Source organism: Notolepis coatsorum, assembly GCF_963971535.1.
Source record: "Notolepis coatsorum genome assembly, chromosome: 1".
In the NCBI taxonomy this organism is placed as follows: Eukaryota; Metazoa; Chordata; class Actinopteri; order Aulopiformes; family Paralepididae; genus Notolepis; species Notolepis coatsorum.
Window position 1 is genome coordinate 252,954,563 of NC_140165.1, and position 72,089 is coordinate 253,026,651.

The following is a 72,089-nucleotide window of genomic DNA, read 5'->3' on the forward strand; positions in this document are numbered from 1 at the left end:
TGCCAAATAAAGATAAAATAAAAGCAAGGATAAAAGATATCCCAGTGTCAGCTCGAAGTGTCGAGCGACGCATCAATGAAATGTCAGAAAACATCCGAGAACAGCAAACAGCTGGATTAAAAGATGCGCCGGTGTTTAGCGTTGCACTTGACGAAAGCGTGGACGTGAACGACATACCACGTTTGGCAGTCATGGTCAGATACTGTGACTCAACTGTGAGAGAGGAGCTCTTCTGTTTAAAGCCAATGACTGGCACAACAAAGGGCGAGGACATAGCCAAGGTGTTTATGGAACACTTTGTGGAGAGAGGGATTGACATCAAGAAGATGTTTGCAGTGACTACAGACGGAGCGCCCGCCATGGTCGGGAAACAGAAGGGAGCGGCGAAATTAATTGAGGATGAAGTTGGTCACACCATCATGAAACTCCACTGCATAATCCACCAAGAAAACCTCTGTGCAAAGATGTCAAAGTCGGATCTGAATGAGGTTATGGCTACAGTGGCAAAGATAGTGAACTTCATTGTTAAGCGATCTTCTCTGACACACCGACAGTTCCAGGCCCTGCTCGAGGAAACGGAATGTGCATATAAAGATCTCCCGCTGTACTGTGCAGTAAGGTGGCTCAGCTGTGGGAAAGTTTTGGAGAGGTTTGTCGGCTGCTTTGGTGCCATCAAGACCTTCCTGGCTGAAAAGGGCCAAGACTACCCAGAGCTCGAGGACGAGAAGTGGGTTGTGAAACTCATGTTCCTCGCTGATATCACGGGACACCTTAACGAGCTCAACCTACGACTGCAAGGCGCAGGGCAGACTGTGCTGGACATGTTTGACACGTGGGCGGCTTTTGTCGACAAGCTAGCGGTGTTTTCCAATGATGTTGCTACTTCCACGTTCCGCTACTTCAGACACGTAAAGGAACTGAGTCTGTCCTCGCAGCACAGCATCAGCACCGCTGAAATATGCACGTACATGAGCGAGCTCAAGTCGGAGTTCCTAATACGATTTGGGGACTTTCAGAAGTATGGACCCATGTTCTCCTTCTTGATCAAGCCAGACAGCTTTGATGGACACGAGTTGGATGTATCTCTGACAGACTGGTTGGATACACAGGACATAGAAATGCAGCTGATCGAGCTGAAGAGTTCAACACTGTGGGTGGCCAAGTTTGCAGAGCTACGCAAAGAGCTAGAAACCACGGCAGTGAAAGAGCACGGAGCCTGCATCTTCTCCTGCTGGGCATCTGTACCGGAGAAGTTCAGCTGCCTACGGAACGTTGCAATGGCTTTGCTGACGGTCTTCGGGTCAACATACCTCTGTGAGCAGATCTTTTCGCACATGAAGTACGTGCTCAACCCCTCCCGGAGTCGATTGACAACCGACCACTCCGAAGCATGTGTCCAGCTTAAAGTGACTAATTACACCCCCCAAATAACGGAGCTCAGCCAGGCAAAACAGGGCCAGGGATCACACTAATGCGACAGGTAGGCTGCTGTTTATTTTCCTATACATTGGTTTGCATGTTAACTTGAACGTGCATATGCAGGGTTCTACATGAGATGGTGCAGATAGATGGAGCAGATAGATAGATGGAGCAGATAGATGGTGCAGATAGATAGATGGAGCAGATAGATGGTGCAGATAGATGGTGCAGATAGATGGTGCAGATAGATGGAGGAGATAGATGCAGCAGATAGATGGTGCAGCAGATAGATGGAGCAGATAGATGGTGCAGATAGATGGTGCAGATAGATGGTGCAGATAGATGGTGCAGATAGATGGAGCAGCAGATAGATGGATCAGATAGATGGTGCAGATACAGTAGATGGAGCAGATAGATGCAGCAGATAGATGGTGCAGATAGATGGTGCAGCAGATAGATGGTGCAGATAGATGGTGCAGATTGATGGTGCAGCAGATAGATGGTGCAGCAGATAGATGGTGCAGATAGATGGATCAGATAGATGGTGCAGATAGATGGTGCAGATACAGTAGATGGAGCAGATAGATGCAGCAGATAGATGGAGCAGATAGATGGAGCAGATAGATGGAGCAGATAGATGATGCAGATAGATGGAGCAGATAGATGGAGCAGATAGATGGATCAGATAGATGGAGCAGATAGATGGAGCAGATAGATGGAGCAGATAGACGGAGCAGATAGATGGAGCAGATAGATGATGCAGATAGATGGAGCAGATAGATGGAGCAGATAGACGGAGCAGATAGATGGAGCAGATAGATGATGCAGATAGATGGAGCAGATAGATGGAGCAGATAGACGGAGCAGATAGATGGAGCAGATAGATGATGCAGATAGATGGAGCAGATAGATGGAGCAGATAGATGGAGCAGATAGATGGTGCAGATAGATGGAGCAGATAGATGGATCAGATAGATGCAGCAGATAGATGGTGCAGATAGATGGAGCAGATAGATGGTGCAGATAGATGGATCAGATAGATGGAGCAGATAGATGGTGCAGATAGATGGAGCAGATAGATGGTGCAGATAGATGGTGCAGATAGATGGTGCAGATAGATGGTGCAGCAGATAGATGGAGCAGATAGATGGAGCAGATAGATGGAGCAGATACATGGAGCAGATAGATGGTGCAGATAGATGGTGCAGCAGATAGATGGTGCAGATAGATGGAGCAGATATATGCAGCAGATAGATGGAGCAGATAGATGGTGCAGCAGATAGATGGTGCAGATAGATGGAGCAGATAGATGCAGCAGATAGATGGAGCAGATAGATGGTGCAGCAGATAGATGGAGCAGATAGATGGTGCAGATAGATGGTGCAGCAGATAGATGGTGCAGATAGATGGTGCAGATAGATGGTGCAGCAGATAGATGGAGCAGATAGATGGTGCAGATAGATGGTGCAGATAGATGGTGCAGCAGATAGATGGTGCAGATAGATGGTGCAGCAGATAGATGGAGCAGATAGATGGTGCAGATAGATGGTGCAGATAGATGGTGCAGCAGATAGATGGTGCAGATAGATGGTGCAGCAGATAGATGGAGCAGATAGATGGAGCAGATATATGGTGCAGATAGATGCAGCAGATAGATGGTGCAGATAGATGATGCAGCAGATAGATGGTGCAGATAGATGCAGCAGATAGATGGAGCAGATAGATGGAGCAGATAGATGGTGCAGCAGATAGATTATGCAGATAGATGGTGCAGCAGATAGATGGAGCAGATAGATGGTGCAGATAGATGGAGCAGATAGATGGAGCAGATAGATGGAGCAGATAGATGGAGCAGATAGATGGAGAATATAGATGCAGCAGATAGATGGAGCAGATAGATGGTGCAGCAGATAGATGGAGCAGATAGATGCAGCAGATAGATGGAGCAGATAGATGGTGCAGCTAGATGATGCAGCAGATAGATGGAGCAGATAGATGGTGCAGATAGATGCAGCAGATAGATGGAGCTGATAGATGGTGCAGCAGATAGATGGAGCAGATAGATGCAGCAGATAGATGGAGCAGATAGATGGTGCAGCTAGATGATGCAGCAGATAGATGGAGCAGATAGATGGAGCAGATAGATGCAGCAGATAGATGGAGCAGATAGATGGTGCAGCAGATAGATGGAGCAGATAGATGGAGCAGATAGATGGAGCAGATAGATGCAGCAGATAGATGGAGCTGATAGATGTTGCAGATAGATGGTGCAGATAGATGGAGCAGATAGATGGTGCAGCAGATAGATGGTGCAGATAGATGGAGCAGATAGATGGAGCAGATAGATGCAGCAGATAGATGGAGCAGATAGATGGAGCAGATAGATGGAGCAGATAGATGGTGCAGCAGATAGATGGTGCAGATAGATGGTGCAGCAGATAGATGGAGCAGATAGATGGAGCAGATAGATGGTGCAGATAGATGGAGCAGATAGATGGTGCAGATAGATGATGCAGCAGATAGATGATGCAGCAGATAGATGGTGCAGATAGATGGTGCAGATAGATGGTGCAGATAGATGGTGCAGATAGATGGAGCAGATAGATGATGCAGATAGATGGAGCAGATATATGGAGCAGATAGATGGAGCAGATAGATGGAGCAGATAGATGATGCAGATAGATGGAGCAGATAGATGGTGCAGCAGATAGATGGAGCAGATAGATGGTGCAGATAGATGGAGCAGATAGATGGTGCAGATAGATGGAGCAGATAGATGGTGCAGATAGATGGTGCAGATAGATGGTGCAGATAGATGTTGCAGATATATGGAGCAGATAGATGGAGCAGATAGATGATGCAGATAGATGGAGCAGATAGATGGTGCAGCAGATAGATGGAGCAGATAGATGGTGCAGACAGATGGAGCAGATAGATGGTGCAGATAGATGCAGCAGATAGATGGAGCAGATAGATGGAGCAGATAGATGGTGCAGCAGATAGATTATGCAGCAGATAGATGGTGCAGATAGATGGAGCAGATAGATGGTGCAGATAGATGGTGCAGCAGATAGATGGTGCAGATAGATGGTGCAGCAGATATATGGTGCAGATAGATGCAGCAGATAGACGGAGCAGATAGATGGAGCAGATAGATGGTGCAGCAGATAGATGGTGCAGATAGATGGTGCAGCAGATAGATGGTGCAGATAGATGGTGCAGCAGATAGATGGAGCAGATAGATGGAGCAGATAGATGGTGCAGATAGATGGAGCTGATAGATGTTGCAGATAGATGGTGCAGATAGATGGTGCAGATAGATGGTGCAGCAGATAGATGGTGCAGATAGATGGAGCAGATAGATGGTGCAGATAGATGGAGCAGATAGATGGTGCAGCAGATAGATGGTGCAGATAGATGGAGCAGATAGATGGAGCAGATAGATGCAGCAGATAGATGGAGCAGATAGATGGAGCAGATAGATGGTGCAGCAGATAGATGGTGCAGATAGATGGTGCAGATAGGTGGTGCAGATAGATGGTGCAGCAGATAGATGGTGCAGATAGATGGAGCAGATAGATGGAGCAGATAGATGGTGCAGATATATGATGCAGCAGATAGATGGAGCAGATAGATGGAGAAGATAGATGATGCAGCAGATAGATGATGCAGCAGATAGATGGTGCAGATAGATGGAGCAGATAGATGGAGCAGATAGATGGAGCAGATATATGATGCAGCAGATAGATGGTGCAGATAGATGGTGCAGATAGATGGTGCAGATATATGGTGCAGATAGATGGTGCAGCAGATAGATGGAGCAGATAGATGGAGCAGATAGATGGAGCAGATACATGGAGCAGATAGATGGTGCAGATAGATGGTGCAGCAGATAGATGGTGCAGATAGATGGAGCAGATATATGCAGCAGATAGATGGAGCAGATAGATGGTGCAGCAGATAGATGGTGCAGATAGATGGAGCAGATAGATGCAGCAGATAGATGGAGCAGATAGATGGTGCAGCAGATAGATGGAGCAGATAGATGGTGCAGATAGATGGTGCAGCAGATAGATGGTGCAGATAGATGGTGCAGATAGATGGTGCAGCAGATAGATGGAGCAGATAGATGGTGCAGATAGATGGTGCAGATAGATGGTGCAGCAGATAGATGGTGCAGATAGATGGTGCAGCAGATAGATGGAGCAGATAGATGGTGCAGATAGATGGTGCAGATAGATGGTGCAGCAGATAGATGGTGCAGATAGATGGTGCAGCAGATAGATGGAGCAGATAGATGGAGCAGATATATGGTGCAGATAGATGCAGCAGATAGATGGTGCAGATAGATGATGCAGCAGATAGATGGTGCAGATAGATGCAGCAGATAGATGGAGCAGATAGATGGAGCAGATAGATGGTGCAGCAGATAGATTATGCAGATAGATGGTGCAGCAGATAGATGGAGCAGATAGATGGTGCAGATAGATGGAGCAGATAGATGGAGCAGATAGATGGAGCAGATAGATGGAGCAGATAGATGGAGAATATAGATGCAGCAGATAGATGGAGCAGATAGATGGTGCAGCAGATAGATGGAGCAGATAGATGCAGCAGATAGATGGAGCAGATAGATGGTGCAGCTAGATGATGCAGCAGATAGATGGAGCAGATAGATGGTGCAGATAGATGCAGCAGATAGATGGAGCTGATAGATGGTGCAGCAGATAGATGGAGCAGATAGATGCAGCAGATAGATGGAGCAGATAGATGGTGCAGCTAGATGATGCAGCAGATAGATGGAGCAGATAGATGGAGCAGATAGATGCAGCAGATAGATGGAGCAGATAGATGGTGCAGCAGATAGATGGAGCAGATAGATGGAGCAGATAGATGGAGCAGATAGATGCAGCAGATAGATGGAGCTGATAGATGTTGCAGATAGATGGTGCAGATAGATGGAGCAGATAGATGGTGCAGCAGATAGATGGTGCAGATAGATGGAGCAGATAGATGGAGCAGATAGATGCAGCAGATAGATGGAGCAGATAGATGGAGCAGATAGATGGAGCAGATAGATGGTGCAGCAGATAGATGGTGCAGATAGATGGTGCAGCAGATAGATGGAGCAGATAGATGGAGCAGATAGATGGTGCAGATAGATGGAGCAGATAGATGGTGCAGATAGATGATGCAGCAGATAGATGATGCAGCAGATAGATGGTGCAGATAGATGGTGCAGATAGATGGTGCAGATAGATGGTGCAGATAGATGGAGCAGATAGATGATGCAGATAGATGGAGCAGATATATGGAGCAGATAGATGGAGCAGATAGATGGAGCAGATAGATGATGCAGATAGATGGAGCAGATAGATGGTGCAGCAGATAGATGGAGCAGATAGATGGTGCAGATAGATGGAGCAGATAGATGGTGCAGATAGATGGAGCAGATAGATGGTGCAGATAGATGGTGCAGATAGATGGTGCAGATAGATGTTGCAGATATATGGAGCAGATAGATGGAGCAGATAGATGATGCAGATAGATGGAGCAGATAGATGGTGCAGCAGATAGATGGAGCAGATAGATGGTGCAGACAGATGGAGCAGATAGATGGTGCAGATAGATGCAGCAGATAGATGGAGCAGATAGATGGTGCAGCAGATAGATTATGCAGCAGATAGATGGTGCAGATAGATGGAGCAGATAGATGGTGCAGATAGATGGTGCAGCAGATAGATGGTGCAGATAGATGGTGCAGCAGATATATGGTGCAGATAGATGCAGCAGATAGACGGAGCAGATAGATGGAGCAGATAGATGGTGCAGCAGATAGATGGTGCAGATAGATGGTGCAGCAGATAGATGGTGCAGATAGATGGTGCAGCAGATAGATGGAGCAGATAGATGGAGCAGATAGATGGTGCAGATAGATGGAGCTGATAGATGTTGCAGATAGATGGTGCAGATAGATGGTGCAGATAGATGGTGCAGCAGATAGATGGTGCAGATAGATGGAGCAGATAGATGGTGCAGATAGATGGAGCAGATAGATGGTGCAGCAGATAGATGGTGCAGATAGATGGAGCAGATAGATGGAGCAGATAGATGCAGCAGATAGATGGAGCAGATAGATGGAGCAGATAGATGGTGCAGCAGATAGATGGTGCAGATAGATGGTGCAGATAGGTGGTGCAGATAGATGGTGCAGCAGATAGATGGTGCAGATAGATGGAGCAGATAGATGGAGCAGATAGATGGTGCAGATATATGATACAGCAGATAGATGGAGCAGATAGATGGAGCAGATAGATGATGCAGCAGATAGATGATGCAGCAGATAGATGGTGCAGATAGATGGAGCAGATAGATGGAGCAGATAGATGGAGCAGATATATGATGCAGCAGATAGATGGTGCAGATAGATGGTGCAGATAGATGGTGCAGATATATGGTGCAGATAGATGGTGCAGCAGATAGATGGAGCAGATAGATGGTGCAGCAGATAGATGGAGCAGATAGATGGAGCAGATAGATGGTGCAGATAGATGGAGCAGATAGATGCAGCAGATAGACGGAGCAGATAGATGGAGCAGATAAGATGGTGCAGCAGATAGATGGTGCAGCAGATATATGGAGCAGATAGATGGAGCAGATAGATGGTGCAGATAGGTGGTGCAGCAGATAGATGGTGCAGATAGATGGTGCAGCAGATAGATGGAGCAGATAGATGGTGCAGATAGATGGTGCAGATAGATTGTGCAGCAGATAGATGGTGCAGATAGATGCAGCAGATAGATGGAGCAGATAGATGCAGCAGATAGATGGAGCAGATAGATGCAGCAGATAGATGGTGCAGATAGATTGTGCAGCAGATAGATGGTGCAGATAGATGTTGCAGCAGATAGATGGAGCAGATAGATGGAGCAGATAGATGCAGCAGATAGACGGAGCAGATAGATGGAGCAGATAGATGGTGCAGCAGATAGATGGTGCAGCAGATATATGGTGCAGATAGATGGTGCAGCAGATAGATGGAGCAGATAGATGGAGCAGATAGATGGTGCAGATAGGTGGTGCAGCAGATAGATGGTGCAGATAGATGGTGCAGCAGATAGATGGAGCAGATATATGGTGCAGATAGATGGTGCAGATAGATTGTGCAGCAGATAGATGGTGCAGATAGATGCAGCAGATAGATGGAGCAGATAGATGGAGCAGATAGATGGTGCAGCAGATAGATGGTGCAGATAGATGGTGCAGCAGATAGATGGTGCAGATAGATGGTGCAGCAGATAGATGGAGCAGATAGATGGAGCAGATAGATGGTGCAGATAGATGGAGCTGATAGATGTTGCAGATAGATGGTGCAGATAGATGGAGCAGATAGATGGTGCAGATAGATGGTGCAGCAGATAGATGGAGCAGATAGATGGTGCAGATAGATGGTGCAGCAGACAGATGGTGCAGATAGATGGAGCAGATAGATGGTGCAGATAGATGGAGCAGATAGATGGTGCAGCAGATAGATGGTGCAGATAGATGGAGCAGATAGATGCAGCAGATAGATGGAGCAGATGGAGCAGATAGATGGAGCAGATAGATGGAGCAGATAGATGGAGCAGATAGATGCAGCAGATAGATGGAGCAGATAGATGGAGCAGATAGATGGAGCAGATAGATGGTGCAGCAGATAGATGGTGCAGATAGATGGTGCAGATAGGTGGTGCAGATAGATGGTGCAGCAGATAGATGGTACAGATAGATGGAACAGATAGATGGAGCAGATAGAAGGAGCAGATAGATGATGCAGCAGATAGATGATGCAGCAGATAGATGGTGCAGATAGATGGAGCAGATAGATGGTGCAGATAGATGGAGCAGATAGATGGAGCAGATAGATGATGCAGCAGATAGATGATGCAGCAGATAGATGGTGCAGATAGATGGTGCAGATAGATGGTGCAGATAGATGGTGCAGATAGATGGAGCAGATAGATGGAGCAGATAGATGATGCAGCAGATAGATGGTGCAGCAGATAGATGGAGCAGATAGATGATGCAGATAGATGGAGCAGATAGATGGTGCAGCAGATAGATGGAGCAGATAGATGGTGCAGATAGATGGAGCAGATGGTGCAGATAGATGGAGCAGATAGATGGAGCAGATAGATGGAGCAGATAGATGGAGCAGATAGATGCAGCAGATAGATGATGCAGCAGATAGATGTTGTAGCAGATAGATGGAGCAGATAGATGGTTCAGATAGATGGAGCAGATAGATGGTGCAGATAGATGGTGCAGATAGATGTTGCAGATAGATGGTGCAGATAGATGGTGCAGATAGATGGTGCAGATTGATGGTGCAGATAGATGTTGCAGATAGATGGTGCAGATAGATGTTGCAGATAGATGGTGCAGATAGATGGTGCAGATTGATGGTGCAGATAGATGTTGCAGATAGATGGTGCAGATAGATGGTGCAGTGCACTGAACAGCCCCTGACGTAAACAGACTGCATTCATATTCATCGGTTTTATCCAAAGCACTTCACAACTTCACCCGTTCACTCAGACATTCACACACCGACGTGCAAGGTACCGACATGCTCATCGTGAGCAGTTAGGGGTTACGTGTCTTGCTCAAGGACTCTTCGACATGCTGGAATTCAACCGGGAACCTTCTGGTGACAAGGCGACCACTCTACCTCCTGTCTGAGCCAAACAGATGAACACTTCATCATAAAATTTGTTTTCAATGAGGGTTTTATTATAAAGTTAATGAATATGTAATAATTTTTCCTCCTATTGATCTTAGTGGAAAATAATTAGTTATTGCTCCAGATGGTTAATCAACACTATAGCTGCTACCCTTTAATCATTCACTGGTATTATGTAGTAAGTAGTATTTATTTTATTTGATTGCTTTATTGCAGTGGTTGTCAACTCTTTTTGTATCCCATAATGCCCCTAAACCCACATCCCACCTCCTAGCTACACATCCCACCTCTTAGCTACACATCCCACCTCTTAGCTACACATCCCACCTCTTAGCTACACATCCCACCTCCTAGCTACACATCCCACCTCTTAGCTACACACCCCACCTCCTAGCTACACACCCCACCTCCTAGCTACACACCCCACCTCCTAGCAACCTAGGATGTTGACTCAGACTCAAAACTGTGTTGAGATTGAGGTTGGGTGACCTTGAGTTACCAAAACCTAAGGTTTTCCTCTGGTCAGTTTGTGTGTCTCTCTCTGGTCAGTCTGTGTCTCTCTGGTCAGTCTATGTGTCTCTCTGGTCAGTCTATGTGTCTCTCTGGTCAGTCTATGTGTCTCTGGTCAGTCTATGTGTCTCTTGTCAGTCTATGTCTCTCTGGTCAGTCTATGCGTCTCTCTGGTCAGTCTATGTGTCTCTGGTCAGTCTATGTGTCTCTTGTCAGTCTATGTCTCTCTGGTCAGTCTATGTCGCTCTGGTCAGTATATGTGTCTCTGGTCAGTCTATGTCTCTCTGGTCAGTCTATGTCTCTCTGGTCAGTCTATATGTGTCTCTGGTCAGCCTATATGTCTCTCTGGTCAGTCTATGTGTATCTGGTCAGTCTATGTGTCTCTGGTCAGTCTATGTCTCTCTGGTCAGTCTATATGTGTCTCTGGTCAGCCTATATGTCTCTCTGGTCAGTATATGTGTATCTGGTCAGTCTATGTGTCTCTGGTCAATCTATATGTCTCTCTGGTCAGTCTATGTGTCTCTCTGGTCAGTCTATGTGTCTCTCTGGTCAGTCTATGTGTCTCTCTGGTCAGTCTATATGTCTCTCTGGTCAGTCTATGTGTCTCTGGTCAGTCTATGTGTCTCTTTTTTTTATACTTTATTGTGTCAAAGAAAATCATTTTACATTTAGGTATAGTATGTGTACCCACATACACATACATAACTGCACATATCCATACTTACATACGTACATACACACACAAATGTACATACGCATATTTCAAATCTTGACACTATTTTTTTTTTTTTTACCCATCACCCATACAAAAAACAAGAGACAAAAACACAAACAAAGGGGTGAGCACCAGTATAGATCTCGGACCGGTACACATCCAACATCCATCCCTACTCGTCCCCACATACACACACAAGAAAAACAACAACAACAATAATAATAGCAAACAAATTAAAAATGTATAGATAAAAGAAACCAAGCAAAAAAATAAAAATAAAAATAAAATAATAATAATAAGTAAAAAGGTTTGCATTTTCATTGTAGGTGTAGCTGTAGGCCTAAGGGGTGTTCCCCAACAATTGAGCAGTAGATCATCACTGTTTTATGTTACTTAAAATCTTCCTCAAAGACTGATCTGTCTGTCATCTAGTACCCCTCCATAGTTTAAAGAGACCCCATCTTTTTCCCAGCATATTTTCATTCTTATTGATTTTGTAGGTTACCTTTTCCATACTATATATGTCCTCTACAGTTTCTAACCATTTGTTTACTTTCGGGGGTTAAGTTTTTTCCAAGCTCTTGTAATTTGTTAAAGTGCTGCAGCTCTCAAAATAAAAAAAGGTATAGTTTTTCTTTTTGTAGGTTTTTGGGGCGTGTTCCTAAGAGTATATCATGTTTTTCTATACCCACTTCCTCAAACATCTGTTCCATTATGTCTAAAATATCTGACCAGTAGATTTGTATTTTTTTACATGTAAAGAAAATATGTGTATGGTCAGCATTCTTCTCCCCACACTCCCTCCAGCAGCCGGGATCATTTTGTGCGTATTTGGACATACTCGATGGTGTTCTAAAGTACCTCATATTTATTTTCCAAGCATACTCCTGCCAAAAGGGTGATTTTATGTAATGGAAGATATCTTTAAAGCTTTGATTCCACTCCTTATCTGGTATGTTTGTTTTCAGTTCCTTCTCCCATTTATTTTTAATATAGCTTAAATCTTCAATTTTGTTTTCTTGAAGCATTTTGTAGATTTGTCCAGTTGTGTTTTTGAGGTTATGGCTTTGTTGAGTCTTTATCATGTATTTCAGTAGGGGGTGGAGATCTTCAAGAGTTTTAATTTGGACTTTTTCTCATAAGTAGCTTTTTACTTGCAGGTATCGGTGAAAGTGATTACTAGGACAGGCATATTTATTAGCTACATTTTCAAAAGAATCCACTCCTTCATTGTACATTTGATAGAAACGTACAGTATATGAGGCCCTTAGCTTCCCATGTCTTAAAAAACCCATCAATACTGTTTGGAGAAAAATCTGGGTCCCATGCTATTTGTCTTAAGCAGATCATGTCTTGTTCCTTAATTTTATTTATTTTACATATTTCCCTTCAGATTTTAAATGTGTTATATATAGAGTAATTGTGTCTCTGGTCAGTCTATGTGTCTCTCTGGTCAGCCTATGTGTCTCTGGTCAGTCTATATGTCTCTCTGGTCAGTCTATATGTCGCTCTGGTCAGTCTATGTGTCAGTCTATGTGTCTCTGGTCAGTCTATGTGTATCTGGTCAGTCTATGTCTCTCTGGTCAGTCTATGTGTCTCTGGTCAGTATATGTGTCTCTGGTCAGTCTATGTGTCTCTCTGGTCAGTCTATGTGTCTCTGGTCAGTCTATGTGTCTCTCTGGTCAGACTATGTGTCTCTCTGGTCAGTCTATGTGTCTCTCTGGTCAGTATTTGTGTCTCTCTGGGCAGTCTATGTGTCTCTGGTCAGTCTATATGTCTCTCTGGTCAGTCTATGTGTCTCTGGTCAGTCTATGTCTCTCTGGTCAGTCTGTGTCTCTGGTCAGACTATGTGTCTCTGGTCAGTCTTGTGTATCTGGTCAGTCTATGTCTCTCTGGTCAGTCTATGTGTCTCTGGTCAGTCTATGTGTCTCTGGTCAGTCTATGTGTCTCTCTGGTCAGTCTATGTGTCTCTGGTCAGTCTGGTCAGTCTATGTGTCTCTCTGGTCAGTCTATGTGTCTCTCTGGGCAGTATATGTGTCTCTGGTCAGTCTATATGTCTCTCTGGTTAGTCTATGTGTCTCTGGTCAGTCTATGTCGCTCTGGTCAGTCTATGTGTATCTGGTCAGTATATGTGTCTCTGGTCAGTCTATGTCTCCCTGGTCAGTATATGTCTCTCTGGTCAGTCTATGTGTCTCTCTGGGCAGTCTATGTCTCTCTGGTCAGTCTATGTGTCTCTGGTAAGTCTATGTGTCTCTCTGGTCAGTCTATGTGTCTCTGGTCAGTCTATGTGTCCCTGGTCAGTATATGTCTCTCTGGTCAGTCTATGTGTCTCTCTGGGCAGTCTATGTCTCTCTGGTCAGTCTATGTGTCTCTGGTAAGTCTATGTGTCTCTCTGGTCAGTCTATGTGTCTCTGGTCAGTCTATGTGTTCCCTGGTCAGTCTATGTGTCGCTCTGGTCAGTCTATGTATCTCTCTGGTCAGTCTATGTCTCTCTGGTCAGTCTATGTGTCTCTCTGGTCAGTCTATGTATCTCTCTGGTCAGTCTATGTATCTCTCTGGTCAGCCTATATGTCTCTCTGGTCAGTCTATGTGTCCCTGGTCAGTCTGTGTCTCTCTGGTCAGTCTGTGTCTCTCTAGTCAGACATTCTAACATTCTAGTCCGACATTCTACTCAGACATTCTAGTCAGACATTCTAGTCAAAACCGTTCTTAAAGAGCACCTAAGGGAGGCTGCAATTCGAAACTGGCCACCGTAAATGTCCAAACCCAAACCCCCCCCCCCTCCTAATAGACAGTCTCTCCCCATCGTATGTATATTTTCTCCCCATCGTATGTATATATTTTCTCCCCACCGTATGTATATATTTTCTCCCCACCGTATGTATATATTTTCTCCCCACCGTATGTATATTTTTTCTGTTAGGATCTATGGGTAACAGTACTGTATATTTGCATATCGTATATGTCACAAATGTAACAGTACTATATACCTGTATGTCATGTATGTCCCTATGCCATAAATGTCATGATGTCATCTATGTTGTGTATGTCATAAATGTCACTATGAATTGAAAATAGGGGACCCTGATGTAAACAAGACAAACGTCTTTCTCTGGTCTGCATCCCCTTAACAATTGTGTGTATTGAGCTGTACTGTACTGTACCCATTCTGCAATCTGTTAAATAAAATGTTCATTCATTCATTCATTCGTTCATTCATTCATTCATTCATTCATTTGTTCGTTCGTTCGTTCATTCATTCATTCATTCATTCATTCATTCATTCATTCATTCATTCATTCATTCATTCATTCATTCATTCATTCGTTCATTCAGACATTCTAGTCAGACAATCTAGTCAGACATACTAACATTCTAGTCTGACATTCTAGTCAGACATTCTAGTCAGACGTTCTAGTCAGACAGACATTCTAACATTCTAGTCAGACATTCTAACATTCTAGTCAGACATTCTAACATTCTAGTCAGACATTCTAACATTCTAGTCAGACATTCTAGTCAGACATTCTAGTCAGACATTCTAACATTCTAATCAGACATTTTAGTCAGACATTCTAACATTCTAGTCAGACATTCTAGTCGACATTCTAAAGCCTCTCCATTAGACGGTGACCCTAGAAGGGCTGGACTGACACAGAGAGCACCCAGAGGAGTGGAATAGGTACACGGTCTGTTTCTGACCAGCATAATAAAACGTATTTGGGTAAAACAACCCTCTGCAGATCTGCAAAGTCAGTCTCTTGTTTACTTTATTTGACATGACTAGAATTAATTTGGTAGCCAACAGACAGTGGTTTAGAGAGAAGTTCATAAAAAGCTATTCGATCGCCGACATCTTGGTCGCAAACAACAGGTGATTGTAATGAAACAGCAGGCGATTAGCATTAAATTACAACCAGAGGCTCAGATCTCTCTGGGGGATCCGGGAGAACATATGCAATGATAATGTGCAAGTTAGGCTATTTTAATTGTCGTTGTTATTTGTGAACATGAACAACTATGGACAGAGAGTGAGGAGGTACTAGGACTGTGTTTAGAGAGTGAGGAGGTACTAAGACTGTGTTTAGAGAGTGAGGAGGTACTAGGACTGTGTTTAGAGAGTGAGGAGGTACTAAGACTGTGTTTAGAGAGTGAGGAGGTACTAAGACTGTGTTTAGAGAGTGAGGAGGTACTAAGACTGTGTTTAGAGAGTGAGGAGGTACTAGGACTGTGTTTAGAGAGTGAGGAGGTACTAGGACTGTGTGAGAGTGAGGAGGTACTAGGACTGTGTTTAGAGAGTGAGGAGGTACTAAGACTGTGTTTAGAGAGTGAGGAGGTACTAAGACTGTGTTTAGAGAGTGAGGAGGTACTAGGACTGTGTTTAGAGAGTGAGGAGGTACTAAGACTGTGTTTAGAGAGTGAGGAGGTACTAAGACTGTGTTTAGAGAGTGAGGAGGTACTAAGACTGTGTTTAGAGTGTGAGGAGGTACTAGGACTGTGTTTAGAGAGTGAGGAGGTACTAGGACTGTGTTTAGAGAGTGAGGAGGTACTAAGACTGTGTTTAGAGAGTGAGGAGGTACTAGGACTGTGTTTAGAGAGTGAGGAGGTACTAGGACTGTGTTTAGAGAGTGAGGAGGTACTAGGACTGTGTTTAGAGAGTGAGGAGGTACTAGGACTGTGTTTAGAGAGTGAGGAGGTACTAAGACTGTGTTTAGAGAGTGAGGAGGTACTAAGACTGTGTTTAGAGAGTGAGGAGGTACTAGGACTGTGTTTAGAGAGTGAGGAGGTACTAGGACTGTGTTTAGAGAGTGAGGAGGTACTAAGACTGTGTTTAGAGAGTGAGGAGGTACTAGGACTGTTTAGAGAGTGAGGAGGTACTAGGACTGTGTTTAGAGAGTGAGGAGGTACTAGGACTGTGTGAGAGTGAGGAGGTACTAGGACTGTGTTTAGAGAGTGAGGAGGTACTAGGACTGTGTTTAGAGAGTGAGGAGGTACTAGGACTGTGTTTAGAGAGTGAGGAGGTACTAAGACTGTGTTTAGAGTGTGAGGAGGTACTAGGACTGTGTTTAGAGAGTGAGGAGGTACTAGGACTGTGTTTAGAGAGTGAGAAGGTACTAAGACTGTGTTTAGAGAGTGAGGAGGTACTAGGACTGTGTTTAGAGAGTGAGGAGGTACTAGGACTGTGTTTAGAGAGTGAGGAGGTACTAGGACTGTGTTTAGAGAGTGAGGAGGTACTAGGACTGTGTTTAGAGAGTGAGGAGGTACTAAGACTGTGTTTAGAGAGTGAGGAGGTACTAGGACTGTGTTTAGAGTGTGAGGAGGTACTAGGACTGTGTTTAGAGAGTGAGGAGGTACTAAGACTGTGTTTAGAGAGTGAGGAGGTACTAGGACTGTGTTTAGAGAGTGAGGAGGTACTAAGACTGTGTTTAGAGAGTGAGGAGGTACTAGGACTGTGTTTAGAGAGTGAGGAGGTACTAGGACTGTGTTTAGAGAGTGAGGAGGTACTAGGACTGTGTTTAGAGAGTGAGGAGGTACTAGGACTGTGTTTAGAGAGTGAGGAGGTACTAGGACTGTGTTTAGAGAGTGAGGAGGTACTAGGACTGTGTTTAGAGAGTGAGGAGGTACTAGGACTGTGTTTAGAGAGTGAGGAGGTACTAGGACTGTGTGAGAGTGAGGAGGTACTAGGACTGTGTTTAGAGTGAGGAGGTACTAGGACTGTGTTTAGAGAGTGAGGAGGTACTAAGACTGTGTTTAGAGAGTGAGGAGGTACTAAGACTGTGTTTAGAGAGTGAGGAGGTACTAGGACTGTGTTTAGAGAGTGAGGAGGTACTAGGACTGTGTTTAGAGAGTGAGGAGGTACTAGGACTGTGTTTAGAGAGTGAGGAGGTACTAAGACTGTGTGAGAGTGAGGAGGTACTAGGACTGTGTTTAGAGAGTGAGGAGGTACTAGGACTGTGTTTAGAGAGTGAGGAGGTACTAGGACTGTGTTTAGAGAGTGAGGAGGTACTAGGACTGTGTTTAGAGAGTGAGGAGGTACTAGGACTGTGTGAGAGTGAGGAGGTACTAGGACTGTGTTTAGAGTGAGGAGGTACTAGGACTGTGTTTAGAGAGTGAGGAGGTACTAAGACTGTGTTTAGAGAGTGAGGAGGTACTAAGACTGTGTTTAGAGAGTGAGGAGGTACTAGGACTGTGTTTAGAGAGTGAGGAGGTACTAGGACTGTGTTTAGAGAGTGAAGAGGTACTAGGACTGTGTTTAGAGAGTGAGGAGGTACTAAGACTGTGTGAGAGTGAGGAGGTACTAGGACTGTGTTTAGAGAGTGAGGAGGTACTAGGACTGTGTTTAGAGAGTGAGGAGGTACTAGGACTGTGTTTAGAGAGTGAGGAGGTACTAAGACTGTGTTTAGAGAGTGAGGAGGTACTAGGACTGTGTTTAGAGAGTGAGGAGGTACTAGGACTGTGTTTAGAGAGTGAGGAGGTACTAGGACTGTGTGAGAGTGAGGAGGTACTAGGACTGTGTGTAGAGAGTGAGGAGGTACTAGGACTGTGTTTAGAGAGTGAGGAGGTACTAAGACTGTGTTTAGAGAGTGAGGAGGTACTAGGACTGTGTTTAGAGAGTGAGGAGGTACTAGGACTGTGTTTAGAGAGTGAGGAGGTACTAGGACTGTGTGAGAGTGAGGAGGTACTAGGACTGTGTTTAGAGAGTGAGGAGGTACTAGGACTGTGTTTAGAGAGTGAGGAGGTACTAGGACTGTGTTTAGAGAGTGAGGAGGTACTAAGACTGTGTTTAGAGAGTGAGGAGGTACTAGGACTGTGTTTAGAGAGTGAGGAGGTACTAGGACTGTGTTTAGAGAGTGAGGAGGTACTAGGACTGTGTTTAGAGAGTGCGGAGGTACTAGGACTGTGTTTAGAGAGTGAGGAGGTACTAGGACTGTGTTTAGAGAGTGAGGAGGTACTAGGACTGTGTGAGAGTGAGGAGGTACTAGGACTGTGTTTAGAGTGAGGAGGTACTAGGACTGTGTTTAGAGAGTGAGGAGGTACTAAGACTGTGTTTAGAGAGTGAGGAGGTACTAAGACTGTGTTTAGAGAGTGAGGAGGTACTAGGACTGTGTTTAGAGAGTGAGGAGGTACTAGGACTGTGTTTAGAGAGTGAGGAGGTACTAGGACTGTGTTTAGAGAGTGAGGAGGTACTAAGACTGTGTGAGAGTGAGGAGGTACTAGGACTGTGTTTAGAGAGTGAGGAGGTACTAGGACTGTGTTTAGAGAGTGAGGAGGTACTAAGACTGTGTTTAGAGAGTGAGGAGGTACTAGGACTGTGTTTAGAGAGTGAGGAGGTACTAGGACTGTGTTTAGAGAGTGAGGAGGTACTAGGACTGTGTTTAGAGAGTGAGGAGGTACTAGGACTGTGTTTAGAGAGTGAGGAGGTACTAGGACTGTGTTTAGAGAGTGAGGAGGTACTAGGACTGTGTTTAGAGAGTGAGGAAGTACTAGGACTGTGTTTAGAGAGTGAGGAGGTACTAGGACTGTGTTTAGAGTGAGGAGGTACTAGGACTGTGTTTAGAGAGTGAGGAGGTACTAGGACTGTGTTTAGAGAGTGAGGAGGTACTAGGACTGTGTTTAGAGAGTGAGGAGGTACTAGGACTGTGTTTAGAGAGTGAGGAGGTACTAGGACTGTGTTTAGAGAGTGAGGAGGTACTAGGACTGTGTTTAGAGAGTGAGGAGGTACTAGGACTGTGTTTAGAGAGTGAGGAGGTACTAGGACTGTGTGAGAGTGAGGAGGTACTAGGACTGTGTTTAGAGTGAGGAGGTACTAGGACTGTGTTTAGAGAGTGAGGAGGTACTAAGACTGTGTTTAGAGAGTGAGGAGGTACTAAGACTGTGTTTAGAGAGTGAGGAGGTACTAGGACTGTGTTTAGAGAGTGAGGAGGTACTAGGACTGTGTTTAGAGAGTGAAGAGGTACTAGGACTGTGTTTAGAGAGTGAGGAGGTACTAAGACTGTGTGAGAGTGAGGAGGTACTAGGACTGTGTTTAGAGAGTGAGGAGGTACTAGGACTGTGTTTAGAGAGTGAGGAGGTACTAAGACTGTGTTTAGAGAGTGAGGAGGTACTAGGACTGTGTTTAGAGAGTGAGGAGGTACTAGGACTGTGTTTAGAGAGTGAGGAGGTACTAGGACTGTGTTTAGAGAGTGAGGAGGTACTAGGACTGTGTTTAGAGAGTGAGGAGGTACTAGGACTGTGTTTAGAGAGTGAGGAGGTACTAGGACTGTGTTTAGAGAGTGAGGAGGTACTAAGACTGTGTTTAGAGAGTGAGGAGGTACTAAGACTGTGTTTAGAGTGTGAGGAGGTACTAGGACTGTGTTTAGAGAGTGAGGAGGTACTAGGACTGTGTTTAGAGAGTGAGGAGGTACTAAGACTGTGTTTAGAGAGTGTGGAGGTACTAGGACTGTGTTTAGAGAGTGAGGAGGTACTAGGACTGTGTTTAGAGAGTGAGGAGGTACTAGGACTGTGTTTAGAGAGTGAGGAGGTACTAGGACTGTGTTTAGAGAGTGAGGAGGTACTAGGACTGTGTTTAGAGAGTGAGGAGGTACTAAGACTGTGTTTAGAGAGTGAGGAGGTACTAGGACTGTGTTTAGAGAGTGAGGAGGTACTAGGACTGTGTTTAGAGAGTGAGGAGGTACTAGGACTGTGTGAGAGTGAGGAGGTACTAGGACTGTGTTTAGAGAGTGAGGAGGTACTAGGACTGTGTTTAGAGAGTGAGGAGGTACTAAGACTGTGTTTAGAGAGTGAGGAGGTACTAGGACTGTGTTTAGAGAGTGAGGAGGTACTAGGACTGTGTTTAGAGAGTGAGGAGGTACTAGGACTGTGTGAGAGTGAGGAGGTACTAGGACTGTGTTTAGAGAGTGAGGAGGTACTAGGACTGTGTTTAGAGAGTGAGGAGGTACTAGGACTGTGTTTAGAGAGTGAGGAGGTACTAAGACTGTGTTTAGAGAGTGAGGAGGTACTAGGACTGTGTTTAGAGAGTGAGGAGGTACTAGGACTGTGTTTAGAGAGTGAGGAGGTACTAGGACTGTGTTTAGAGAGTGCGGAGGTACTAGGACTGTGTTTAGAGAGTGAGGAGGTACTAGGACTGTGTTTAGAGAGTGAGGAGGTACTAGGACTGTGTGAGAGTGAGGAGGTACTAGGACTGTGTTTAGAGTGAGGAGGTACTAGGACTGTGTTTAGAGAGTGAGGAGGTACTAAGACTGTGTTTAGAGAGTGAGGAGGTACTAAGACTGTGTTTAGAGAGTGAGGAGGTACTAGGACTGTGTTTAGAGAGTGAGGAGGTACTAGGACTGTGTTTAGAGAGTGAGGAGGTACTAGGACTGTGTTTAGAGAGTGAGGAGGTACTAAGACTGTGTGAGAGTGAGGAGGTACTAGGACTGTGTTTAGAGAGTGAGGAGGTACTAGGACTGTGTTTAGAGAGTGAGGAGGTACTAGGACTGTGTTTAGAGAGTGAGGAGGTACTAGGACTGTGTTTAGAGAGTGAGGAGGTACTAGGACTGTGTTTAGAGAGTGAGGAGGTACTAGGACTGTGTTTAGAGAGTGAGGAAGTACTAGGACTGTGTTTAGAGAGTGAGGAGGTACTAGGACTGTGTTTAGAGTGAGGAGGTACTAGGACTGTGTTTAGAGAGTGAGGAGGTACTAGGACTGTGTTTAGAGAGTGAGGAGGTACTAGGACTGTGTTTAGAGAGTGAGGAGGTACTAGGACTGTGTTTAGAGAGTGAGGAGGTACTAGGACTGTGTGAGAGTGAGGAGGTACTAGGACTGTGTTTAGAGTGAGGAGGTACTAGGACTGTGTTTAGAGAGTGAGGAGGTACTAAGACTGTGTTTAGAGAGTGAGGAGGTACTAAGACTGTGTTTAGAGAGTGAGGAGGTACTAGGACTGTGTTTAGAGAGTGAGGAGGTACTAGGACTGTGTTTAGAGAGTGAGGAGGTACTAGGACTGTGTTTAGAGAGTGAGGAGGTACTAAGACTGTGTGAGAGTGAGGAGGTACTAGGACTGTGTTTAGAGAGTGAGGAGGTACTAGGACTGTGTTTAGAGAGTGAGGAGGTACTAAGACTGTGTTTAGAGAGTGAGGAGGTACTAGGACTGTGTTTAGAGAGTGAGGAGGTACTAGGACTGTGTTTAGAGAGTGACGAGGTACTAGGACTGTGTTTAGAGAGTGAGGAGGTACTAGGACTGTGTTTAGAGAGTGAGGAGGTACTAGGACTGTGTTTAGAGAGTGAGGAGGTACTAGGACTGTGTTTAGAGAGTGAGGAAGTACTAGGACTGTGTTTAGAGAGTGAGGAGGTACTAGGACTGTGTTTAGAGTGAGGAGGTACTAGGACTGTGTTTAGAGAGTGAGGAGGTACTAGGACTGTGTTTAGAGAGTTTAGTAACATTTTAACAATACATAAAAATAACGCGGTAACGAACCATTTAGTAAAGGTAATTGAGTTACTGAAATATTAAAGTAATGCGTTATAGCAGGGGTTCCCAAACTTTTCAGGCCACGACCCCAAATAACTGTGTCAGAGAGCCGCGACCCCAACTATTATAGGAGGTAAAAAAATTAATAAAAAATTATAATACTTATTTTTTTTATTTTTTTTATTGAAATGTGTGGTTGAAACATGCAAACGTTCAAACGCACACACACTAATAAGCATTGGAGGCTTTTAACCAGGGCCAGACTGGGGAAATCATTCAGGCCAGGAAATATAGTGCAAAATATAGCCCAGGCCACTTTTTAAGCAGGGGGTCTGGGGGTCCCCCACCAGGAAGTTTTTTGTTACAAAGACTTCCTTTCCTGCATTCTGGTGCAGGAATTTTTTTATTTGTACCCTTTAAATGCCAGTGTTTGTGATGGCATAACAAATTATTGTTAAAAAAACAGGCTAGCATATATATGATTAGCAACAACACTGTTTTTTGTGATTTTCAGTTTTTTTGTAATCTCAGATTGAAAAAAATACAATCTTTTATTCAACTTCAGCCCTGATCATAACACCAGTTTTTTGTAAGGGTCCCGCCTCCACCAATCACATGCGGCTCCCTTTGTGTGTGTGTGAGAGCAAGAGAGAGAGAGAGAGATAGTTCTCCAACTTGTGTGAGTTGCAGTGATCTCCTGGTTGTTCCCCACCTAGGTTATCTAACTATTGCACTGGTGCAACTAGAAACACTGGCCTGGCCGCTTGTATCCTTTCGGCAAGCAACCCTCCCTTCCACGTTGCTCTGATTGGCCAGCGATCTTCTACGCTCGTTTCGCCCCTACGCCGGTAACGCGTGCATACGCATTTTGTTTTTGCCGCCACACGCCCACACGCTCACACACACGCAGGTTTTAATAGGTTTTGCCGCCGCGGCGGTAGATAATAATAATAATAATAATAATACTTAGAATAATAATACTTAGACAAACAGTGCACAAGTGTAAATTATGCATTCGTCACTCAGTTTTAACATCGACGCACTTAGCTCAACTCGGTTTTAATAGGTTTTGCCGCCGCGGCGGTAGATAATAATAATAATAATAATACTTAGACAAACGCATGCAGTCACGTAAGGGGCTACTCTCTATATTGACGTGATTCCATCAACACATAGGTAATATTTAGATCACAGGCTGGTCATGCATAATCTCGCCCACCAGGCTGTAAAAATCATCAACTTATTGCCATCATGGACCAATAACAGAACAGATTGACAGGTGGTGACAAAGCACAAGACTGGGCATTTATTTAAAAAACATACATACCCTAACCACATAACAGATATTTAAAAGGTAATTAACAGGCATGTTCTGCAACATATATCCACTCTTGAACAATGAAAAGCTCCTTTTTCTTCTATTTACAAATAAGAGCAGCTCTGAAGGCTCACGGTGTCCCATGGGATGTTGCACTTGAGCACCACAGGTTTCACAAATTATTGTTATTATTATTTCTGTTATTGTCCTGTGATTTATTGTTGATTATTACATGGCGTTTTCACATTCGCCGAAATGCTTGCTTGTGATTGGTCAATAGCGCTCGTCAGAGGTCCGATATTACTCGATAACGGACCTCTGCCGAACAATAATGACCGCTGTGCGCAGCTGGACCAATCAAGCCCACTACACACACTGTATCAGTGCTGCTCAGCATATGCACAGCTGCACTCAGTCATGCAATCAGACCACAGACCTGCCGGCTGCCGATAATAATAATCACTTTATTTGGGCTGACAGAGCCACAGAACAACTGCGTCTGCATTTGATCTCGTCTTGTCGATGAATTAGGTATATTGTTAGTAAGTTAGCCATGTAATAAGCGGGATAATGTATAGCCTATACTCGGTCATTGTCGCAAAATAATTGACCTTCACTGACGTTTAAAACACCTCGGCTGCGCCTCGGTGTTCTAAACTCTGTGTTGGTCAATTATTTTGCGACAATGACCTCGTAGCTATACATTATCCATTACTTATTACTGTTACTGTATTGTTTGTCTTGTTTCATGTAAAAAAAGATAAAATAAAAAACATTTGTTCCAAAAAAGTGATCGTCCATCTTAGTTAGTTAGGCGTTGGAGTATATTAGCGCGGCGTATATTGATGCAGGTAGGTATTATCTGATGCAGCTAGGTATTATCATGCTAATATGGCGTGTTCTGCGATACCCGCTTATTATTATTAACCTGCGTGTGTGCGAGCGTTGCTAATATGGCATGTTCTGCGATGCCAATTTATTATTATTAACCTGCGTGGGGGCTTGCCTGAGGGCATTAACGCGGCTCATGCGCATGCTTGCTCGCACGGGCTTAGGGGGGATTATCGCGGCTCATGCACATGCGCGCTCGCACGGGGCGTAGGGGGGAAACGAGCATAGATCGCTGGCCAAGCAGAGCAACGCGGAAGGGAGGGTTGCTTGCCGAAAGGATACAAGCGGCCTGGCCTGCTTCTAAGTTCAGTGGCCTGACTGCATGTTTTTTTTTTGGATTTCTTTAAAAAAAAATATCATCCGGCTAGGTAGGCCTACTAGTGTTTAGAGAGTGAGGAGGTACTAGTGTTTAGAGAGTGAGGAGGTACTAGTGTTTAGAGAGTGAGGAGGTACTAGTGTTTATAGAGTGAGGAGGTACTAGTGTTTAGAGAGTGAGGAGGTACTAGTGTTTAGAGAGTGAGGAGGTACTAGTGTTTATAGAGTGAGGAGGTACTAGTGTTTAGAGAGTGAGGAGGTACTAGTGTTTAGAGAGTGAGGAGGTACTAGTGTTTAGAGAGTGAGGAGGTACTAGTGTTTAGAGAGTGAGGAGGTACTAGTGTTTACAGAGTGAGGTACTAGTGTTTAGAGAGTGAGGTACTAGTGTTTAGAGAGTGAGGAGGTACTAGTGTTTATAGAGTGAGGAGGTACTAGTGTTTAGAGAGTGAGGAGGTACTAGTGTTTAGAGAGTGAGGTACTAGTGTTTAGAGAGTGAGGTACTAGTGTTTAGAGAGTGAGGAGGTACTAGTGTTTAGAGAGTGAGGTACTAGTGTTTATAGAGTGAGGTACTAGTGTTTAGAGAGTGAGGTACTAGTGTTTAGAGAGTGAGGAGGTACTAGTGTTTAGAGAGTGAGGTACTAGTGTTTAGAGAGTGAGGTACTAGTGTTTAGAGAGTGAGGTACTAGTGTTTAGAGAGTGAGGTACTAGTGTTTAGAGAGTGAGGAGGTACTAGTGTTTAGAGAGTGAGGAGGTACTAGTGTTTAGAGAGTGAGGTACTAGTGTTTAGAGAGTGAGGAGGTACTAGTGTTTAGAGAGTGAGGTACTAGTGTTTATAGAGTGAGGAAGTACTAGTGTTTAGAGAGTGAGGAGGTACTAGTGTTTAGAGAGTGAGGTACTAGTGTTTAGAGAGTGAGGAGGTACTAGTGTTTAGAGAGTGAGGAGGTACTAGTGTTTAGAGAGTGAGGTACTAGTGTTTAGAGAGTGAGGAAATACTAGTGTTTAGAGAGTGAGGAGGTACTAGTGTTTAGAGAGTGAGGAGGTACTAGTGTTTAGAGTGAGGAAGTACTAGTGTTTAGAGAGTGAGGAGGTACTAGTGTTTAGAGAGTGAGGTACTAGTGTTTAGAGAGTGAGGAGGTACTAGTGTTTAGAGAGTGAGGTACTAGTGTTTAGAGAGTGAGGTACTAGTGTTTAGAGAGTGAGGAGGTACTAGTGTTTATAGAGTGAGGAGGTACTAGTGTTTAGAGAGTGAGGTACTAGTGTTTAGAGAGTGAGGAGGTACTAGTGTTTATAGAGTGAGGAGGTACTAGTGTTTAGAGAGTGAGGTACTAGTGTTTAGAGAGTGAGGTACTAGTGTTTAGAGAGTGAGGAGGTACTAGTGTTTAGAGAGTGAGGTACTAGTGTTTAGAGAGTGAGGAGGTACTAGTGTTTAGAGAGTGAGGAGGTACTAGTGTTTAGAGAGTGAGTAGGTACTAGTGTTTAGAGAGTGAGGTACTAGTGTTTAGAGAGTGAGGTACTAGTGTTTAGAGAGTGAGGAGGTACTAGTGTTTAGAGAGTGAGAAGGTACTAGTGTTTAGAGAGTGAGGAGGTACTAGTATTTAGAGAGTGAGGTACTAGTGTTTAGAGAGTGAGGAGGTACTAGTGTTTAGAGAGTGAGGAGGTACTAGTGTTTAGAGAGTGAGGAGGTACTAGTGTTTAGAGAGTGAGGTACTAGTGTTTAGAGAGTGAGGAGGTACTAGTGTTTAGAGAGTGAGGTACTAGTGTTTAGAGAGTGAGGAGGTACTAGTGTTTAGAGAGTGAGGAGGTACTAGTGTTTAGAGAGTGAGGAGGTACTAGTGTTTAGAGAGTGAGGAGGTACTAGTGTTTAGAGAGTGAGGTACTAGTGTTTAGAGAGTGAGGAGGTACTAGTGTTTAGAGAGTGAGGAGGTACTAGTGTTTAGAGAGTGAGGAGGTACTAGTGTTTAGAGAGTGAGGTACTAGTGTTTAGAGAGTGAGGAGGTACTAGTGTTTAGAGAGTGAGGAGGTACTAGTGTTTAGAGAGTGATGAGGTACTAGTGTTTAGAGAGTGAGGAGGTACTAGTGTTTATAGAGTGAGGAGGTACTAGTGTTTAGAGAGTGAGGAGGTACTAGTGTTTAGAGTGAGGTACTAGTGTTTAGAGAGTGAGGTACTAGTGTTTAGAGAATGAGGAGGTACTAGTGTTTAGAGAGTGAGGTACTAGTGTTTAGAGAGTGAGGTACTAGTGTTTAGAGTGAGGAGGTACTAGTGTTTAGAGAGTGAGGAGGTACTAGTGTTTAGAGAGTGAGGTACTAGTGTTTAGAGAGTGAGGTACTAGTGTTTAGAGAGTGAGGTACTAGTGTTTAGAGAGTGAGGTACTAGTGTTTAGAGTGAGGAGGTACTAGTGTTTAGAGTGAGGAGGTACTAGTGTTTAGAGAGTGAGGAGGTACTAGTGTTTAGAGAGTGAGGTACTAGTGTTTAGAGTGAGGAGGTACTAGTGTTTAGAGTGAGGAGGTACTAGTGTTTAGAGAGTGAGGTACTAGTATTTAGAGAGTGAGGTACTAGTGTTTAGAGTGAGGAGGTACTAGTGTTTAGAGTGAGGAGGTACTAGTGTTTAGAGAGTGAGGAGGTACTAGTGTTTAGAGAGTGAGGAGGTACTAGTGTTTAGAGAGTGATGTACTAGTGTTTAGAGAGTGAGGAGGTACTAGTGTTTAGAGAGTGAGGTACTAGTGTTTAGAGAGTGAGGAGGTACTAGTGTTTAGAGAGTGAGGTACTAGTGTTTAGAGAGTGAGGAGGTACTAGTGTTTAGAGAGTGAGGAGGTACTAGTGTTTAGAGAGTGAGGAGGTACTAGTGTTTAGAGTGAGGAGGTACTTGTGTTTAGAGAGTGAGGTACTAGTGTTTAGAGAGTGAGGAGGTACTAGTGTTTAGAGAGTGAGGTACTAGTGTTTATAGAGTGAGGAGGTACTAGTGTTTAGAGAGTGAGGTACTAGTGTTTAGAGAGTGAGGTACTAGTGTTTAGAGAGTGAGGTACTAGTGTTTAGAGAGTGAGGAGGTACTAGTGTTTAGAGAGTGAGGTACTAGTGTTTAGAGAGTGAGGAGGTACTAGTGTTTAGAGTGAGGATGTACTAGTGTTTAGAGTGAGGAGGTACTAGTGTTTAGAGAGTGAGGTACTAGTGTTTAGAGAGTGAGGTACTAGTGTTTAGATAATGAGGAGGTACTAGTGTTTAGAGAGTGAGGTACTAGTGTTTAGAGAATGAGGAGGTACTAGTGTTTAGAGAGTGAGGTACTAGTGTTTAGAGTGAGGAGGTACTAGTGTTTAGAGTGAGGAGGTACTAGTGTTTAGAGAGTGAGGAGGTACTAGTGTTTAGAGAGTGAGGTACTAGTGTTTAGAGAGTGAGGTACTAGTGTTTAGAGAGTGAGGTACTAGTGTTTAGAGAGTGAGGTACTAGTGTTTAGAGTGAGGAGGTACTAGTGTTTAGAGTGAGGAGGTACTAGTGTTTAGAGAGTGAGGAGGTACTAGTGTTTAGAGAGTGAGGTACTAGTGTTTAGAGAGTGAGGAGGTACTAGTGTTTAGAGAGTGAGGAGGTACTAGTGTTTAGAGAGTGAGGAGGTACTAGTGTTTAGAGAGTGAGGTACTAGTGTTTAGAGAGTGAGGAGGTACTAGTGTTTAGAGTGAGGAGGTACTAGTGTTTAGAGAGTGAGGAGGTACTAGTGTTTAGAGAGTGAGGAGGTACTAGTGTTTAGAGTGAGGAGGTACTAGTGTTTAGAGTGAGGAGGTACTAGTGTTTAGAGAGTGAGGAGGTACTAGTGTTTAGAGAGTGAGGAGGTACTAGTGTTTAGAGTGAGGAGGTACTAGTGTTTAGAGAGTGAGGAGGTACTAGTGTTTAGAGAGTGAGGAGGTACTAGTGTTTAGAGAGTGAGGTAGTAGTGTTTAGAGAGTGAGGAGGTACTAGTGTTTAGAGAGTGAGGTACTAGTGTTTAGAGAGTGAGGAGGTACTAGTGTTTATAGAGTGAGGAGGTACTAGTGTTTAGAGAGTGAGGTACTAGTGTTTAGAGAGTGAGGTACTAGTGTTTAGAGAGTGAGGAGGTACTAGTGTTTAGAGAGTGAGGTACTGGTGTTTAGAGAGTGAGGTACTAGTGTTTAGAGAGTGAGGTACTAGTGTTTAGAGAGTGAGGAGGTACTAGTGTTTAGAGAGTGAGGTACTAGTGTTTAGAGAGTGAGGTAGTAGTGTTTATAGAGTGAGGTACTAGTGTTTAGAGAGTGAGGTACTAGTGTTTATAGAGTGAGGAGGTACTAGTGTTTAGAGAGTGAGGTACTAGTGTTTAGAGAGTGAGGTACTAGTGTTTAGAGAGTGAGGTACTAGTGTTTAGAGAGTGAGGAGGTACTAGTGTTTAGAGAGTGAGGTAGTAGTGTTTATAGAGTGAGGAGGTACTAGTGTTTAGAGAGTGAGGTACTAGTGTTTAGAGAGTGAGGAGGTACTAGTGTTTAGAGAGTGAGGTACTAGTGTTTAGAGAGTGAGGAGGTACTAGTGTTTAGAGAGTGAGGAGGTACTAGTGTTTAGAGAGTGAGGTACTAGTGTTTAGAGAGTGAGGAGGTACTAGTGTTTAGAGAGTGAGGTACTAGTGTTTAGAGAGTGAGGTACTAGTGTTTAGAGAGTGAGGAGGTACTAGTGTTTATAGAGTGAGGAGGTACTAGTGTTTAGAGAGTGAGGAGGTACTAGTGTTTAGAGAGTGAGGTACTAGTGTTTAGAGAGTGAGGAGGTACTAGTGTTTAGAGAGTGAGGTACTAGTGTTTAGAGAGTGAGGAGGTACTAGTGTTTAGAGAGTGAGGAGGTACTAGTGTTTAGAGAGTGAGGAGGTACTAGTGTTTAGAGAGTGAGGTACTAGTGTTTAGATAGTGAGGTACTAGTGTTTAGAGAGTGAGGTACTAGTGTTTATAGAGTGAGGAGGTACTAGTGTTTAGAGAGTGAGGTACTAGTGTTTATAGAGTGAGGTACTAGTGTTTAGAGAGTGAGGAGGTACTAGTGTTTAGAGAGTGAGGAGGTACTAGTGTTTAGAGAGTGAGGTACTAGTGTTTAGAGAGTGAGGAGGTACTAGTGTTTAGAGAGTGAGGAGGTACTAGTGTTTAGAGAGTGAGGTACTAGTGTTTAGAGAGTGAGGAGGTACTAGTGTTTAGAGAGTGAGGTACTAGTGTTTAGAGAGTGTGAATGTACTAGTGTTTAGAGAGAGGAGGTACTAGTGTTTAGAGAGTGAGGAGGTACTAGTGTTTAGAGAGTGAGGTACTAGTGTTTAGAGAGTGTGAATGTACTAGTGTTTAGAGAGTGAGGTACTAGTGTTTAGAGAGTGTGAAGGTACTAGTGTTTAGAGAGTGAGGTACTAGTGTTTAGAGAGTGAGGTACTAGTGTTTAGAGAGTGAGGAGGTACTAGTGTTTAGAGAGTGAGGAGGTACTAGTGTTTAGAGAGTGAGGTACTAGTGTTTAGAGAGTGTGAAGGTACTAGTGTTTAGAGAGTGAGGTACTAGTGTTTATAGAGTGATGTACTAGTGTTTAGAGAGTGAGGTACTAGTGTTTAGAGAGTGAGGAGGTACTAGTGTTTAGAGAGTGAGGTACTAGTGTTTAGAGAGTGAGGAGGTACTAGTGTTTAGAGAGTGAGGAGGTACTAGTGTTTAGAGAGTGAGGTACTAGTGTTTAGAGAGTGAGGAGGTACTAGTGTTTAGAGAGTGAGGAGGTACTAGTGTTTAGAGAGTGAGGAGGTACTAGTGTTTAGAGAGTGAGGTACTAGTGTTTAGAGAGTGAGGAGGTACTAGTGTTTATAGAGTGAGGTACTAGTGTTTAGAGAATGAGGTACTAGTGTTTATAGAGTGAGGTACTAGTGTTTAGAGAATGAGGTACTAGTGTTTAGAGAGTGAGGAGGTACTAGTGTTTAGAGAGTGAGGTACTAGTGTTTAGAGAGTGAGGTACTAGTGTTTAGAGAGTGAGGAGGTACTAGTGTTTAGAGAGTGAGGTACTAGTGTTTAGAGAGTGAGGAGGTACTAGTGTTTATAGAGTGAGGTACTAGTGTTTAGAGAGTGAGGAGGTACTAGTGTTTAGAGAGTGAGGAGGTACTAGTGTTTAGAGAGTGAGGTACTAGTGTTTAGAGAGTGAGGATGTACTAGTGTTTAGAGAGTGAGGTACTACTGTTTAGAGAGTGAGGTACTAGTGTTTAGAGAGTGAGGAGGTACTAGTGTTTAGAGAGTGAGGTACTAGTGTTTAGAGAGTGAGGAGGTACTAGTGTTTAGAGAGTGAGGTACTAGTGTTTAGAGTGAGGAGGTACTAGTGTTTAGAGAGTGAGGTACTAGTGTTTAGAGAGTGAGGTACTAGTGTTTATAGAGTGAGGTACTAGTGTTTAGAGAGTGAGGAGGTACTAGTGTTTAGAGAGTGAGGTACTAGTGTTTATAGAGTGATGTACTAGTGTTTAGAGAGTGAGGAGGTACTAGTGTTTAGAGAGTGAGGTACTAGTGTTTAGAGAGTGAGGAGGTACTAGTGTTTAGAGAGTGAGGAGGTACTAGTGTTTAGAGAGTGAGGTACTAGTGTTTAGAGAGTGAGGAGGTACTAGTGTTTAGAGAGTGAGGTACTAGTGTTTATAGAGTGAGGTACTAGTGTTTAGAGAGTGAGGAGGTACTAGTGCAGGGGTGGCCAACCCGCGGCTTGCGAGCCGCATGCGGCTCTTTGCCCGTCAATGTGCGGCTCTTCCATCCATAAAAAAAAATTAATTTTTTTTTTTTTTTTTTTTTTTTTTTTTTTTTTACTTTTTTTTTTTTATGTCACTCATTCCATAAGGACGTAGAATAAACATTTACAATTTTTTTTTAAATGGTCCATTTGCATGTTCTTGGTATCTGAATCTAGGGACATATATGGATCAGTGTCAGAAATAGTGTGTCTGTTACTAGGCTTGAGTAAATTGTAATGAACCAAAGGAGAATATCAATCCTATTTAAAAAATATATATATCTTTGACTGTAAATAACACCATGCTAAAATTGACCAGACCTGAAAAATCTAAGCAAATGAATAAAGGGAAGATGATTAAACAGAAGGTTTTGTAGATACAGTACTGAATTCTGCCATCTTTTTTATAATGTAAATTTCTCCACCATTTTTCATCATATTGCAACACCGTTTTTTGCAAGACGTTCACAGAAAGGTAGAGAAACTAACTGCGTTCTGTTTTATGGCAATAACGTTCAGGTTTGTGGGAGATAATCCCAAAAAATAAGAGAAATTAAAAAGTAAATCCAGAAGTCAGATGATTGACAGGGGCTGGTGTGAGCTGGGTAGGGTAGTTTTTCGAAATTTGAAAGCCCTGAGTCTCTTCCTTCAAAAGACTACACTCTCTTTTGGCTGTGCCACTTCCTCCTGTCAATATGCGCCGGTTTCCGACTCAATGCCCTGAGATTTCTATAATCTTATATTTCACTAATAACAGTTAAAATAATTGGTAAACAAACATAATGCTGAAAATATACACTTTTACTGTATATCTCGGGCTTAAGAGGTTAACCCTGTGAGGCCCAAATTAAAAAGAAATTAGCAACTTCAGAGGCCAGAGGGTGGGACATATAAACACATTTACTATCAAATAGCATTGTGAGGCTGAACAACAGGACCAATTGACTATACATGTGCTTAAAGGGGAACTATCTTATAAATGGCTTTTTTCAGTGTTTACCATTGTTTCTTAGCTATGTGGACTTATATTAATAGGATATATGTCTCTAATTCTCATATTGGCGAATTCTTCCAATTCTCCTCTCACAATATTCACCCTCACTGAACTGAGTCATCTGAAAATGTGCATATCTGTGATGTCAGAGATTTCTCAGCTGCATAATAATGTGGCAGTTGATGTGGCAGTTGGCACCAGGCCACACAGTGGTTGGAGCCCAGCCTCAAAACGGCTTAAGATCTTGAGGTAGAAAAATGCGGTTTTTAGTACTTGATTAGAAATACAAAACAATGCATTTTTTTTGAAAAAAAAACCTAGGTGTTCCATAGACTCACAGGAATTGTGTAAAAGTGCCCAAATAGTGAAAGAAATAGTAAATAGTAGTATAATAGTTAATAGTTCCCCTTTAACATTTTTTAAATAAACATTATTTTTTTAAATGGCTAAAAGTGATTTTGTAATTTTGCAACCGTGGGTCTCACAGGGTACTTTTAACCCTGTGAGGCCCAAATAAAAAAGACATTAGCAACTTCAGAGGCCAGAGGGTGAGACCTATAAACACATGAAGGGTGCCGTGACTGAAAAAAAAGGTTGAGAAACGCTGGTATATGGTGTGGCTCTTTGTGGTACCACAGTCATTGTTTTGTGGCTCTTAGTCTCTGACTGGTTGGCCACCCCTGTACTAGTGTTTAGAGAGTGAGGTACTAGTGTTTAGAGAGTGAGGAGGTACTAGTGTTTAGAGAGTGAGGTACTAGTGTTTGGAGAATGAGGAGGTACTAGTGTTTAGAGAGTGAGGTACTAGTGTTTAGAGAGTGAGGAGGTACTAGTGTTTAGAGAGTGAGGTACTAGTGTTTATAGAGTGAGGTACTAGTGTTTAGAGAGTGAGGAGGTACTAGTGTTTAGAGAGTGAGGTACAAGTGTTTATAGAGTGAGGTACTAGTGTTTAGAGAGTGAGGAGGTACTAGTGTTTATAGAGTGAGGAGGTACTAGTGTTTAGAGAGTGAGGAGGTACTAGTGTTTAGAGAGTGAGGTACTAGTGTTTAGAGAGTGAGGAGGTACTAGTGTTTAGAGAGTGAGGTACTAGTGTTTATAGAGTGAGGTACTAGTGTTTATAGAGTGAGGTACTAGTGTTTAGAGAGTGAGGAGGTACTAGTGTTTAGAGAGTGAGGAGGTACTAGTGTTTAGAGAGTGAGGAGGTACTAGTGTTTAGAGAGTGAGGTACTAGTGTTTAGAGAGTGAGGAGGTACTAGTGTTTAGAGAGTGAGGTACTAGTGTTTAGAGAGTGAGGAGGTACTAGTGTTTAGAGAGTGAGGTACTAGTGTTTAGAGAGTGAGGAGGTACTAGTGTTTATAGAGTGAGGAGGTACTAGTGTTTAGAGTGAGGAGGTACTAGTGTTTAGAGAGTGAGGAGGTACTAGTGTTTAGAGAGTGAGGTACTAGTGTTTATAGAGTGAGGTACTAGTGTTTATAGAGTGAGGAGGTACTAGTGTTTAGAGAGTGAGGAGGTACTAGTGTTTAGAGAGTGAGGTACTAGTGTTTAGAGAGTGAGGAGGTACTAGTGTTTAGAGAGTGAGGTACTAGTGTTTAGAGAGTGAGGAGGTACTAGTGTTTAGAGAGTGAGGAGGTACTAGTGTTTAGAGAGTGAGGTACTAGTGTTTAGAGAGTGAGGAGGTACTAGTGTTTAGAGAGTGAGGAGGTACTAGTGTTTAGAGAGTGAGGTACTAGTGTTTAGAGAGTGATGTACTAGTGTTTAGAGAGTGAGAAGGTACTAGTGTTTAGAGAGTGAGGTACTAGTGTTTAGAGAGTGAGGTACTAGTGTTTATAGAGTGAGGTACTAGTGTTTATAGAGTGAGGAGGTACTAGTGTTTAGAGAGTGAGGAGGTACTAGTGTTTATAGAGTGGGGTACTAGTGTTTATATAGTGAGGAGGTACTAGTGTTTAGAGAGTGAGGTACTAGTGTTTAGAGAGTGAGGAGGTACTAGTGTTTAGAGAGTGAGGAGGTACTAGTGTTTAGAGAGTGAGGTACTAGTGTTTAGAGAGTGAGGAGGTACTAGTGTTTAGAGAGTGAGGTACTAGTGTTTAGAGAGTGAGGAGGTACTAGTGTTTAGAGAGTGAGGAGGTACTAGTGTTTAGAGAGTGAGGTACTAGTGTTTAGAGAGTGAGGAGGTACTAGTGTTTAGAGAGTGAGGTACTAGTGTTTAGAGAGTGAGGTACTAGTGTTTAAAGAGTGAGGAGGTACTAGTGTTTAGAGAGTGAGGAGGTACTAGTGTTTAGAGAGTGAGGTACTAGTGTTTAGAGAGTGAGGAGGTACTAGTGTTTAGAGAGTGAGGAGGTACTAGTGTTTAGAGAGTGAGGAGGTACTAGTGTTTATAGAGTGGGGAGGTACTAGTGTTTAGAGAGTGAGGAGGTACTAGTGTTTAGAGAGTGATGTACTTGTGTTTAGAGAGTGAGGAGGTACTAGTGTTTAGAGAGTGAGGTACTAGTGTTCAGAGAGTGAGGAGGTACTAGTGTTTAGAGAGTGAGGAGGTACTAGTGTTTAGAGAGTGAGGAGGTACTAGGAGTGTGTTTAGAGAGTGAGGTACTAGTGTTTAGAGAGTGAGGATGTACTAGTGTTTAGAGAGTGAGGAGGTACTAGTGTTTAGAGAGTGAGGAGGTACTAGTGTTTAGAGAGTGAGGTACTAGTGTTTAGAGAGTGAGGAGGTACTAGTGTTTAGAGAGTGAGGAGGTACTAGTGTTTAGAGAGTGAGGAGGTACTAGTGTTTAGAGAGTGAGGAGGTACTAGGAGTGTGTTTAGAGATTGAGGAGGTGATTGATTGAACATTTTATTTAACAGATTGCAGAATGGGTACAATACAGTACAGCTCAATACTTGTACCCATCAAAGTACCCTCTCTGCCAGCGCTATAAGTCTATGGAGATGTTTACCTTCTTTGCAGGGCTATAACTTTTTAAATTGTATTGCTATATTGACATTACTATGGCCCATTCAACATTGATTATCTATCGTTCAGGATGTGGGAACGTTATACTTTTTCATTCATACATTGTTGTGTTAATACCTTCTAGAATATAAGTATGTTTTTAATCTTTTCTGCTGTAATCCCAAAAACACTAGTTATAGTTATACACTAGTACCCCCCCATACACGCTACACCAAAAAACTCAAATGCATATGATCGGTATACATTATGCCTCATCATGCGTGGAGGAAAGGGGGGGGGGTCGTTTATAATTCCACGATCATCAGTAAATGCTTTATGTAGGTTGGGTGATATATTGATCAGATGGTTTGCAAACAAGGAAACTCACAATCGGGTTGAAAATAACGTTATATTCCTCTTACCGTGAGTCAATGAGACTGGCGGTAAAATATCCCAAGTACACGACGCCGATCGCCTAGGTCCATTTCCGGTTTGTATCTCTCAATAAAAGCCGAAATCATATTGATTATTAAGTTTAGAAAGCGATCCATTATGTACATAATGTCTGTCGGGAGTCCCGCAACGAGATGTGACGGCCGGATGAGTTTCATCGACGCACATCGGGCACATCCTGTAGGCGAGTGTAACTCGCCCGACCATCCACCAGGCGGCGGTATTGAGCCGTCGTTGCCGTCACCTATAGGGTCCAGCTGCAGCACCGGGGGTGTATATATGAATTATAAATGCCATGGCGAAAAAATTAAATATTGATCTAAAGAAACGCTGGACAGCGATATTGGCAGAATTCGCATGGCGGCCAATAACGCTGGACAGCGTTTTCGGCGGAGAAAGTGTTAAGGGGATGCAGACCAGAGAGAGACTTTCGTCTTGTTTACATCAGGGTACCCCATTTTCAATTCATAATGAATTGTAAGTAAGGGTGCAACTAGCACCATGCAATCCATTCTTTGTGGATCTAGCCCTAAATCTGTACCAGATCTGGACAACCACGACCAAATCAGTTTGAAAGAAAATGCAGCTATAGCTTTGAATTGGATGTGTATACAGATTATCACCAATAACCAAACATTAAGCTTGTCTGAACGTTCATGAGTGATGTAGTTAATAATAATAATAATGAATTGCATTTATATAGCGCTTTTCTAGACACTCAAAGCGCTTTACAATGTAGGGTGAAAACTGGAAATTGCCTCCTTCACCACCACTGGTAGCACCCAACCTTGGGCTACGCAGGTTCAATGGCTGCCATACACTGGTACCCGGCACACATCACACTACACAATGGCTGAATGGCTGAATGGCTCAGGAGACAGGGATTGATATCAGTCAATTAAGGGGAAGGGATGATTAGGTGGCCTTGATGTCAGAGACCTGATTGGGAATTTGGCCAGGAACGTCGGGGAACTCCCTACCCTTTACGATAGGTGTCCTGGGATCTTTAATGACCAAATTCAGTCAGGACCTCGGTTTAGCATCCGAAGGACAGCTGTACGGTGTCCCTATCACTGTAACAGGGGCATTGTTACTGACAAATCCAGAGGACCCCCAACAACACCACTTTCCGACAGCAGCCTTGACCGGGGCTCAAACTGGTGATCTTCCGATCATGATTCCGGAGCTCTACTCATGTAGCCACGCTGCAAAGTAAGTAAAGTAAGCAGACTATCGTTCTATGTCTTTTCTGTGTAAGTAAACATTATGGCTGCGTTCATCGTCATTTCCATGGACACAGTGAATACACAGGCTGCACAGATGCCGTGAAATTTTATTATTTAAATGTTTTCAACAAATTTTTGGTTCTTATTTATAAAAGAGAAGAAAAAAAGCTATGGGGGCGGACAATAATATAATATTATTTATTCAATATGTTTAGAGAAAGTTTACTTCCGCTTTAGGCAGAGTTGTTTGACAGTGGAACTCGAGTGGAGAACGAGCTCTGCATAGGAGTGTTGCTCCACTGTCATTGTCACAACAAGGTGTTTTTTTATAACTTTATTAACATACATCTTTGTCGACGCTGGTGTTCGATTCCGTGTCCCAGTGTTTAATATGGGGCGACAGCCTGAGGAGAAAATAATATACATTAATATACTGCATATATACATTTATATTTACCAGATATATATACATATCTGTCTGAATATACCTGCATATAATCCTTCTATATACGCACTTATACACCTGCATATAACTCATATAACTATGATAGCATGTACAATATATATATATATATATATTTATTCTTACCGTATATATATATATATATATATCCACATCTGTCTGTACATACCTGTGCTGTATGATGACAATACATTTGAATCTAATCTAATCTAAATAACCCTTTCACCAGGGGTGCGTTGGTGATTTCAAAGCTGGTTGCACAGTGTTTTAATGACGCCACGTGCACGTGCGCGCGCTCCCACGCATGCGCATAAATGTTCGCGTACACACAGACTAAAGACAATGCCTAATTGCCTCTACGAATGGAATGTAACACATTTCATTCACAAGTTTTGCGTGAATGTATCTGAGAACGTATTTGAACACACCTGACGACCTGAGCTATTGTTACGCAAATAGGCATGGGGGTACTTAGCGAGTTGGCGCATCAGTCGAGTGCAGCGCATTCCTGTGTGCACGCGCGTGCACATCCGTGCATGTGCGTGCACGTGCTTCTGCTCACAGAGCCGGTTGCACGGCGTGCAACCCCGTCCCATGAGCAACGCACCCCTGCCTTCGCTTTGCTAACTACAGTCAAACAAGTCTATTTGAAGCTGCGTTATGCTTCTGGCCCCGCTGCACGTAGACCTGGCCGTGGCCTTGGGCGCCAGTGGCTCTACCCTCGGCAAAGGAGCGTTTCAGTCACGGAGGGCAGACCAGGCTGCAGAAACAAATGAGTGGGGGGGCATAAAATGTTCTCGGGGGGGCAATGATTTTTCAACATAACAGGTTCCCTTTCATCTGTTTCAGCTGGGACAGTGGCGCTGTGGCTTGCTTGGTGCTGCCCACAGTGCTGAACTAAACAGCAGGGAGGCAACTGAAAAATCTAATTTCTCTCTCTCTTAAGAACATTCACTTATACAAAAACAGACTGAACGGATATATATCTTTGGAGGGTCTCCATTTATTCAACACTTTTGAATTCACGGACAAACTGAACTGAACTGACAAAAATAAGGTGCATAAAAAAGCTAACAAAATTCCTCCACAGGCTACTCACCCATTATTAGTAGAGCCGAGCGGCAGTTAAAACACTGTCCCTCCACTCATTCCTGAACTGTTAAGTCCTTCTCAAACTAAACACCTACTGTATGTGCTGCTGAGACTAAACACCTACTGTATGTGCTGCTGAAACTAAACACCTACTGTATGTGCTGCTGAGACTAAACACCTACTGTATGTGCTGCTGAGACTAAACACCTACTGTATGTGCTGCTGAGACTAAATACCTACTGTATGTGCTGCTGAGACTAAACACCTACTGTATGTGCTGCTGAGACTAAACACCTACTGTATGTGCTGCTGAGACTAAACACCTACTGTATGTGCTGCTGAGACTAAACACCTACTGTATGTGCTGCTGAAACTAAACACCTACTGTATGTGCTGCTGAGACTAAACACCTACTGTATGTGCTGCTGAGACTAAACACCTACTGTATGTGCTGCTGAGACTAAACACCTACTGTATGTGCTGCTGAAACTAAACACCTACTGTATGTGCTGCTGAGACTAAACACCTACTGTATGTGCTGCTGAGACTAAACACCTACTGTATGTGCTGCTGAAACTAAACACCTACTGTATGTGCTGCTGAGACTAAACACCTACTGTATGTGCTGCTGAGACTAAATACCTACTGTATGTGCTGCTGAGACTAAACACCTACTGTATGTGCTGCTGAGACTAAACACCTACTGTATGTGCTGCTGAGACTAAACACCTACTGTATGTGCTGCTGAGACTAAACACCTACTGTATGTGCTGCTGAGACTAAACACCTACTGTATGTGCTGCTGAAACTAAACACCTACTGTATGTGCTGCTGAGACTAAACACCTACTGTATGTGCTGCTGAGACTAAACACCTACTGTATGTGCTGCTGAGACTAAACACCTACTGTATGTGCTGCTGAAACTAAACACCTACTGTGTGTGCTGAAACATCCTGATTGATTGAAAACTTTATTAACAGATTGCAGAATGGGTACAATACAGTACGGCTCAATAGTCAATACACACAATTGTTAAGGGGATGCAGACCAGAGAAAGACTTTTGTCTTGTTTACATCAGGGTCCCCCATTTTCAATTAATCATGACATTTATGACATACATACAGATATACAGTACTGTACCTGCATGGGAAGCAAAATGCAGCATCTGCCTGAATTGAGTATTCCAGCCAGTCAAATCTTCCATACCAGGAGCTACAGAGTGCACTGCAGAATGATATTTTTTTCCCAGAGAAAAGGCGTGTAGGAAATGTCTTGCTTTATTCTGTTGTTGAGCTTCTTCTCAGTACCAAGATCTCTTGGCGCTGTAGTAGCCTGCAATGGCCCGTAGCTGCTCCTAGCATGAATGCTAGCAGTGTTGTTGTTGACATCAGAGCCCACGCGCTACTAGGGGGAGTGGCACTGCTTGTAGTCGTGTTATTATTCAGATGATCAGATCAGTGACAGTGCTGCTGTGGCCCGAATTGGCACATCCTCCCGCGCTGCCCGTTTTCTCACGATTCTCCGACCCAGCTGTCGTACTTAAAAAAATAAAAACGTCTGATAATAATTATCCATTATATTTAGCTACGCTAACTTTTCAAAGATGGCGACGCCGGTATGAATACAGTACACACTACTCTGCCTGTGATTGGCTAGTACGTTACATTGGCTATGTAGTAGCAGAGCTCCGACTGGGTAGTAGGAAACTAGGAATCAATATAGGCCAATCACAGGCAGAGTAGGGCGGGTCATTTCGTAGTTCTTTGAGTAGGGTATATCTGCAGTGCCGCAGCCCCATACAGAGTTCTTTACCAGGCTCACGGAGGAGATAAAACTGGGAACAAGGTTAGTTATTTTGCCAGGGCGGGCACAGCTGACTCAGTGGGCGGGCCAGGCCCCCTAAAGCCCGCCCATGGCGCCGGGTCTGACGGAGGGGGTCTATGACCAGAGTACGCATGAGTTAAAACAATCCCACAAGGCATGTAGTCTCTCCCCAACGGCCAATCACAGTTCTTGCGCTACCCTCGAGGAAGCATCAGCGGCACTTTGACAGTGTAAACTACTAACGAGTCGGCCGCATGTCAACCAGCACCTGCTAACGAGCCTGATCATTTAGCTTAGCTGGTCAGTGCGGCCGCCTGTGGATCCTATGGTCACAGGTTCAAATCCACTCCTTAACAACAGCATAGATTTAGCTCATTGCCTGTATGCATGCTTATGTGTGTGTGCGTGCATGTCTCTGTATGTGCACGCTTGAGCCAACGTGCCTGTGTGTATATGGGTGGTTGACGTGACATGGCCTTTTTGGAGTCCTTAGTGTCAAAGATAAGTAAATAATGAAAACATATAAGAGAAAATGTTGTTATATTGCACAGAACATTTTGTTTTATATGAATGCACAGAGCATTTATGCTAATATTGTTCCAGTTATTAAAAGATTTCAGTATATCTAGAAATCTCATAGTGTACACACACACACACACACACACACACACACACACACACACACACACACACACACACACACACACAGACACACACACACCCACACACACACATACACACACAGGTGAGGATTTGACATGGGGTCTGAGAAAACAAGTCATTAGTGTGAATGTTGTCCCGATTATTATAATAAGTAAATTACATTTTAATTCAAAATTGATCTGATCATTTTTGTCCATGTTTCTAAAATATCTATCTTGAATTGGTCTCATTACAGGTACCAAGAGAAGAAACTGACAGGGCAATTACAAACATTCATAGTAAATTCTCTACCACACTCTAGTACATTTCACAGAGTAAATCTTACTCACTTGGGCTCAAATGGACTCAGTTTGAGTAAAATTTACTCTGTGAAATCAAGAACAGCAACACCACTGAGAACAGAAAGACTTGTGGAGAAAATGTGCAGTTAAAGTACAGGACAAAGAAGAGAAATCTACTAAAGATCTTCGTTGTTAAATGTTTTGTTGTTTGTTAAATGGATTAAATACACGTTCTTGCATTACAGATTGTTTTGTGGTGTTATTCGCCATAATGGTGTGACGGCATATCATTTGGTGTGACTTTCAAAATTATGACATTATGAAGGCTTTTTGGTAAGAAATGTTAAAATCATCAATGGGACAGATAGTCCATCGGCCAGACCAGATATCGGTACCACAGATGAATAACAGTGTCACCAAATGTTTCTAGTATTTTGGTGTTTTTATAAGAAGATTTGCCAAAATGTATTAGAAGTACATAGTCAAATTTAGTGGAATCATCTTACCAACCATGAGTTTTGATTATGAATAATAATGCAAAATGTAACTAATTTGCACAAGGAAGAGCTAGAAATGTGTATAGTAGTGATGAGGAATGCTGATAAATAGACATACATAATGAAAATACACCACTTTTACATTGTGTACAGAATAACCTTCATGTAACGCCATATGACAATTTTACTCACTAGCGCATTATACTAATGAAAAAATATGTATTACTCGAAAAACAATACCACAAATATTTTTGGAAAGATTAGAGTCCGTAAAACCGAACTGAATGATTTCCATTAGTAATATCTGAATATATATATATATATATATATATATATATATGTAACGGTTGTGACAACGTCACCTCATACCAAGAGGTGAATTCACTACTTCGCAACGTGTCTATCTGTCTTTGAGGATGTGAGAGTGAGTTTAACCCATAGCACCGCTACTCACCCCAGCCCTTCTTGACTGCGCTTCACGATACCATCTGTTACACTCAGCCTCTCAAACTCACTCCACTCCACCCAAGGCACTTCGATGCCCCGAGTGGGAGCTGAACCCCGGTCTCCCACGCCGCAGGCAACAACACAGACCGCTATACCAAGAGGTGGATCCACTTCTATAAGTAATGGGTTTATGCGTCTCTTGAGGATGTGAGAGTGAGTTTAACCCATAGCACCGCTACTCACCCCAGCCCTTCTTGACTGCGCTTCACGATACCATCCGTTACATATATATATATTTTTTAACTTCTTTTCAGCCTAAAACGTCAACCACCCATATGTGTGTGCGTGTGCGCGCAAGTGTGGCCATGTATCAGAGATGCGCATGTTGCCAAAAACATGACGCTAATGGAGGCACCGTCTCGGTCCGTCTGCACCCAGCAGAGTTCACATGTCACCGCGCTACTCAGAGACACGGAAGCCACCGCAGCGGGCGGCGCGCTGGGCCGGCGGGGAGAGATGATTTGAATGATAATAGATGGGCCTAAGTGAGCGGGTCATTTGATTTGAATAACAATGGGTGTGCGCGCGTACACAGGCAGAAACACAGGATGTGCTAATGAGCTCAGCGAGACGATCTCAGACGCTCAGTGTCGGGCCTGTGCAGAGTCAGAACGCACCAGTAACCACCCTGCAGTCGTGTTTGCTAGACTGTAAAACGTGTCTATTCTGTTTCCACTTCGAATACATGCCAATAGAAGAAGGCAGAAGCTACAGCGTGTTGCCGGTAGAACATTCAGACTCAATTACTGTTCGAGGCTTATCCCTATTTACATTTAGAAGAAAATTATCGTCTGGATTGGAAATCAATAAAGCCGAACCCTGAACCAAAACCTAGACCCAGTTGGCGTGTCTCACCTGACCCTGATAATGCAGTCAGCACTAATATGTATCTCATTCAGGCTCAGCACTCATGAGTATCGGACGAGTGCGACCATCTAATCGCATGTATAAATGGTAAATGGTGCATTTATATATAACTTTGATCCAAAGTGCTTTACAATTTGTTCCTCACCTCCACAGTCACACCGACGGCGGAGACAAGACAACCATGCAAGGTGCCAACCTGCTAATCGGGAGCAGTTGGGGGTTCAGTGTCTCGCTCAAGGACACTTCGACACGCTTGCCGGGAGGAGCGGGATATCGAACCGGGAACCTCCGGATTACCAGACGACTGCTCTACCTCCCGAGCCACCGTGCGTAACGGGGTAAACTGTGAGCTATCCGTCGAAACCATCGCTGCAAATAAAGTAGACACAATTGGCAACGTTCAAGACCTGACTGCATGTCATACTATAGAGTTATATGCTCGTCTCTCCGATGGTCGTTTGCGTCCAAATAACACACAATCGCCAATTCACAGATGTTAATTATCTCTCGTACCATAAGCAGCGGTGAGCGCTGAGGGAGAAACCGGGTTCAGATGTTGCAGAAATGACTGAGCTTTTGTGGGTCAAAGATATCTTGTTGTCTCCATCCAGGTGTAACAAAGCCGCTACTTACAAGACTGACACGGGCCGCTGACTTCCGTGCGTAATGACGCGTGTGGACAAATGTGTCGGGAATAATCTCCAGAATAACGTACCGTCTGCACTCTCCATCTCCCGTTGTATCAGTCGAAAGACACTGATTCCGTAAATTCCATACCTCATGTTTGCATTTTGCATTTGAAAAAGTTTGCATCTTGACGATCTTGTACCTCATTATTTGTATTTTGGTCTTAATTTCGTTTAGGTTGTACTTTAGTTTGTATATTGTACATTTTGTATATTATTTTTTACTTTTTTACTGTATGAAGCACACTCTCAGGAGGCTCATACAGAACCAATCATTTCACTGTAATGTACATGTACCTTATATGTGACAAATAAAACAAAACTTGAACTTGAAACTTAACTTGATAATTTGTGACCTTAAGATAGTACTGTATTGGGAAAATGTCAATCCTTCAGGCCTATAACTATACCCTCCATACTGATATAAACAACTATATGAGCCTTGATACCTATCATATCATGTAGAATGAACAACCCCCCTATGGTTGACAGTGGGACACCAAGCTGTACGAACCCTAACGTCTTTGAAAAACAAATGTGGGACAACTTTACGCTTGACCGAACAAGGTCTTTCCACAAATGAGGTGACGCTCGCCGACCGACGGGATCACGGATGAGCTTTCTCCGTCTCCGTGCGCCGCGGGGAGCCGCGCCGCTAATCGGTGGAAACGGTGGCATCACCATCATCATCATCATCATCACTCACGGTGACAGACATTGTGCGCAGAAAAGGAACCCCCCCCCTCCTCTCCTGACGTCAGAATACGGCTTTATAAGACTCGCTTTTTGACCGAAACAAGAAAGAACAGAAGAGAGAGAGAAGCAGAAAGAGAGAGAGAGGCAGAGAGAGAGCGGTCGCACTAAGAAGAAGAATCAACATTCAAGAACACCCTCCTCTCTGACAGCAAGCTCTCTATCCATTCCTCCGCGTCCGCCTCACCTCAACCCCGAGGATCCTTAAAGACAGATCGATTATTTAAAACAATAACAATAATAATGATTTCTTCACGTCTCCAGTGCGTCCTCGTCCTCCTGTCCTTCTCCGTGGTCATCAGCAGCGTGTCCGCGGCGCCGTCTGACGCCAAACTCCGACAGTTACTCCAGAGGTCCCTCATGGCCCCCGTAGGAAAGCAGGTAAGGAATAACCCACCCACCCACCGGACAGATCCATCCATATGCCCTCGCTATATATGACAAAACAAAAATATCTAAAAAGTTGACAAATAAAACGAGAATAGGGAGGATGGTTCTCTTAATAGTTTCTTCAAAAACTCAACTTTCCGGGACTTGTGGGAAAATGTCCCATTGACGCCCGTTGCAGTTATATACATATTTATTTCTTAACATATTTGTATTGTTACCCTAGAATGGGTTTCATGGGCAGTTTGAGTTACACGATTTTCAAAGAAATCGCATAATTCCGCTTGCTTTCTATAGATCACTAATACATTAATTAACTAACAAAAACATGTCGCATCTGGCAAGGTTTATACATTTGCAACTTGATTCACCACCAAAGCGTCAATACAAACGACATCTGCTTGGTTTGGGGGCTATAATGTACCACATAATGCAAGCAGAATAAATACACGTTTACTAAACCATGTGTAACTGGGCACTTGAGACTGAGGCACAGCCTGTAACTCTGTGCAGCAGCAGTCTTGGTGATCCGTGGGCAGAGAGAGGAGGCGACGCGCTGTCCGTGGTGCTGATCTCACAGTGAGGGGGGGGGGGGGGGCAGACTGGGTCTCCCCATCAGTCACCAGATCAGAGCAGATCAGATCAGATTAGATTAGATTAGATTAGATTAGATTAGATTAGATTAGATTAGATTAGATTAGATTAGATTAGATTAGATTAGATTAGATTAGATTAGATTAGATTAGATTCAAATGTATTGTCAGCGTAACAGCACAAGTACAGTACAATGAAAAGAGGTTTGGCATCATTCCAACCCGAGAGCAAATGTAACAGTAAAGTGCAATTAGTAACGTACAATGTACAGGTGATTAAAGTGGGTATAATACAATATATAAATTAGTACTACTGAGTAATAGTGCTAATCAGATGTATGTACAGAGTTGTAGTATTAATTAATGTACAGTGATACAGGTATAAAGACATTATGGTAGTAAGTCGTACTGGCCAGCAGCCTAGTAGGTAAGGGATATGTACAGATATAGATATAGTATCTACAGATATGTAAAAAAGATTATATGCAGGTATGTACAGAAATATGTGGATATATATATACTTACCATATATATTTATATAAATATGGTAAGTATATATATATCCACATATTTCTGTACATACCTGCATATAATCTTTTTTACATATCTGTAGATACTATATCTATATCTGTACATATCCCTAAATATATATACATGGTAAAATAGCATCATTGTAAATGCAACGGGTGCCTCGCGCACAGTGGGGGGGATTTAAGGTTTCAGTCGAGATAAAGTTTCAAAATGTCTGAATTCAACTATGAAATTCAACGACAGAAATAATGATACTATTATTATTATTATCATTATTATCATTCTTTTAGAAGAAGATTTATTATTTTCTAAACAAATCCAGTGTAACTATGTCACAGCATAAAAAGTGGACCATTATTTGTCCTATGTCCTAAAATATAGGAGCTAAGCTATTATCTGTAAAAGATCAATTTACAAACAGGATGGAATATTTTCAGCAAATGTTTAGTATCAGATGCATCAGCTGAGAGACGTAGTTATCTATCAATCAAGCAATCCATCTATCTATCTATCTATCTATCTATCTATCTATCTATCTATCTATCTATCTATCTATCTATCTATCTATCTATCTATCTATCTATCTATCTATCTATCGATCTATCGATCGATCGATCGATCTATCTATCTATCTATCTATCTATCTATCTATCTATCTATCTATCTATCTATCTATCTATCTATCTATCTATCTATCTATCTATCTATCTATCTATCTATCTATCTATCTATCTATCTATCTATCTATCTATCTATCTATCTATCTATCTATCTATCTATCTATCTATCTATCTATATCTGTCTGTCTGTCTGTCTGTCTGTCTGTCTGTCTGTCTGTCTGTCTGTCTGTCTGTCTGTCTGTCTGTCTGTCTGTCTGTCTGTCTGTCTGTCTGTCTGTCTGTCTGTCTGTCTGTCTGTCTGTCTGTCTGTCTGTCTGTCTGTCTGTCTGTATGTCTGTCTGTCTGTCTGTCTGTCTGTCTGCCTGCCTGCCTGCCTGCCTGCTTGCCTGCCTGCCTGTCTGTCTGTCTGCCTGCCTGCCTGCCTGCCTGCCTGCCTGCCTGCCTGCCTGCCTGCCTGCCTGCCTGCCTGCCTGCCTGCCTGCCTGCCTGCCTGTCTGTCTGTCTGTCTGTCTGTCTGTCTGTCTGTCTGTCTGTCTGTCTGTCTGTCTGTCTGTCTGTCTGTCTGTCTGTCTGTCTGTCTGTCTGCCTGCCTGCCTGCCTGTCTGTCTGTCTGTCTGTCTGTCTGTCTGTCTGTCTGTCTGTCTGTCTGTCTGTCTGTCTGTCTGTCTGTCTATCTATCTATCTATCTATCTATCTATCTATCTATCTATCTATCTATCTATCTATCTATCTATCTGTCTGTCTGTCTCATGTGTCCTGTATGTGTCTCCCTGCAGGACATCGCTCGGTACACACTAGCGGAGCTGTTGTCGGAGATCGCCCAGGCGGAGAACGAGGCCCTGGAGGATGACAGTAGTCTGTCCCGTGGCGGTGGGGAGCAGGGGGAGGACGTGCGCATGGAGCTGGAGCGCGCGGCCGGCCCCATGTTGGCTCCCCGGGAGCGCAAGGCCGGCTGCAAGAACTTCTTCTGGAAGACCTTCACGTCGTGTTAGTTCATCCACCGCTGCTCGTCACTCAACCAACTATCAACTGTCATTTCAATCTCATCTCATCTTCTTCAATCAATCGCTCACAGCCCAAACATCATGCCCCCTAAAACCCCATCACCTCGAAATGACCTTAATAAACACAATAGGGAAAAAAAAACTGCAACAATAATAATTACGATAGTTTTGATAGTTTTGATTCCCCCCCCCCCCCCCCCCCCCCCCCCAGAGAAATCTCACGAGAAAGAACGATGATCTATGAATGTATGCAACTTCATGCTTTCGATTGTGCTTTCTGGCAGATGAACTATTTTTAATTGTTTTGTTTGAATAAAATATATGTTTCAGAAACGATGTGTATAGATTTCAGTGTTGTTTGGCTTTTCTTACTGTGTGCCTCAAAACAGATATGGGGTAGTCATTATGGCTTGGTTAGATTAGATTAGATTAGATTGGATTAGGTTTAGTTTAGATTAGGTTAGATTAGATTAGATTAGATTAGATTAGATTAGATTAGATTAGATTAGATTAGATTGGATTAGGTTTAGTTTAGGTTGGATTAGATTAGATTAGATTAGATTCATTAGATTGTCATCATACAGTACAAATACAGTACAACGAAAAGAGGTTTGGCATCCAACCAGAGTGCAAATGTAACAGTAAAGTGCAATAGTAATATACAATGTACAGGGCCCAGTAGTTCAAAACTTTTAATCCCTATCTGATCCGATCAGATCAGGAAATCAAATCCAAGCTTTAATCTGGATCAAATCTTCAAAACGGGTAGTTCAAACCGAAAACACAGGATTGGGATCAGTTTGATCCCCAAAAACTGGATTATCTTGATCCCACCAGAGGGGTGGATTTCCATTGGATTACTAGAGCAAAATGTACTATATAATTTATTTAAAAATATGTTTCAATATAAATAAGATGGCAAAGTTTGTTAACTGAAATAATACACAATTCTTTGCCTTCATGGCAAATCAATTACATTTTGAATCTTTTGGTCACGTTTGTGGCCTATTTTGTTTGTTGATGACATAAATGTTTATGTTCATAAAAGTATCACAATAAAGATGATCAATCACAAATGTAATTTAGATTGAAGAAAAAATATCTTAAACAAAAAAAATGTCCATCATCTGTCATCACCTTCAGCAAACTGAAACCTCACTTTTAGAATTCAGCTCCTCAAAGCACACCTGGATGATCAGCTGCCTTTGAATTCATGTTTTTTTGTTGTTACCCTAGTCTTTTATTTTTTTACAATTCCATTATGATTTTATGTCCTTTATGTATTTAAAAATATAATTAGACATTATAAATGTCTCTGCAATGTGGTCTCTTGTCTTCCTTGTATTATTTTTCATATCCACTGACTAGATGGAGATTGGTAGGATTAAAGCACTGATATTCAGGATCTAGTAATCTTGAAAAGTCTAGATCTGGATCAGGGTGATCCTATCCTGAATTGCTTTAAAATACCGGGACAAAATCTGGCCGAGTTGTGGATCACAGAAAAGGGGATTTCAAAAGCTGATCGGATCTGATTAAGATGAAAAGTTTTGAACTACTGGGCCCTGGTGATTAAACTGGGTATAAATGAGTACAACTGTGTAGTGCTAATCAGATGTATGTACAGAGTTATAGTATCAATATGTACAGTGATACAGGTATAATGACACTATGGTAGTAAGTCATACTGGCCAGTAGCCTAACTAGTAAGAGTATAAGGGATATGTACAGATATAGATATAGTATCTACAGATATGTAAAAACGATTATATTCAATGTACAGACAGATGTGAATATATATATATATATATATATATATATATATATGGTAAGAATGAATATATGTTATGGCCACATGAGTAGAGCTCCGGACTCATGATCGGAAGATCACTGGTTCTAGCCCCGGTCAAGGCCGTTGTCGGAAAGTGTTGTCCAGTAGGGGGCACTCTGTCCTCTGGACTAGTCAGTAACAATGCCCCTGTTACAGTGATAGGGACACCGTACAGCTGTGAGTGCCGTCCTTCGGATGAGACGCTAAACCGAGGTCCTGACTGAATTCGGTCGTTAAAGAACCCAGGGCGCTTATTGCAAAGAGTAGGGGGTTCCCCGATGTTCCTGGCCAAATTCCCAATCAGGTCCCTGACATCAAGGCCACCTAATCATCCCTTCCCCTTAATTGGCTGATATCAATCCCTGTCTCCTGAGCCGTTCAGCCAGTGTGTAGTGTGATGTGTGCCGGGTACCAGTGTATGGCAGCCATTGAGCCTGCGTAGCCCAAGGTTGGGTGCTACCAGTGGTGGTGAAGGAGGCAATTTCCTAGATTGTGGGGAGCGCTTTGAGTGTCTACAAAAAAGCTATATAAATGTAATAAATTATTATTATTATTATTATTATTATTATTATTATTATTATTATTATTATTATTATTATTATTATTATTATTATTATTATTATTATTATTATTATTATTATTATTATTATTATTATTATTATTATTATTATTATTATTATTATTATTATTATTATTATTATTATTATTATTATTATTATTAGTATTAGTATTATGTATACGGTATATACCGCATTATTGTACATACTATCATACAGAGTTGTATGGGTTATATGCAGTATACCAGTGGAGGCTGCTGACCAAATTTTTAGGTGAAGCACAAATTATATTATATATTAAATTATATTTTTAAAACATCCCCCACTGTGTGTCAGTGGTCAGTGGACACAGATGAAAACATATTAACATTAGGTGACAGCGCACCTGACCAGATGAAATCATATTAGGTGACAGCGCACCTGACCAGATGAAATCATATTAGGTGACAGCCCACCTGACCAGATCAAAACATATTAGGTGACAGCGCACCTGATCAGATCAAAACATTTTAGGTGACAGCGCACCTGATCAGATCAAAACATTTTAGGTGACAGCGCACCTGACCAGATCAAAACATATTAGGTGAAGGTGACAAGGAAGCCACAGACTTGTATGGTAACTACGTCTATTCTGCATCGAACATTGTACATATGTCTAAACTGAACACTGTGACCTCATTTTTTTTACTTCTAATTTTACTATGTTATTTTATTTTATACTTATCTTGTCTTGCACAGTCTCTGGAGCGCAACAGTAAGAAGCATTTTGTATAAAAGTATTCTGTACTTCTGTATGACAACTATTAAAGAAACTTGAAACTTGAAACTTGACTCATACCCCCCTGACACTCAACTAACCGCCTCGGACAGTCCTTCATACCAGTGGCCATCAGGCTCCACAACAGTGGGCAGCAACTGCTGCCAGACATCGACCTGGGACTTATAGGAACCCAAGGAGGACAACTTACACTACCTTAGGCATACTGCACCTTATGTGGATACTGTGATACTGTGAATAATGAATAATGTATATTTCAGTTAGTTAGATAGTAAATTATAACACTACCTTATGCATACTGCACCTTATGTGACACTGTGAAAATATATTTCAGTTAGTTAGATAGTAAATTATATTGACCTATTTGTTTACACTGCTTGTGTTGTTTTCACTACCTGTACCCCCCCCCTTCCCCCATGCTGCTATGATGCCTGAATTTCCCCAAGGGGATCAATAAAGGAATATCTTATCTTATCTTAAAAGGAAAGATGAAATTCCCTACCTGGGTTCCATCCTATAGAGGCAAATCATTCCTGTGACAAAATGGGATCCAATGTAATAAAACTAAGTCAACCAACGAACTAGATTCTTGTACCGGATCTCCTCTCTGGTAAACAAGAATACCTTGAAGACTCTAACAGGAGCACTCATTCAAGGGTAGTACGACTATGCTTGCACCTCATGGTACCAAAGCACCTCAAAGGCACTAAAAACAAGATTACAAACATCACAAAACAAACTGGTCAGACTACTGCTTGACCTTACTCCTAAAACCCACCTCACCCCTGCCCACTTTGACAACCTAGGATGGCTTAGAGTAGACGACAGAGTACAGCAACTTGCTTGGTCTACAAGATACACTGCACCACTAAGATACCCATGTGCATGTCGAAATACTTCCCAAAGGTCAGTGAATACCACGACCACAACACCAGAGGGAGTTCCAAAAATCATGTTCAACCCAGATAAAATAATTTAAAAAGTAAAAAAAAAAAAAAAAATGTAATAAAAAAAAATAGTCATAACTTAGAAATGAGATTGCATAGGTCTATGAATCGATATCGCGATTCTGTTTTGATTAATTGCCCAGCCCTACAGTGTGTACAGTAAGTTAGCTTGGTGATTATCATTGTGATGTAGGCTAAGCTGGCTAGCTACTGTTAGCATACAAGCTTTTACAAACACTAGCCTACTTACTTTTTCATCCACAACGTTTTTTCTGATCCAGATGCATAAGTCCACTTCTTCATGTTGCTCAGTTGCTGGTTTATACTTCGGTCCTAATGTTGGCGCAAAGTTTAATTTAGCCTGACTTTACTTGTTATAGCTGTACAGCTTACTTCTACTAAACAACAACTAAACTACGTCCTTGCTCTTTCAAACAGTCAAAATGGGTCCATCTGCAGGGTCGGAGGTTAAGTTTAGCTCTGGCCAATCTCAACTTTCTCAAGTTTCTTTATTAGTTGTCATACAGAAGTACAGAATACTTTTATACAAAATGCTTATTTCTGTTACATTTTGTATAAAAGTATTCTGTACTTCTGTATGACAACTAATAAAGAAACTTGAGAAACTTGAGATTGGCCAGAGCTAAACCTAACCTGCAGATGGACCCGTTTTGACTTTGCAATGCAGCAATCTCTGATTGGATTTGCAAGGCTGCCAATCATATTCAACCTCCATGTATTGGATGGCAAGGGCTGTCAATCATTCAATCCTCCATTCAATGGCAAGAGTTTAACTAAACAGACCGTGCTTAGACGAAGTTAATAGCCTATTTCGATTGGCTGTTATTTATTATTTATATAACATTGGGTCACACCTGTGAAGTTTTCTTCACGAATAATTACTGCAGTCATTACTGCAGTGCAGGCCTGCTCAGAGCTGTCAATTTTGGCCATTTTTTAAAAAGAAAAAATTCACTGGAATTTTTTTTACAGAGGAAAACTTTTCTAATAAAAAAATATTAAATAATAATAATTAAAAAAATAAAAATTTTATATATATATAAATAAAATAAATGTATATATATATGTAAATGAATAATAATTATGAATTATGAGTGAATTTGTGTTTCACGTGTTGTCATAGAGAAACCTCCACTGCAGTATACAGTATATCGAATGATTATATGGAGGTATATTCAGACAGATATAAATGTATATATACGGTACATACAGCACTATTGTACATGCTATCATATAGAGTTATATGGGGAGACTATAGTTATTATTATGATTACGTTGATTACATAGGGCAGTTGTAGAGTTTATCTCCCAATTTTCTGAGTTTCTGTCAAATACCATGTTCATCCATGACAGAATCCTGATTCTTGGTGACTTTAATATTCATGTGTGCTGCCCATCCAAGCCTATGGTGTCTGATTTCATGGAATTGATCGACTCATTCGAACTCACTTTGCTTACTACCACCGCCACCCACAAACTAGGCCATAAGCTTGACTTAGATTTAACCCATGATTTATCACTGTCAAATGTGAATATTGATGAAAATGCATGCTCCTCTGATCACTATGCCGTAATGTTCACCTCCTCTCTCTCTCTCCCCCCAGCCAAATCCCCCTCCCCTGGGCGTCCCTCCCGCAGCATTAACCCCTTAACAACCAGTAAGTTTTCCTCCGCCTTCCTAGCTGCCCCTAACATCTGTACTATTGAAGCCTCTCCATCCCACCTTAACATAGATGAACTCACATCCCTGTTTAATTCCACCTGCCTCTCCATTCTGGACTCAGTATCCCCCCTTAGACTAAAAAAACAAACAAAGTCTAAAGGCCAGCCGTGGCTAAATGACACCACCAGAGCCCAGAGGAGAGAGTACAGGAGAGCAGAGCAGAGCATAAGTGGAAAAATGATAGACTCCATGTCTCTCTCTCTCGAGATGCTTAGAGACACTTGTATCAGATATCAGTTAGCAGTTAAAGCAGCGAGAGCCGCATACTTCTCAGACCTCATCCGTAACTCTCAAAACCCCAGGACCCTCTTTGCCACCATTAACTCTTTCATTAGCCCCCCCCCTAGAACTAGCCTGGATGTGTCTCCAACCAAATGTGAGGAATTCTTAAAATTCTTCATAAACAAAGTTGAGGTAATCAGAAACAACATCACACCACCTACACGTAGCTTAGATGTCTCGCCGCCCTGTTCATCCACCCTGGCCTGTTTTCAACCCATCACCCTCTCTACTCTCACAGATATAGTCTCAGCCATGAAACCAACCACCTCCCCCCTTGACATAGTTCCCTCTGTTCTTCTCAAAGAAGTATTTCCCACAACTGGCCCCAGCATCCTCTCTATCATAAACACCTCCCTAGTCACTGGTACCGTTCCAACCTGCTTCAAACATGCAGTGGTCCAGCCCCTTCTGAAAAAACCCAACCTAGACTCCACCCAGCTCAATAATTACAGGCCAATCTCCAAGCTCCCATTCCTATCAAAGGTCTTTGAAAAGGCTATTCTCTCTCAGCTGTCTCCCTACCTGCACTTGAATAACATCCTGGACACATTTCAGTCAGGTTTCAGAGCCAACCACAGCACAGAATCTGCCCTGCTTAAGGTCACCAATGACCTGCTCCTCACTACCGACAACCGGGACTGTGCTGTCCTTATGCTCTTAGACCTCAGTGCAGCTTTCGATACAATAGACCATGTTATCCTCATTGACCGTCTTCACCAGGCAGTTGGTGTCAGTGGCACAGCCCTATCATGGTTCACCTCCTACCTCAGTGATAGAAGCATCTCCGTTAACATCGGAAACTGCTCCTCCCCCTCTGCCTCTCTCTCTTGCGGGGTTCCACAAGGCTCCATCCTTGGCCCTATCCTATTCTCCCTATACATGCTGCCCCTTGGTCTGATAATTTTTTATTTATTTTTTTTTGGGAATGAATGAATCTTTATTTCGAAACATGATAATTTTTTTTTAAACTAAGAATAAAAAAGACAAACAACGAAATAATATACACATGTTCGAAAAGGAGTAGGAAGAAGCCTAAGCATATCATGCCCTACCCCTATTCGCCAGTTCCAAGTGGGAACATTAATTAATACTTAAATTATATAATGGAGGATATCCACATTGCCAATAATCCTTCATTTTTAACATTGAAAACAACATAAAATAAATAAATAATATCAGTATCCATAATGTGGTGAAAAAGAAAAAGAAAACAACAGCTTAGAATCCAGAAGATTGACAATAGTCACTTCCCCATTCCTCTTTTTGGTCATTTGCAAATATCATTCCTTTATAATATTTTTTTTTAAATAGAGCAATATTTCAGCTTTCCTTCATTTTATCTTCTAGCGGCTAGCCCATTCCTCACAGTTATGATATGGGATAACTCCACAGGATGATATGCACCTGCTCCCGAGATTTGTGCGAGCATAACGCTTATCAAAGTTGCATTTACCTCTCAAATTATATCCCTTATCCCTCTCTGCATAACCTGCATGTCTCTCATGACGGGCTAGAAGCACTATTCGCCTTTGATCTCTGAGAAGATTTTTTCTTTGTAGCGGAAGACGGACGTTTGTTACTATTTATTCGGTTGCCCGATTCAGTAGGCTTATTGTGGTAATTTACTGGCCAACATTTGGGGCAACGTTGTACAAGTGGATGTGTCTATACATTTTGATCAATTCTATTGTATATTTGACCCGTGTTTCCCTTCATTTTCATTCCCTTCATTTTCCGTTGGCAAGCACTAGGGCTGTCCCCGACTAAGGATTTGGATAGTCGACTATGATTGGCCAAAATTTAGTCGACAAAAATAATAATAATATATATATATATATATATATATATATATATATATATATATATATATATATATATATATATATATATATATATATATATATATATATATATATATATATATATATATATATATATATATATATATATATATATATATTTAAAAAGATATATATATTTTTGTATCATTCCATTTGGGCTGTGGGGGGTGCTTAATGTCTGAAGGAGTCGACTGAAGGCTTCTTGTCCTCTGCAAAAGCATGCAATTGGTCCACTGATGGATACATCTTGATATTTGTCTAGTCTAGTGTGTTCATTAGATGGGTGAAATCCTCTTTCAGTGCCTCTGTGCCTGTTTTCTTAGGCAGTTAGCCTCTGGTATGCGCACCATTAGCGTTAGCCACGCTTCTAGGCCTATTTTCTTTTGGAAAGAATGATATACAAAAAAAAAAAAAAAAAAAAAGTATAAATATATATATATATTTTTTGTATTCGACTAAAAGGTTGGCAGTCGACTACGGCTCCTTTCGACCGATTAGTCGACTAATCAGGGTCAGCCCTAGCAAGCACATTGCCCTGTCATTGTCCACAAGGTTGCCAGGTGTATTGCCACCCTTATAAGCTGGATGTTATGGGCAATGATGTCATCAAGTAGTGACAAACCTTGGTCTGATCATTAAAAAACACAACATCTCTTTCCATTTTTATGCTGACGACACTCAGGTCTATCTCCCCATGAAACCCAACAATATAAACAATCTTGACAGTCTTCGTTCCTGCCTAGACGACATCAAATGCTGGATGGCACACCAATATATACCTATATATATACCTATACCTATACCAACGCCAGGGCCCTCAGATCGGCTGATAATAATAATAATAATAACTTTATTTGTATAGCACTTTTCATACAGAGGTTGCAGTTCAAAGTGCTTCACAACAGTAAAAAATACAGGCATAAGCGAGCATAAAAAGATAGACAGGTAGAATCACAGTGTTTCACATTAGGATCTAGCATCCCAATAGGCTCTCCGCTTACAGTTTTCAGTAACACAAATAGTAAAAATAGTTTAAAATGATTCAGTTTAAAAATAGTAAAAAAAAAAAAAAAAAAAAAAAAAAATATATTATAAAATAGAACGGACATCAAAAATACAGGCATGAGCGAGCATAGCAAGATATGGCAAATCATAGTGTTTCACATTAGGATCTAGCATCCTAATAGGCTCTCTATTCAGTAATACTCCTGTAATTCAAATAATAAAAATAGTTTAAAATGATTCAGTTTAAAAATAGTCATCAGTAAGAAGTAAAAAGTGCAATAACCGACGGACATAAAAAATACAGGCATGAGCGAGCATAGCAAGATATGGCAAATCACAGTGTTTCACATTAGGATCTAGCATCCTAATAGGCAAATAATAAGAATAGTTTAAAATGATTCAGTTTAAAAATAGTCATCAGTAAGAAGTAAAAAGTGCAATAACCGACACATGAATTTGATAGGCAGTGTAAAAGAGTAGGCAGGGTAAGAATAAATACAAGTTGTGTCAGGATATCCCTGATGTTTCCTTTTGCCACTAGGTGGTAGCAGATATCTATCAGTGAAATGCCTGAGCAAAGAGATAGGTTTTAAGCTGTCTTTTAAAGATGTCTAGCGAGTTGGCTTCCCTGATGTTTTGGGGTAGTTTGTTCCATAGTTTTGGGGCATAGTTGATAAAGGCTGCATTACCGATCCTCTTTTGACTGCTTCTGGGAGCCTCTAGTAGTCCAGCAGCTGATGATCGCAGTGTTCTTGCTGGTGTGTAATTTATTAGAGTGTTGGCGATGTAGCTAGGTCCCTGTCCATTTAGAGCTTTGTATGTAAGGAGAAGGACCTTAAAGTCAATTCTAAATGTTACAGGAAGCCAGTGTAAAGCGGCTAAGACTGGACTAATGTGCTCTCTCCTTTTGGTTCTAGTTAGCAGTCGGGCTGCAGAGTTTTGGATTAGCTGAAGCCTCTCTGTGGTTTTCTTAGGGAGACCTGTGAAAAGTGCATTACAGTAGTCTAACCGGCTAGATATGAATGCATGAATTAGCTTCTCAGCATCGCTCTGATTAATAAATGGTCGTACTTTTGCTATATTTCTGAGATGGAAGAACGATGTTTTCGTCACTTTGCTAATATGAGAATTGAAGTTCAGTTCTGAATCTATGACAACCCCAAGACTAGTGACCTCAGATTTGATCCAAGGGGTTAGTCCCCCCAGGTTCTTTATTAATGTTTCTTTTTTAGTTTTGGAGCCGATAATTAGAATTTCAGTTTTGTTCTCGTTTAGTTTCAGGAAGTTCTTACTCATCCATTTATTTATTGCCAGTAAGCAGTCTGTAATGGAGCTAATCGCTGTATCATTTGGTTCAGTAGATATGTACAGTTGTGTATCATCCGCATAGCTATGGAAATCTACATTATGTTCTCTGATGATATCACCCAGCGGTAACATGTAAAGGGAGAAGAGTAAAGGACCTAAGCAACTCCCTTGTGCAACTCCATAGTTGTTGTCGTATATATCAGACATGTGATCTCCTAGTTTAACATAGAATTTCCTCCCTCTGATGTATGTTTTAAACCAGCCTAGCACATGGTCTGAGAAACCGACATGGTTTTCAAGACGATCGATTAGAATATCGTGATCGATTGTATCAAATGCTGCACTGAGATCTAACAGGATAAGGATGGAGATCTTATTCTCGTCAGAGTTTAGTCTGAGGTCACTGATTATTTTGGTGAGGGCAGTTTCAGTGCTATGATATTTTCTGAATCCTGACTGAAATTCTTCTAAGATGTTGTTTTCTTCAAGAAAGGAATTTATTTGAACTGAAACTATCTTTTCAAGTACTTTACTAATGAATGGTAGGTTGGATATTGGACGATAATTTGCCATTTCATTACTATCCAAGTTAGTTTTTTTTAGTAATGGCTTTACAGCTGCTGTTTTAAAGGCATCCGGGAAAATACCAGTCCTAAGGGAAGTGTTTATGATATCTAGCACAGGGCTTGAAACACTATTAAATACCCGTTTGAAGAAAGCTGTAGGTATAGGGTCAATGTCTGAGGTGGAGGAGTTACATTCTGAGACAATTTTGCAGAGTACATCTAATGTGATGCATGTGAAACTTCTCATGGTTACATTGCACGGTTTGCCGCAATCAACTTTATTTCCATCATGAGTAATGCTGGCCCTGATCAAGGTTATTTTGTTGTTAAAGAATAGTGCAAGTTCTTCACACTTAACCGTTGATGACTGAGGAGGTGTAGGGGCAGTGTTGAGTAGTACATTAATAGTGGAAAAGAGGATTCTGGAGTTTCCAGCATTTTCTGTAATGATTTTAGAGAAGTAATCTTTCCTTGCTAAGCGGATGGTTTTATTATAAGCAGTTAAAGCATCTTTGTATATATCACAGCATATGGTGGTTTTTGTTTTTCTCCATTTTCGCTCCGCTGCACGACATTTCCTTTTTTCTTCGTTGACCGTATTATAGTTTAACCAGGGCGAGGCTCTAGTTTTCTTCTTTTTCGTTTTTAATGGGGCGACAGAATTTAATATAGATGACATTGCATCATTGAGATTTTCTACCATTTCATTTAGAGAGCTGTCATGATTGTGTGGTTCATGTAGTCTGATAAGATCAATGAACTTTGATTCAGCTTTGTCGTTTAGGAGCCTCTTTTTAACTATGATTTCTTTTTTTGTTTTAGTAAGGGTTATTTGAGTATCAAAAAATATACAGTGATGGTCGGAGAGAGGTAATTCAGTTATTGAGATATTTGTTATGCTTAGCCCAGTTGTTGTTATAACTAAGTCTAGTGTATTCCCAAGCCGGTGAGTTGCATTTGTTATATGCTGTATTAGGTCAAAGCTATCCAGTAGATTTTTTAGTTCCATAGTTTTGGAGTCTGTTTTCTTATTAAAATGGATGTTCAGGTCTCCATTTAGGATCACCTTATCATATCCGGTAACACATAGTGAGATCAGTTCAGAGAGCTCCTGTATAAATATTGGTGAGTGTCTAGGCGGGCGGTATATTGTGACAATAATAGTTGATTCTGTTTTTAGTTCAATGGCAAGATATTCCATTGACATGAACTCGCCTAGTTCTGTGATTCTAAACAAGAGTTTTGAGGAGAAGATTGCTGCAACTCCTCCGCCCCTTTTATTTTTTCTGGGTATTTGAAAAAAGTTATAGTCTAGTGGACAAGCTTCTATCATTATTGATGTAGCTGTGTCATTATTTAGCCATGTCTCTACTAGGCAGATGCAATCTAAGTTATTTTCTTTAATCAGATCATTTACTAAGAAAGTTTTATTATTCAGTGATCTGACATTTAGGAAAGCTAATTTTATTTGTTGGACTTCTTTAGAGGAGGTCTGCTTTGGCTTGACCGTGATGGCCCTGAGGTTAATAGCAGGTAAACGCAGTGATGGTGTATATTTTTCACCATGCCATTGGCTGGTTATGATTACTTGTATGTTTTGAGAGATGGCATGGCAATTGTGCTATTCTGCACCGTACTGACTGTGCTGTGCTTTCGGGGACATTTGATCAGACGAGATGGCCTTGTGTGATATGGGGGGGGACGGGACGGGACGGGACGTCTTGTGCTGCTGTAATGCGTGGTGAGATTGTGTCCTTCATGACTATCTCTCGTGCTGGTATGAGCTTAATATTCTTGGAGGCCATCAAGGCATGACGCATGTTTGCTGATAGGAGCTTTGAACCTAAGCGATTTGGGAAGAAGCCATTTCTTTGAAAACGTTCTGGGTTATTCCAGAAAACATTGAAGTTGTCAATGAATTTCAGGCCGTGTACGAGACATGCAGCCCCTAACCATGAATTAAAATTTAGGAGTCGACTGAATGCTTCCTGTCCTCTGCGAAAGCATGCAATTGATCCACTGATGGACACATCAGTGTTTGTGTACACAGACTGATGTTTGTCTAGTGTGTTCATTAAACGTGTGAAATCGTCTTTCAAAGTCTCTGTGCCAGTCTTCTTTCGCAGGATGTCAAACGATCCAGAGTGAATGACAATTTTTGTTATTCCCGGTCTGATTAGTGTTGGAAGTTTTTCGGCCAGCTCTTTGACAGATGTATTGTCTAGACAGATATTTTCTGTGTTTGCCATCTCCACATACCTTGTTGTGGAATCTCCAATCAGTATACAGTCTATTTTCTGTGTGAGGTTAGCATTTTTCTTTCCAACAGTTTTGGGGCCGTTTGTTTTTGGGCTAGGCCTAGTCTGCCGGTTCTTTCCACAGTCCTGTGGCCTTGGTGAAGCCTCGTTAGCCTTCTCAATAGCCGGCATGTTAACGCTGGTCCCGTACCTTCGGCGTTGGCTACCGCGACGTTCTCGGCGCATGATAGTCTCTTCGCTGTTAGCCGTTCGCTCGGTCTGGGTCGTGTTTGCTAGCCGTGTCGCTAGTGGCTCTGTTTTCCTCGTTGTCTCGTCATTAGCGTGTGCTCCGATGTGCCGGCTGTTAGCTTCGCTAGCATTAGCGTGAGCTCCGGCATGCCAGCTGTTTGCTTCGCTAGTGTTAGCGTGAGCTCCGGTATTCTTGCTATTAGCGTCGTTAGCGTGAGCTCCGTTTCGCCCGCTGTTTGCTTCGTTAGCGTTGTTAGCCACGCTTCTATGTCTCTTTGCTTTGGGTGTTGATATGCATGTTTCTGAGAGTAGGTTGAAACTATTTCCTGGCGGTACCGGGGGTGAGGTCCTGGTTCGTTTTTTTCTCCTTTTTTCCTTGACGGTGATCCACTGCTTTGGTCTAGCTCCTTGGTTGTGCCAAGGACCGTCTTTTGGGTGGTGCTGTTCTGTAGCTACTAGCATAGGCCAGGTTTCAATCATGGTATTGTTGGCTATATTTGTAGTAGCTTCAAACATAGAGTCAAGGAATTGCTCATTCTGCTGTATTTGGTACAGGGTAGAAACCCAAGCCTCCAGCTCTACAATCTTCATACTCATCTTCAAGCAATTAGTACATTCTGTGGGAGAGCAGAGTCCCGGCATATTCCCTTATTTCCTGTCTTTTCAGGTTAGGCTAAACTGAAGCTAAGCTAGGTACTTAGCTGGTGGTGGTGGTGATGATGATGATGGTGGTGATGGTGGTGGTGGTGGTGATGGTGGGTCACTCACTTCACAACCGGGGTCTTTATGAAATATCATACAGGAGAGCTGTCTGTCGCTCTCTCCTAAACGGGGCAGCTTCCGTCGCTCTCCCCTACACGGGGGAGTTCCGTTGCCCTGGAGCTGTGCTATTACTCACACGACCAAAACCACTGTCGTCTTCCGTCTCGTTAAAACTCAAAATGAAGTATGAAGTATTCTCGCCTTTCATAAATATCCTCGACTTCAGCAGTGCCCGACATAGTCCTTTGTGTGTAGCTCGTAGGTCACTCGTAGGTCTAACTTCAAGTCTAGGGGGGGACGTGCTTTTGCGGTCGCAGCCCCTGACCTCTGGAACAGCATCCCCATGTCCATTAAATCTGCCCCCTCCATCGAGTCTTTTAAATCAAAACTCAAAACCCACCTATATCGCCTGGCCTTCCCTGACTCACTTTGACTCTTGCCGTACTTGTTGACGTGTTGTTCTGTTTTTCCTTTGTCTATCCGTTGATTTTATTTAATTTTTCTGTTTATTTTATACTTTTCTTTGTACTTAGCTTAGCTATGTGAAGCACTTTGGTTGACAAGCGTCATGTTTAAACGTGCTATACAAATACATTTGATTGATTGATTGAGTGAAAGCAATAGGCAGGAATAATTTGAGTATAGGCAACAGAGTTCAAAGTTCATACAGTATGGTGTAGTATGGTACATTATGGTGCAGTATGGTACAGTGTGCTACAGTATGGTACAGTATGGTACAGTATGGTGCAGTATTGTGTAGTATGGTACAGTATGGTGCAGTATTGTGTAGTATGGCACAGTATGGTACATTATGGTGCAGTATGGTACAGTATGGTGCAGTATGGCGCAGTATGGTAGAGTATGGTGTAGGATGGTACAGTATGGTGCAGTATGGTACAGTATGGTGCAGTATAGTACAGTATGGTGCAGTATGGTATAGTATGGTATAGTATGGTGCAGTATGGTATAGTATCGTGTAGTATGGTGCAGTATGGTACAGTATGGTGCAGTATGGCGCAGTATGGTGCAGTATGGTACAGTATAGTACAGTCTGGTGTAGTATGGTGTAGTATGGTACAGTATGGTACAGTATGGTGCAGTATGGTACAGCATGGTGCAGTATGGTACAGTATGGTGCAGTATGGTACAGTATGGTGCAGTATGGTATAGTATGGTATAGCATGGTGCAGTATGGTACAGTATGGTACAGTATGGTACAGTCTGGTGTAGTATGGTACAGTATGGTGCAGTATGGTACAGTATGGTGCAGTATGGTACAGTATGGCACAGTATGGTGCAGTATGGTATGGTACAGTGTGGTACAGTATGGTGCAGAATGGTACAGTATGCTGCAGTAGGGTGTAGTATGGTGTAGTATGGTACAGTATGGTACAGCATGGTGTAGTATGGTACAGTATGGTCTAGTAGGGTGTAGTATGGTGTAGTATGGTACAGTATGGTGCAGTATGGTGTAGTATGGTGTAGTATGGTATGGTACAGTATGGTATAGTATGGTGCAGTATGGTATGGTACAGTATGGTACAGTATGGTGCAGTATGGTATGGTACAGTATGGTGCAGTATGGTATGGTACAGTATGGTACAGTATGGTACAGTATGGTGCAGTATGGTGTAGTATGGTACAGTATGGTGTAGTATGGTACAGTATGGTGTAGTATGGTGTAGTATGGTGCAGTATGGTGTAGTATGGTGCAGTATGGTACATTATGGTGCAGTATGGTACAGTATGGTGTAGTATGGTACAGTATGGTGTAGTATGGTGTAGTATAATACAGTATGGTGTAGTATGGTATGGTACAGTATGGTGCAGTATGGTGCAGTATGGTACAGTATGGTGTAGTATGGTACATTATGGTGTAGTATGGTATGGTACAGTATGGTGCAGTATGGTACAGTATGGTGTAGTATAGTACAGTATGGTGTAGTATGGTATGGTACAGTATGGTGCAGTATGGTGTAGTATGGTATGGTACAGTATGGTGTAGTATGGTGCAGTATGGTACAGTATGGTGTAGTATGGTACAGTATGGTGTAGTATGGTACAGTATGGTGTAGTATGGTATGGTACAGTATGGTACAGTATGGTGTAGTATGTATGGTGTAGTATGGTATGGTACAGTATGGTACAGTATGGTGTAGTATGGTACAGTATGGTGTAGTATGGTATGGTACAGTATTGTACAGTATGGTGTAGTATGGTATGGTGTAGTATGGTACAGTATGGTGTAGTATGGTACAGTATGGTGTAGTATAGTATGGTACAGTATGGTGTAGTATGGTGCAGTATGGTACAGAATGGTGTAGTATGGTACAGTATGGTGTAGTATGGTGTAGTATGGTACAGTATGGTGTAGTATGGTATGGTGCAGTATGGTACAGTATGGTGTAGTATGGTGCAGTATGGTACAGTATGGTGTAGTATGGTACAGTATGGTGTAGTATGGTACATTATGGTGTAGTATGGTACAGTATGGTGCAGTATGGTGCAGTATGGTGCAGTATGGCACAGTATAGTACAGTCTGGTGTAGTATGGTACAGTATGGTACAGTATGGTGCAGTATGGTACAGTATGGTGCAGTATGGTATAGTATGGTATAGCATGGTGCAGTATGGTACAGTATGGTGCAGTATGGTACAGTATGGTACAGTCTGGTGTAGTATGGTACAGTATGGTGCAGTATGGTACAGTATGGCACAGTATGGTGCAGTATGGTATGGTACAGTGTGGTACAGTATGGTGCAGTATGGTACAGTATGCTGCAGTAGGGTGTAGTATGGGGTAGTATGGTACAGTATGGTACAGCATGGTGTAGTATGGTGTAGTATGGTATGGTACAGTATGGTATAGTATGGTGCAGTATGGTATGGTACAGTATGGTACAGTATGGTGCAGTATGGTATGGTACAGTATGGTGCAGTATGGTATGGTACAGTATGGTACAGTATGGTGCAGTATGGTGTAGTATGGTACAGTATGGTGTAGTATGGTACAGTATGGTGTAGTATTGTGTAGTATGGTGCAGTATGGTGTAGTATGGTGCAGTATGGTACATTATGGTGCAGTATGGTACATTATGGTGCAGTATGGTGTAGTATGGTACAGTATGGTGTAGTATGGTATGGTACAGTATGGTGCAGTATGGTGTAGTATGGTGCAGTATGGTACAGTGTGGTGTAGTATGGTACAGTATGGTGTAGTATGGTACAGTATGGTGTAGTATGGTACAGTATGGTGTAGTATGGTATGGTACAGTATGGTGCAGTATGGTGCAGTATGGTACAGTATGGTGTAGTATGGTACAGTATGGTGTAGTATGGTATGGTACAGTATGGTGCAGTATGGTACAGTATGGTGTAGTATAGTACAGTATGGTGTAGTATGGTATGGTACAGTATGGTGCAGTATGGTGTAGTATGGTATGGTACAGTATGGTGTAGTATGGTATGGTACAGTATGGTGTAGTATGGTGCAGTATGGTACAGTATGGTGTAGTATGGTACAGTATGGTGTAGTATGGTACAGTATGGTATAGTATGGTATGGTACAGTATGGTACAGTATGGTGTAGTATGGTATGGTGTAGTATGGTATGGTACAGTATGGTGTAGTATGGTACAGTATGGTGTAGTATGGTATGGTACAGTATTGTACAGTATGGTGTAGTATGGTATGGTGTAGTATGGTACAGTATGGTGTAGTATGGTGTAGTATGGTACAGTATGGTGTAGTATAGTATGGTACAGTATGGTGTAGTATGGTGCAGTATGGTACAGAATGGTGTAGTATGGTACATTATGGTACAGTATGGTGTAGTATGGTGTATTATGGTACAGTATGGTGTAGTATGGTATGGTGCAGTATGGTACAGTATGGTGTAGTATGGTGCAGTATGGTACAGTATGGTGTAGTATGGTACAGTATGGTGTAGTATGGTACAGTATGGTGTAGTATGGTACAGTATGGTGTAGTATGGTATGGTACAGTATGGTGCAGTATGGTGTAGTATGGTGCAGTATGGTACAGTGTGGTGTAGTATGGTACAGTATGGTGTAGTATGGTACAGTATGGTGTAGTATGGTATGGTACAGTATGGTGCAGTATGGTGCAGTATGGTACAGTATGGTGTAGTATGGTACAGTATGGTGTAGTATGGTATGGTACAGTATGGTGCAGTATGGTACAGTATGGTGTAGTATAGTACAGTATGGTGTAGTATGGTATGGTACAGTATGGTGCAGTATGGTGTAGTATGGTATGGTACAGTATGGTGTAGTATGGTATGGTACAGTATGGTGTAGGATGGTGCAGTATGGTACAGTATGGTGTAGTATGGTACAGTATGGTGTAGTATGGTACAGTATGGTGTAGTATGGTATGGTACAGTATGGTACAGTATGGTGTAGTATGGTATGGTGTAGTATGGTATGGTACAGTATGGTACAGTATGGTGTAGTATGGTACAGTATGGTGTAGTATGGTATGGTACAGTATTGTACAGTATGGTGTAGTATGGTATGGTGTAGTATGGTACAGTATGGTGTAGTATGGTGTAGTATGGTACAGTATGGTGTAGTATAGTATGGTACAGTATGGTGTAGTATGGTGCAGTATGGTACAGAATGGTGTAGTATGGTACAGTATGGTACAGTATGGTGTAGTATGGTGTATTATGGTACAGTATGGTGTAGTATGGTATGGTGCAGTATGGTACAGTATGGTGTAGTATGGTGCAGTATGGTACAGTATGGTGTAGTATGGTACAGTATGGTGTAGTATGGTACATTATGGTGTAGTATGGTACAGTATGGTACAGTATGGTGTAGTATGGTGTAGTATGGTACAGTATGGTGTAGTATGGTATGGTGCAGTATGGTACAGTATGGTGTAGTATGGTACAGTATGGTGTAGTATGGTACAGTATGGTGTAGTATGGTATGGTACAGTATGGTGCAGTATGGTGTAGTATGGTGCAGTATGGTATAGTATGGTGCATTATGGTACAGTATGATGTAGTATGGTACAGTATGGTGTAGTATGGTGCAGTATGGTACAGTATGGTACAGTATGGTGCAGTATGGTGTAGTATGGTACAGTATGGTGCAGTATGGTGTAGTATGGTACAGTATGGTGTAGTATGGTACAGTATGGCGCAGTATGGTGCAGTATGGTGTAGTATGGTACAGTATGGTACAGTATGGTGCAGTATGGTACAGTATGGTGCAGTATGGTGTAGTATTGTGTAGTATGGTACAGTATGGTGCAGTATGGTGCAGTATGGTGTAGTATGGTACAGTATGGTGCAGTATGGTGTAGTATGATACAGTATGGTACAGTATGGTGTAGTATGGTGCAGTATGGTGCAGTATGGTACAGTATGGTGTAGTATGGTGCAGTATGGTACAGTATGGTGTAGTATGGTGCAGTATGGTACAGTATGGTGCGGTATGGTACAGTATGGTGCAGTATGGAACAGTATGGTACAGTATGGTGCAGTATGGTGTAGTATGGTGTAGTATGGTACAGTATGGTACAGTATGGTGCAGTATGGTACAGTATGGTGTAGTATGGTGCAGTATGGTGCAGTATGGTGCAGTATGGTATGGTACAGTATGGTGTAGTATGGTGCAGTATGGTGCAGTATGGTGTAGTATGGTGCAGTATGGTGCAGTATGGTGCAGTATGGTATGGTACAGTATGGTACAGTATGGTGTAGTATGGTGCAGTATGGTACAGTATGGTACAGTATGGTGTAGTATGGTACAGTATGGTGCAGTATGGTATGATACATTATGGTACAGTATGGTGTAGTATGGTACATTATGGTGTAGTATGGTACAGTATGGTGTAGTGTGGTGTAGTATGGTACAGTATGGTGTAGTATGGTATGGTGCAGTATGGTACAGTATGGTGTAGTATGGTGTAGTATGGTACAGTATGGTACAGTATGGTGTAGTATGGTATGGTACAGTATGGTGCAGTATGGTGTAGTATGGTGCAGTATGGTGCAGTATGGTACAGTATGGTGCATTATGGTACAGTATGATGTAGTATGGTACAGTATGGTGTAGTATGGTGCAGTGTGGTACAGTATGGTGCAGTATGGTACAGTATGGTGTAGTATGGTACAGTATGGTGCAGTATGGTGCAGTATGGTGTAGTATGGTACAGTATGGTACAGTATGGTGTAGTATGGTACAGTATGGTGCAGTATGGTGTAGTATGGTACAGTATGGTACAGTATGGTGCAGTATGGTACAGTATGGTGCAGTATGGTGTAGTATTGTGTAGTATGGTACAGTATGGTGCATTATGGTACAGTATGATGTAGTATGGTACAGTATGGTGCAGTATGGTGCAGTATGGTACAGTATGGTGCAGTATGGTGCAGTATGGTACAGTATGGTGTAGTATGGTACAGTATGGTCCAGTATGGTGCAGTATGGTGTAGTATGGTGTAGTATGGTACAGTATGTAGTATGGTACAGTATGGTGCAGTATGGTGCAGTATGGTGTAGTATGGTACAGTATGGTGCAGTATGATACAGTATGGTATAGTATGGTGCAGTATGTTGTAGTATGGTGCAGTATGGTACAGTATGGTGCAGTATGGTGTAGTATGGTACAGTATGGTGCAGTATGGTACAGTATGGTGCAGTATGGTGTAGTATGGTGCAGTATGGTGCAGTATGGTGTAGTATGGTACAGTATGGTACAGTATGGTGCTGTATGGTGTAGTTCAAGTTTCAAGTTCAAGTTTCTTTAATATTTGTCATACAGAAGTACAGAATACTTTTATACAAAATGCTTCTTACTGTTACGCTCCAGAGACTGTGCAAGACAAGATAAGTATGAAATAAAATAACATAGTAAAATTAGAAGTAAAAAAATGAGGTCACAGTGTTCAGTTTAGACATATGTACAATGTTCGATGCAGAATAGACGTAGTTACCATACAATATACAATACTGTGCAGTGTACTAATATACAATACTATATAGTGCAAGGCAGAAATGGGACGAGGTGCAATTTAGGTACAATTCACAGTAGGTGTACGAGTTGTAGTGCAAATCCTTTATCAATAAATATAAAGTGTAAAGTGTGTTTGTGTGATCTAAAGTGTGGAGAGTGGGTGCTGCAGTGTGTTGTTTGTTTGAGTGAGTGTGTGCGTGTGGGTGTGTGTGCTGTGTGCATTTGATGGTTGTTGCATAGTGTTTATTGTTCGTTTAGCAGCCTGATGGCCTGGGGATAGAAGCTTCTTCTGAGTCTTTCTGTGCTCGCCTTAAGACTCCGGTATCGCTTGCCTGACCGCAGCAGTTCAAAGAGGCAGTTGTTCGGGTGGCTCAAGTCCTTAATAATTCTCTTAGCCTTCCCCTTGCACCGCTTGTTGTAAATGTTCTGGATGAGTATGATACAGTATGGTACAGTATGGTGCAGTATGGTGCAGTATGGTACAGTATGGTGTAGTATGGTGCAGTAGGGTACAGTATGGTACAGTATGGTGTAGTATGGTGCAGTATGGTACAGTATGGTGCGGTATGGTACAGTATGGTGCAGTATGGAACAGTATGGTACAGTATGGTGCAGTATGGTACAGTATGGTGTAGTATGGTGTAGTATGGTACAGTATGGTACAGTATGGTACAGTATGGTGCAGTATGGTACAGTATGGTGTAGTATGGTGCAGTATGGTGCAGTATGTTGCAGTATGGTATGGTACAGTATGGTGTAGTATGGTGCATTATGGTACAGTATGGTGCAGTATGGTGCAGTATGGTATGGTACAGTATGGTACAGTATGGTGTAGTATGGTACAGTATGGTACAGTATGGTGTAGTATGGTACAGTATGGTACAGTATGGTGTAGTATGGTATGGTACAGTATGGTGTAGTATGGTGCAGTATGGTACAGTATGGTGTAGTATGGTACAGTATGGTGTAGTATGGTACAGTATGGTGTAGTATGGTATGGTACAGTATGGTACAGTATGGTGTAGTATGGTATGGTGTAGTATGGTATGGTACAGTATGGTACAGTATGGTGTAGTATGGTACAGTATGGTGTAGTATGGTATGGTACAGTATTGTACAGTATGGTGTAGTATGGTATGGTGTAGTATGGTACAGTATGGTGTAGTATGGTGTAGTATGGTACAGTATGGTGTAGTATAGTATGGTACAGTATGGTGTAGTATGGTGCAGTATGGTACAGAATGGTGTAGTATGGTACAGTATGGTACAGTATGGTGTAGTATGGTGTAGCATGGTACAGTATGGTGTAGTATGGTATGGTGCAGTATGGTACAGTATGGTGTAGTATGGTGCAGTATGGTACAGTATGGTGTAGTATGGTACAGTATGGTGTAGTATGGTACATTATGGTGTAGTATGGTACAGTATGGTGTAGTATGGTGTAGTATGGTACAGTATGGTGTAGTATGGTATGGTGCAGTATGGTACATTATGGTGTAGTATGGTACAGTATGGTGTAGTATGGTACAGTATGGTACAGTATGGTGTAGTATGGTATGGTGCAGTATGGTGTAGTATGGTGCAGTATGGTGCAGTATGGTACAGTATGGTGCATTATGGTACAGTATGATGTAGTATGGTACAGTATGGTGTAGTATGGTGCAGTATGGTACAGTATGGTACAGTATGGTGCAGTATGGTACAGTATGGTGTAGTATGGTACAGTATGGTGCAGTATGGTGCAGTATGGTGTAGTATGGTACAGTATGGTACAGTATGGTGTAGTATGGTACAGTAGGGTGCAGTATGGTGTAGTATGGTACAGTATGGTACAGTATGGTGCAGTATGGTACAGTATGGTGCAGCATGGTGTAGTATTGTGTAGTATGGTACAGTATGGTACAGTATGGTGCATTATGGTACAGTATGATGTAGTATGGTACAGTATTGTGCAGTATGGTGCAGTATGGTACAGTATGGTGCAGTATGGTGCAGTATGGTGTAGTATGGTACAGTGTGGTGCAGTATGGTGCAGTATGGTGTAGTATGGTACAGTATGTAGTATGGTACAGTATGGTGCAGTATGGTGCAGTACGTTGTAGTATGGTACAGTATGGTACAGTATGGTGCAGTATGATACAGTATGGTACAGTATGGTATAGTATGGTGCAGTATGGTGTAGTATGGTGCAGTATGGTACAGTATGGTGCAGTATGATGTAGTATGGTACAGTATGGTGCAGTATGGTGCAGTATGGTGTAGTATGGTGCAGTATGGTGTAGTATGGTGCGGTATGGTGCAGTATGGTGTAGTATGGTACAGTATGGTACAGTATGGTGCTGTATGGTGTAGTATGATACAGTATGGTACAGTATGGTGTAGTATGGTGCAGTATGGTGCAGTATGGTGTAGTATGGTGCAGTATGGTACAGTATGGTGTAGTATGGTGCAGTATGGTACAGTATGGTGCGGTATGGTACAGTATGGTGCAGTATGGAACAGTATGGTACTGTATGGTCAGTATGGTACAGCATGGTGTAGTATGATGTAGTATGGTACAGTATGGTGCAGTATGGTACAGCATGGTGTAGTATGGTACAGTATGGTGCAGTATGGTACAGCATGGTGTAGTATGGTACATCATGGTGTAGTATGGTACAGTATGGTGTAGTATGGTACAGTATGGTGCAGTATGGTACAGCATGGTGTAGTATGGTACAGTATGGTGCAGTATGGTACAGCATGATGTAGTATGGTACAGTATGGTGCAGTATGGTACAGTATGGTGCAGTATGGTACAGCATGGTGTAGTATGGTACAGCATGATGTAGTATGGTACAGTATGGTGCAGTATGGTACAGCATGGTGTAGTATGGTACAGTATGGTGCAGTATGGTACAGCATGGTGTAGTATGGTACAGCATGGTGTAGTATGGTACAGTATGGTGCAGTATGGTACAGTATGGTGCAGTATGGTACAGTATGGTACAGTATGGTACAGTATGGTGCAGTATGGTACAGCATGGTGTAGTATGGTACAGTATGGTGCAGTATGGTACAGCATGGTGTAGTATGGTACAGTATGGTGCAGTATGGTACAGTATGGTGTAGTATGGTGCAGTATGGTGTAGTATGGTACAGTATGGTGCAGTATGGTACAGCATGGTGTAGTATGGTACAGTATGGTGCAGTATGGTACAGTATGGTGTAGTATGGTACATCATGGTGTAGTATGGTACAGTATGGTGCAGTATGGTACAGCATGGTGTAGTATGGTACAGTATGGTGCAGTATGGTACAGTATGGTGTAGTATGGTACAGTATGGTGTAGTATGGTACAGTATGGTGCAGTATGGTACAGCATGGTGTAGTATGGTACAGCATGATGTAGTATGGTACAGTATGCTACAGTATGGTGTAGTATGGTACAGTATGGTGCAGTATGGTACAGTATGGGACAGTATGCTACAGTATGGTGTAGTATGGTACAGTATGGTGCAGTATGGTACAGCATGGTGTAGTATGGTACAGCATGATGTAGTATGGTACAGTATGGTGCAGCATGGTGTAGTATGGTACAGTATGG

General features: G+C 42.3%; 1 protein-coding gene across 1 annotated transcript; it reads left to right on the forward strand.

The window, feature by feature from the left end:
- The first annotated feature begins 44,363 nt into the window (after nt 1–44,363).
- Nucleotides 44,364–47,503, forward strand: sst1.1 (somatostatin 1, tandem duplicate 1). Its single transcript, XM_084333634.1, has 2 exons — nt 44,364–44,652; nt 47,179–47,503. The coding sequence occupies exons 1-2, from the start codon at nt 44,515–44,517 to the stop codon at nt 47,392–47,394; spliced, it is 354 nt and encodes a 117-aa protein (XP_084189760.1). The 5' UTR covers nt 44,364–44,514; the 3' UTR covers nt 47,395–47,503.
- Nucleotides 47,504–72,089: the final 24,586 nt, after the last annotated feature.

Excerpts from the sequence above, each read along its gene's own strand:
- sst1.1 (XM_084333634.1), top strand. The coding sequence starts at position 44,515 with ATGATTTCTTCACGTCTCCAGTGCGTCCTCGTCCTCCTGTCCTTCTCC. Across the intron at positions 44,653-47,178 it reads TGGCCCCCGTAGGAAAGCAG|GACATCGCTCGGTACACACT; the intron begins GTAAGGAATAAC and ends GTCTCCCTGCAG.